The following is a 72,089-nucleotide window of genomic DNA, read 5'->3' on the forward strand; positions in this document are numbered from 1 at the left end:
AACAAAATCTGAAAACATGTTTAAAAAATAGCTTAAACCAACTTTTGGGTTACTTTTATGCAAAAGGCCTTTAAGCAATAGCCCTTCATGTTCAAACAAACTCCATGAAATTCAAAAACAATTGATTCACTCACCAACCATGAAATAAGAACAATACTAGTAAACATCTCAATGGTTTTCTTTCTTTCTCCACTAACAAAATAACTTGTAAATTTCATCAGGTGATCAAAAAAGATTTATCTTTCAACTAAACAGAATTGATAACCAAAGGGTATCAGGTTTCTATATTATAACAATTACACTTAATTTCTTTTTATAAAAGCAGACCATTTTCTATGTCTCCACACTTCCTGTTCTTTATACTCAATGTAAGTTTTCCTAGGCCATTCAATTTCTTTTAAAACCCTAGCATATTACTGCTTAAAAGTTAATGTTACATGCTGATAATCTACTAACCTGGAATTTATTAATACATCTAAAACGTTCTAGCAATATGAACTCCAAATGGTAAGATGTTGAATTGTTGAATTATTTTATTCCTTTCCTGGGTAAAATATATAAAATTGTGAGTCTTTTTTAAAAGAATGGCATTAAATGGACAACTGAACTTTTTAAACTATATTTATAATGGTATACTTTCCAAGATTAGATTATAGTAAACCCTTTTAAATTACAGTCATTGTAATTTCTATTTGTCTACAGCTGGTTTACTTTTTTTTCTGCCTATTTTATGAAACATCTAACAAATTGCTCAAATTGGTTAGCTTTCCCATATGGGACTAATTCTTTTGGTAAGCAGTTCTATAATAGTACCACCATCATCACCATAAAGCAGAAGTCCTGTAAAAAATGAACATGCAGTTAGCAATAGAGCAAATATGGAGAAGTCACAAAATTAACACAAGACCAGGAATATTAAAAACAAAGCTCCAAAGTGCATCATGACCATTTATCTCATAAAAATATTAAAAAATAAAAAAGCTGGTTCCTGATAAAGTAGCAGAAATAAAAAAATGTAGGTTTGTTAGTTTTGTTACCCTTTTTTTCTGAAAGGCAGAATCCTATTAATAGTATAGAGTGAAATAAAACAAAATGGTATAATTAAAAAAAATTCAAATCCTATTAAAATGATTGTATGAAAATCAATGTAAAAATTTCTGAAATAATTATCTCACATTTTGGGGGAAGTTTTTTTTTAAAGATTTATTTATTTATGCATACAAAAGCTGGAGTACAGGCTAGAGGTGAGGGAGTGGGGGTAGGAGGATTCACCAAAGACAGAGTGGGGAGCAGAACAGGCAAATCTACTCAAATACAGTGCTAAGGGGGCAGCGGGCGAGACAGGAGAGGTCTGCTGCACCATTTGGGTAGCTCCCTGGCCAGGGATAGAACTCTTGCTGCAGATTGCTTCATAGTGCTGTGCTTAATCCCTTGCGCCACCAGGGAGGCTCTTGGGGGAAATTTTAAAAGTAAAAAGTGGCTTTTACTTTTATAGGTTTATAAAATTCTTTTGCCTTGTTAAGATCAAATACACTGATTGTCACTGCTATTTCAAATTTATAGACTGAATAAATCTGCATATGGTAAAGATCTTGAAAACATCTTATAGATTATCGTGGAAATTCTCCAATTTTTCAGAGACTCAACCTTCTAAATATTTTGTTTTCCAGTAACTTTATTAACATGTAGGTGAAACACATTAAAGGTTATAAATGTGAAACTCTGAAATTTGGAATTTAGCCAACATGGGCTTGAATCTTGCCTCTAATATTTCCTACGTAATTCATAAACTTCTGTGAATCTGTTTCCTCAGGTATAGGCATAACAATATTTGTCTAGAATCATGAATGAAGATGGAAAACGAATAAACTGCCTAGCATATTGTGAGGGGGAGTAATTGTTAGCTTCATTCTCAGCTGTCCTTGAGTGCTAACAAGCCCAATTAGGTGTTTTAGGGAAATGGCTTTATTTTTACAAGTAAATAAGGTACGTTTCTTGACTGTTTATAGCAACTTCCTTTCAAAGTACACCAATCATGGGGTTATTAAACTATACAGGATTAATTCTAGGAGAGTCAATAATAGTCATGAGGATTTTAAGGAAGAGTACTAGTAGAGATTGTGAAAAGTTACTTCAGTGAAATTTTAGGCATTTTTTAATCTTGTTACACTAACAGGTGATTGTTATCTTCTAGCCATTTGAGTATTCAGAAAATAAATGGAATTGCTTAGGTGATTTAGTCTGTTAAGTTGAAGTAAAATATATTGACAAGATAAAACAAAAGCTTTGAAATAATGCAACGTTGGGAAAGTGAGGTCAAGCAAGAAATGGAATTAGCATAATTCATGGTCAGAAAATTGGTTAGAATGCATTTGCCTTCAAGAATTAATTTACCCGCACAATCTGTTCTCCAGATATTAACAACAGCGAGAACAGCTGAGTACCATCTTGATAATCAGAGGGCTCAAGGAGGCTTAAAATAACCTTCACTGAAGAGTTATCTTTTTGCCTCCCTTGCCCACTGCAATTAATGCTGTTTAACACACTGTAAAATTTTTAAAGGAGAAAATATGCCACACTGTAGCCCTTAATAGGTTACTGACACGCACCATTGACATTCCTTTTCTAAAATTGTGTGCAAATGTTTGCAATGGCATTCCACCTCAAACCCGTTATCATACATAACAATCACTTTCAAGTCAAATCCAAGGGGGCCAGGGCCTTGAGACCAGAGCATTAAGTGCACTAAAACCACATTCTCCTGAAAACCAGCAATGTCAGTGCTGAGACATAAAAGCAGCCAGTTGCTTATAATTTCTTTCTAATGAAATGAAAAACCAAGTGACTTCCAAAAGGGTTGGTCACAATCTTGAATGTTTTCATTCACGCTCAGTCGCCCATTCCTGCAGCGCATTGCACGAATCCCTTTCGTCTCCGCCGACGTCCTTGTCCCGCCCTTCAAGGCCACGGATGCTCTCGCGGCGAGCTTCCATAGACACAGCCTTAATCGGCCGCACACTCCCGGCTGAGCATCGCAGGTAACGAGCCCCCACTCCCGGCAGCCAATGGCCGTCTTCGCCCGCACCCGTCGTCCCGCCTTCCAGGCCCACCGAAGCCAATAGGAAGGGCCCGCTGGCATCATTGGCTGCGGCCGCCGCAGTGCAGGCTGGGTCTCCGCCTCCGTTACCCTGGAGCCCAGGTCGCCGCGCCGCGCCGCCCGGAGCTCAGGTACCCGCCCTCGCTCAGCCCCACGTTCAAACTTCCCGCACCGCGGCGGCCGGGTCGCCCGCCCCGCACCCTCCCCGGCCTCCGCGGGAGCCAGGTACTCGCTCTTCGGCGGCCACACGCCGGGACCCAGGCGGTGAATTCCGCTGGCGGATGCCCAGGGAAGCCTGGGAGGCGGGACGCCGCCGCGCTCCGAGCTGGGCGTGGCGGGATGGGGCTGGCCTTGGGGGGGCGTGAGGCGGGGAGCTGGGGTGCGAGGGGAGGGTGGTGCTGGGGTGTCCGCGTCGGCGGGCGATGGGGCGGCTTTGCGGAAGGCGCGGTGCCAGCGGAGTGGTTGTAGCCGGGCGGAAGGAAGGGCGAATGGGTAGAATGTGTCCGCGCGGGAGAAAATAAGTGGAAAATACTGGCAACTGCAAAAGGGCCAGGTTGGGGTTGACGATGTGGGGGGCATTGGGAAATTTGGAAGAGTAGGTGTTGGGAAGGTTTGGTTAAAGGGGTGGAGAAGAGAACCCATTTAAGGAACAACTAGATGGGGTAGGATTTATTAGAAAACCCTGTGGAGTTCGAAAAACCGGCGTGATTTTCTAAATTAGAATATTAGAAACCAGAAAAACCTGCATCAGTTGTTTGACCGTGGGAAAGGTGGCCGAGGAAGGGCCAGGAGCCTGGAGACTTTGGAAATTGGGATAATAAGTAACAGGCGATTAAAACTGTGTTGAGAGTGCTCAGGCTGTGACATTTTTACGTATCCCCTCAGGATGGGCGAGGGGAGGAGAGAGGGTTGGCAAAAAATGCCGCCTTGCTACAGGTGAGTTGGAGTGGGTGCTCAGATACTTGGTGTTTTAGGATAGACAAGTGTTTAATATTGGTGAAGCCGCATTGGTCCAGCTGATCTGAATTTAAAACTCTCACTCAATTTTCAGCCCTCGACAGATTACTGGCATCTATTAGTAACAAATTACTGGCATAGCTTTTATTTTGTTTGTGAATGGGAATAGTAAATTGTTTTGATGGTTAACTTTTTGAGACGCTGGTACCTGTTCTTAGATAAATGAAAAAATATTAGATGGTTTTGTTAAAGTGGATTTGTTACCGGGGTTTGGTTTGTGAGAGCGATCTATTGGGTAGCACTGACAGGTATTGTATTATCCTCATTGACTTTGCTTATCCCTCTCTTTGGGTTCAAAATCGTCATCGAAATACTTTTTTTTTTTTTTTTTTGAGGGAAAGAGCTACATGCAGTTTGGAAATCGGTCAAACGAAAAAAGAATGAGGTCCTGGAGAATCTTTACTCTCTAACCCAGCCTCACTTATTTACCATTACCCCCTGGACATTGCAATGACTCTGAACTAACATCGCCCAACAGAAATATAACGTGAACCATATACATAATGTAACACTTTCAATTTGAGCTGCACAGGAAAATACAAACAGGTGGAATTAATTTTAATAATTTTATTTAACCCAGTGTATCAAAATACTAGTGAAGCTGGTGTGCACTGTTTATTTAACCCTTGAACCACCATAGGTTCTTGTCCAACAAAGCCATAAAAAGGAATTCACAGAGTTTTTAGATAAGCAAGTAGAGAAGCAAACTTTATTCAAGAAAGTAAAGAAAAGCTTATTTGGAGGGAAAAGAACAAAAGCAAAGACTCCAAGGCAGCAATGCTAAGGGCAGTGGGGGGCGGTGTGGGGCAAAGATGCCATATGGGCCTGTGTCTAGAGGATAGTTAAACCTTTTTTTTTCTCTATTCTAAAATCTCATCATCTTCTTGGTGACTGGCTGTCAGTGGGCAGCTGTGTTTAGCTTTACAGCGCTTATCTTCCCATTTCTTTCACTGTTCCTGTCCAGGGTCTCATAAAATTTACTCTCCTTATTAGCCTTAAATTTTACTGTCCTCATTAACCCTCCTGGATTTCTCTGCCCTTATCTCAGAAGCTTTTTTAACTCTTCCCTAAGTCCCTGCCTGGGCTGTCTCTGAAGCTGCCTCATTAACCCTAACTTACCCTAGGACTCATGCCCTCTTATTTTTAGCTTTGTGTTTATTTAGTCTCTTTTACTTCCCTTTATCATTACTACTTAGTTGCATTACCTTTCTCTTCTGGAAGCTGGAAGTTTCTTAATGGCAGGGGATCAGTTGTGTCTTATTAGTTCAGTGTCTAACACTTAACAGGTGTTTAGTGAATGAATGGCTATTGAATCATGTTTTCATTTGACTGACTGAATTTTGGGAATACATATTGAAGATGTCTTAATTGACCCTTGTTTCAAAAACCTGTAGAAACTGACTTTTCTGGTTGATTGTGCTTTAAATTTTAAGTAGCATTTACTGTAATTGGGCCTAGAGTCTAGGAAATCACACTTAAAATCTAAATCTATTTTAATTTTTAATTAATAGACTGAGTAAATAATGGTAGTAGGATGGAGAAAAGCTTAGGCATATCCTGGAACTTGCAAATACAGGAGTCGATCAACTTTACTTGATTTGTTTCTTAATAAATTTTTTCCTTTATAGGAAAGAAATTGAATTTTAAAGCCTCAATCTCATTTTTACATTTATCTCATCTTCAGTTATTTTTCTTTCTGGGGAAAGAGATTATATTTATACCTCTAGGTGCCAGTTGTGTGAGTTCTTTGCTGGCAACAGAGGTAGCCAGGCAGCAATGTTTTATACAAAGAAGCTGAGCACAGGAATGATAAGAAACTAATGTTTCTTTGCTTTTATACACTTATTTTTTATTAAAAGTAAGAATGCTTCTAAAGTCATATAAATCATACTATATTTTATATCTTAGAATATATAGTGAACCCTATAGTGTAAACTTACTTCATTTGAAACTGGATATAAAGGAGGGATTCTGATGGTGAAGATTTTTATGGTGATCTGATCCTTTTTTCTGACTTGTTATCTGTGACCTTACCATTTGGGGACCTTTTTTTTTTTTTGAGAAAGCTTATACGGATGACAAAAAAATGACAAAAAATTAGCCATCAAGTATTAGAGTTGATAGTTTTCTAGCATGGCCATGGTAAGCACTCTTGACCATTTTTGGAAAATAAATCCTAGGAATTGAAATAGGGCAAGACTTAGTTTTTCTTTTTTTGCTTTTACCTAGTTAGCTAGTCTCCTATGCAGATAGGGGAATCAGATGAATTACTGTTCACAGATTTATACTTAGGCACAAATAATTAGTTTAAATTAGCTGGAGAACTAACTATACATGGATTATATAACGCCTGTGTATTCTGTTAAGCTAGATAACTTGTTAGAGAAAAAATAGTTCTCTCTCTTAACATTGTGACTAGTTTATATTAGTCAAATAGAAAGTATTGTAACTGCAGGTGAAATTTATTTTGTCGGAAGCCTTATTTTTGGTCATTTCAGCTATTTAAATTAACCCAGTAAAATATTCCATCTTTATGATGGTAATGCCTTTTGATTTGCTAGCTTTTCTCCCTTAGAAATTTTAGAGATTTAAATATTATTCAGTTATTTGAAATAGGGATGATCTAACATTTTATTTAAAATAGAAAGAAAAACTTACAGAATGAAGTTATTAGTATTCTATTTGGAATAGTATAGAATAATCATTCATTCTACAAATTATAAGTGGTGTTAGAGTTACCATGGTGAACTAGACAACATATCTGTTTTCATGGGTCTTACATTATTTTCTCATACTAAATGTAAGAATATTTCCAATACTAACAAGATTTGTGAAGAAATGAGAGAGTGACTGAGCTCTCTATCTAATAGAACTAACGGGGGAGCCATCTTTGAGGAGGCAGAATTTGTACTGAGAACAGGATGAAGAGAAGGGTCACTTTTGTGAGGTTACAGGAGAAAGGTCTTCTAGGTGGGGGGGGGCAGCAAGTGCAAAAGTCTGTGAATTGGCAACCAGTTTGGCATGTTAGAAGCACACACACAAAAAGATCCTTTTAGCTGAAAAAGCAGATGAGGGGAAGAGTGGCATGAGATACAGGTGGAGGAGACAGAGGGCTACATGTCAGAGTCTGCAGGTCCCATTAAGAAATCTGGCTCTAGGAGCCCTTGACGTGTATTAAACAAGAGAGCACTGGTATCTGACCTGTGTCCAGTTGTTTTCTCTGAAGGCTGTGTGAAGAACTGACTGGGGAAGCAAGAGGCTATCAGAAGACTGTTTGCAGAGTTCAAGTGGAAAAGATGGTGGCTTAGACTAGGACGGTAGCAGGAGGGATGGAAACTGGCCATAAATATCAGGCATCCAGGAGGGGAGGGAGATGGAGTGAGGGTGGAAAACAGGGGGGAAAGAACACAAGGGGGTCTAGTGATGGACTGTGGGTGCTTTGGTGGTGGGAGAACTATGATGACCACACTTGAGGTGAGAAATTATATATTGTCCAAAAATTAACTATGATGTAAGAAAAAGATTTGGATGGTGGGATGTGAGGTTAAGAATGAATTCTGCATCACTAGCCCTTAGTTTTGGGGGGGTGAATAATGTAACAGATGGAGGTACCATCTAATGAGAACAGAAGAAAATGTGAAAGAATAGGGGTGAAAGAAGACAGGTCGTGATTTTGATTTTGGACATGTAAGTCTAAAAAGATTTTTACATATATGGATGGAGTTGTCAAATAGGAAGGTGGAGATGAGAATTCAGGTTAAAAGAAATCTAGATGAGATCACCTAAGGAGAGAGTGTAGGAAAGATAAATATGTGGTACCTTGTATATTTCAACCTTTAGAGATTGGGAAGAGAAAGCAGATTTAATAAAGGTGACTGAGAAGAGACAGCCAGAGTAGTAGTAAGAAAACCAGGAAAGTAGATGCCCTGGAAGCTGAGTAAAAAAGGATAGTGTGTTAGGAAGTTGGGACTGGTTAGTCATGTCCTACATTGCTGTAAGGTCAGGACAAATAGGACAGAAAATTGGCTCTTGGATTTAGCAAGATGTACCTGAGTGTCAAGCTTGACAAAAGCTGTTTCTTTGAAATGGCAGTTATGAGAATCTGAGTGTCAGTTCAAAAGAAAATGATTAGAAAAGAAACAGAAATAGCATTCTGGAGTCTAGGTTCCTCTTCAAAAATTTTTATTGGAAAATTGGAATAGAGAAATTGCAACAGGACATGGAGCAACCGCAAGTTTTATTAGAACCTCTTTGTTATGAGCTTTCCTGTAGAGGGTACAATTGCAGGAAACCAATCCTTGGTATGCATAGAAGATATAGGAAACAAGACAGGTGAAAGGTTTAGATTTTTAAGTTGTAGATGCTCCTTCAGTTTTAGCAGGGGGAGGGTAGCTGTGTTGGGATAGATGCACGTGGGGGGGGCGGGGTCGGCGGCCAGGCTGTCAAAGGTGAGGTAGTTCCCATTTGATTGTTATTGAAAAATTGAATAGGTCACTCAGCTAAGAGCCAGAAAACTTGTTCATTTCAACTTCTCTTAACTGATCTCTGTGACCTAGATAAATTATTTGTGATGTTAGGTGTAGGTCACTTTTTTTCCCCCTGCTTTAGTTGTCTTAATCAATGAAAAGAGTGAGGCCCAAATTCCCTTTTTGTGTCAAATTGTTATGTAATCTGATTGAGCTATAGCACTTTTTGTTTATACTTTATAGGGAAAATTAAGTTATTAATAGTTGCTTTACCTCATTTTTATCTGTTTCTTCCACTTTAATTTTTTCATGTCTTTTTCTTTAACCTGTTAACTTTTATTTGATAGTTTGCTTGTTTAAGCTGTTTTCTGACAGCACTGTCAGGCAAAAGTAGTTCTACAAGGACAAAGAACAAATTTTTTTGAAGTTTTTAAAACAAGTTTCTAAGTATCCATTTTCCAGGGAGACTTAGATCTTTGTGTTTTATTTTCCAAGGAATATTTGTCTTCTAAATGTCATGAAGAATTGTAACACAGTGTGGAATCATGGTTAAAAATATCTACCTTATTTTTCAGAATAGATCTTACATAACTGAAGTTTGGCAATGATAAGGAAATACTCTGTGGTGTTGCTGAGGCTATTGAGTTATCTCTAGTAAGAAACCCATTTCAGGGCCTCCCTAGTGGCTCAAGGGGTTTAGACTCAGCCTGTGAGGCTGTCCGCAGCCTCTGCAGCATAGGTTTGATCCCTGGCTGGCCAGGGAGCGACCCACATGGCGCAGCAGACCTCTCCTGGCTCGCCTGTTGCTCCCCTGTGCTGTCAATTTGCCTGTTCTGTTCTCCGCTCTGTCTCTGGTGTGTCCTCTCAACCCCCCGCACCTCTGGCCTGTACCCCAGTTCTTGTATGCATGAATAAATAAATCTCAAAAAAAAAAAGAATTTAAAGGAAAACAAGAGATACCATAAAAATTTTATAAAGAATATGTTTCATGTAATTAGCATGCAATATCTTTAGGAAATATATAGAGGATATGTGCATAATTTATTGTGACTGTTTATTGTCTTTCTTCAGTGCTCCAAAAGAACTCATTGTGTATTCTTATTCATCTTGTATTCCTCATTGTCTAAAATGACATCTGTGTCAGTAATTTTTGTTGACTGAATGAGTACATGCATTGAATAGTAGATTCATGGACTTTGGAAAAGTAATTGTTTCTATCAAATTTTTTAAAAAGGTTGAGAATACTTGTTAGAAATAATGGGCTTAAAATGACATATTTGCTGTTAAAGTTATAGATCCAATCATGTATATTTGTCACCTCTTTCCTTGGAGACAACATTAAAATAATAAAAATGAGAAAAAGTAATACTTATAACATTGAAGGGATAATGGGGTACTCTCAATAGATAATATTACAACGTATTTCTTAAAGTGGCAAAGTAATGATGAGTGAAACAAATCAGAAAACAAATGTCTCAGAGTATTCAAAAGGGAACTGCAGGAAAGGTGTATTCAGCAGAATCTCAGAGAATCTTGGGGTTAAAGTCAGAGGAAGTGTGGTTGAATAATGAAAAACCAACCGTGAATGAAATAGTTCTACTCATGAACAGCTGACTGTCAGTATAATACTCTCTGACCCTTGTTCAAACTTCCCTTTCCTTTCAAAGAGATAATTTCTTCTGGAAATAAAAACAAACACAATACTGAAGGAGAACTAACAGTGGCCATAATGAACATTTGTGTCTGGAAATAAGTTCTCTTTATGTTAGTTTTTTGGGAATCCCCTGCTGTTCATTCTAAAGCAAGATGGCTTGTCAGTAAGCATTGCCTTCCAAAAGAAAAACTGGCATTATGTAAGACAAACTAATTCCTGGAAAGAAAAGATCTTAAAGAGAAAATATCTTATTTAGTGTCCTCAGACATGAAGATACCTCACAATAAAGCAAAAATAGAATAATTATTTTTTTAAGATTCAGAACAAGAAAAAAATTATTAGAAAGGAATATGTTTGCACCATTTTAAAAAATAGTAGATGGTTTAGAAGGTAAATTGAGTAAATCTCTTGAAAATAAAGAGAACAGGTCTGTTATGTTAGCAGTGGTTTCAAGGGAAAATAGTTCTCTGAAAGAATATTTTAGTGCTTGAAAATAAAACTTAGCAGATTAAAGAGGAAGTGGGGAAAAAGGCAAAGCAATTAGTGAAAAAAAGACCCACATCTGGGCACATGTTCATGAAATGTCAATGTAAGAGGAAGAAAAATCCTACAAATTCCTAAAGCGAAAAATAATGTCTGAAATAATGAGAATCAGATGAGCATAACTAACATGTAAATGCCATAAGGATTTTGTTATTATTGATTATTGTTACATAATGAGAGCTCAAAAAATATATGAATAAAAGTATAACTAACAAATGTCTCACAAGCAGTTCTGAGGGTTTTTAAAAGAACAATGTCTCCAAAGTTCAGAGAAAATAATCTAGAATTCAGAACCTGCAGAAAGGAGTATGAAGGCAAAATAAAGAGATCCTCAGGCATGCAAAGACTGAACATGCACCTTTTCTCAAGTTATTTGTGGATATGGACTAGTAAAATGATTAAAACTAATTAAGATGATGACTTGGGCTAGTAGAATTGTTGGATTAACTCAGAAATACAATAAAAGTAATTCCAGAGTGACAGTAGTGCAGAAGGTCTAGAAAGTAATTAAAGTTAGAATACAAAATCACTGACCTCCAAGGAAAATGTTTACGAGGAAGAATGGAGTGGAATAGAATTTCAGACTGTAGATTGAATGAGTAAGACACTTAATAATGGTAGTAGTGATGATTTGCTAAGAAAGATATTTTGTCCTCTAAGAAAAAAGAACAGTTAGTTTAGTCCCACCAAAACTGCACCAGGATTTTCTTTCTCCACACCGTTGCAAACTTGTTTCTTTTTGCTAAAAACCTGACTCACAGGTGTGAGATGATAGCTGTACTTTTGACTTACGTTTACCAAATAGGTGATTTATATTTTCTCACATGTCTGTGGGTTATCTGTATATCTTTAGAAGAGGTGTCTGTTCAGATTTCTGCCCATTTTTTGATCAGGTTGTTTTGTCGTTTGTTGAAATTCCTAGGGAGGAAAACAATGTGTTGTATGAGTTTTTTTTTTAATATATTTTGACTACTAATCCCTGTTGGACGTGTGAATTGTGAACATCACTTCCTGATCAGTAGGATTCTTTGGTTTCTTTCATTGCAAAAGCTTTTTACTTTGATATAATTCCATTTGTTTATTTTTGCTTTTGTTTCTCTTGTCACTGTAGTTGAGTTCCCAGAAACATCTCTAATGTCTGAGGTCAATGAGCTTATCACCAGACAGATGTTTTCTTTCTTTTTAGAGAGATTTATGCTAAGTGAAATAAGTCAGAGAAAGATAAATACTGTTTGGTTTCACTCATATGTGGAAGATAAAGAAATACAAAAACTTTTAGATTCTAAGAATAAAATGGTGGTCACCAGAGGGGAAAAGGAAAGAGAGAGGGTAAATTGGGTAAAGGGAATCAACTTTTGGTAGTGATCTTAATGTAGTGTATTTAGATGTTGAATTATTAGGCTATCTACCTGAAACCTATATGACATTTTAAACCAATGTTACTTCAAGAAAACATAATAAAAATGAAAGGTTAGGAATCCTATAGGACAAAAACCCTGCATAGCTGACATGTAACTGTATGTTGCCACTATTTAAAATGAGATATGAGTTAACTCCTTTCAATGTCTAAAATTGCTAATTAGATGGTATAAGCATAAAAGAACAAGCCATTGAAATATTTATCCCAGGAAGCAGGACTTGGATAGTGGAGCAGTGGCTATCTCATTACCCCGCCTCCCCCTTTACTCTATGTATGCTTTTGGTCCCTAGGAGATGAATGGCAGGTTATGTTCTATGGGTTCTTATTCTTTATCATGACAACTTGGGTAGCACCTCTGATTTAGATGGGTTAGACCATAGGGAAATACTTCTAATACATGCATATAACAGAAACAATCCTTATTATACCATCTAATTAAACATTTTTGTTTTTAACCTTTCTGGGCTTGTTTTTACTTTTTTTAAATTTTCTTACATCATCGTTCATTTTTGTGCAATATTTGATTTCTCCCCTCAGGTGTAGTCCCCGTAATTCTCCTACCACCACATCACCCATAAATCATCACCACGGTCCCTTGTGTTCTTCCTTCCCCTGTTTTGACCCTTCTCCCTTCCCCTCCTGTATGACTCAGATATATAGTTTGCCTGCAAGTTTTTCCTTACCCTTTGTTTGGTGTCCCTATATTCCATCTGTAAGTGGAACCATCTGATATTTTTCTTTTTCCTTCTGACTTCTTTCATAGCTTTTAACTGTATTACTGAAATTAAAACTCAAAGGCATTGACAAGGAGTAGTAATCAGAATTTGCTGACTATTTTGCATGTTTGTAAATATAATTGCTGATATTTACTTTGTGCTTATTGTTGATAGTTATTGAATTATCCTATTTAATCCTCAGAACAGTTTTCCAAGGTAATTACTACTACTATTCCCATTTTATAATGAGAAAATTTATATTGAGAAGTTAGGGGCCTTTTCCAGATGTACACAGCTAACAAATAGTGGAGTCAACTTAATTGCTGTAAGCCATCATCCTTTTTCCTCTAGACAGATTTTTTTAAAAAAAATATTTATTTATGCATACAAGAGCTGTGGTACAGGCCAGAGATGCAGGGGGTGAGAGCATTCACTAGAGACAGAGTGGGGAACAGAACAGGCAGATTGACCGAAGTACACTGCTGAGAGGAACAGTGGGCAAGTCAGGAGAGGTCTGCTGCACCATGTGGGTTGCTCCCTGGCCGGCCAGGGATCAAACTCGTACTGCAGAGGCTGCAGATTGCTTCATAGTGCGGTGCTTAACCCCTTGCACCACCAGGGAGGCCCCTCTAGACAGATTTTTAAATATATATATATATATATATATAAAATAAATATATAAATACTTTCATGGTTGCAGAGTGAAAGATCAGGCTGATTTTTATATTTTTAATATTAATGTTTGTTGCTGGAATTGTTGATTTTTAGATCCAGTAGCTAATCATAACATTTAGAATACAATTGCCATGCACTAATATACCAGAAATAAAATCAGAGTTCTTAGTTTGACTTTAAAAAAATTTAAGAAAATTTTATTATTGTTTTTAAAGATTATTTATTCATACAAGAACCGGGGTACAGGCCAGATGTGTGGGAGGGTGAGAGGATTCACCAGAGACAGAGCAGGGAATAGAACAGGCAGACTGATGAAATACACTGCTGAGGGGAGCAGCAGGTGCAACCAGAGAGGTCTGCAGCACCATGTGGGACCCTCGCCAGCCGGCCGGGATCAAACCGGTGCTGCAGAGGCTGTGGACAGCTTCGCAGCTCTGCCCTCAACTGCCTGTGCCACCAAGGCAGTCCCTACTAAGAAAATTTTAAACAAATATAGAAGTGGAGCTATTAGAATGATGAAGCTGCAAAGTGCAAGTTTCCATCATCCGTGTTTACAGTTAATAACTCATGGTCAATCTTATTTCCTCTCTACATTTGCCTACTTCTCCCTGGGTTATTTTGAAACCAAACTCAGACATTAGTTAATCTTATCTATAAATACCTCAACATATCTCTCTAGGAGATTAGGATTCTTAGTAAACCCCACATTATCATTTTCTCATCTAAAGCAATAAATTACTATTAAGGAATTACCCTTAATATCATTAAAAATCTAATATATAAATTTTCCTGATTATTTTATGTAATTGATTTGAATCAGGATTGAAATAAAGGTCATAGATTTTAAATGATTATATTCCTTAAGATTTTCTTAATAGTGAAAACATATTCTTCTTAACTCTTTTTTTGCTTGCAATTTTTATGTCAAAGAAACCACTTTGTATACCAGAATTTGCCACAGTTTAGATTTTGCTAATTGCTTCCTTGTACATTTGTCTCTTGTATTTTCTGTAAATTGTCATTTACTTTCAGAGGCATGATCAGTATCGGCTTTAATTTTTCTTTTGGGATGGGGAGATGACTTCAGAGTTTATTGTGTCCTATGTGGAGGCGCTCAGTGTCTGGTTTTCTTGTCTGTGGTGTTAGCAGCCAATAAGATTATTGTCGAACTTTATTATTTCTTTAGTAGCTATAAAATGACAACATGCTAATTTTTCATTCTAATATTTCCTTTTTTATTAACCAGAGTAATTCCACACCAAAACACTTCCCCTTATCTACTGTTCTGCTGTTTTGAGATGCGGCTTGTAACAGTACTGTTCCAGAAGGCTTGTGACAGTACAGACAAGATACATGTTTGCTTTTTTCTTTTTACCTATCAGTTTTCAAATGCATGGATTGGTTCCCTCACATCTTCTCAAGGTGACCAATTAAAAATATATATCTTGGGCCTCCCCTGGTGGCGCAGTGGTTGAGCGCTAGGCTGTGGAGTTGCCCGCAGCCTCTGCAGCGCCGATTCGATAGCCAGCTGCCGACATGGCGTGCAGACCTCTCCGGTTGCGCCCGCTGCTCCCCTCAGTAGTGTATTTCATCAGTCTGCCTGTTCTATTCCCCGCTCTGGCTCTGGTGAATTTTTGCACCCTCCCATGCTTCTGACTGTACCCAGTGCTTGCGTAAACAAATCTTTAAAAAAAAAAAAAAATATATATATATATATATATATATATATATCTCTTCAGGGCCTCCCTGGTGGTGCAGGCAGTTGAGTGCAGTGCTGTGAAGCTGTCCATAGCCTCTGCAGTGCTGGTCGATCCCTGCCAGCTGCTGAGCAGCCCACATGGCCACCTCTCCTGTCTCGCCCACTGCTCCCTGCAGCAGTGTATTTCAGTCAGTCTGGTGTTCTGTTCCCTGCTCTGTCTCTGGTGAATCCTCTACCCTCCTGCACATCTTGCCTGTACCCCGGTTCTTGTATAAATAAAAAAAAAATCTTTAAAAAAAATATATATCTTCATGGATTTAAACAGACTTGATGTTTTTTAATCCTTTGCTGATCTAATTCTTATTGATGATGAAATTGTCCTAGCTGGCTGGCAGGAACTTCTTCCAGTTGACTCCAAGCCCTTTTGTCATCTCCTAGAATGACTGGTTTTCTAGATTCTTAGGTTCATCTCCTTTCTCAGATGTGGAATAAGACATTTTATCAGGACCTTTAGTTTCTTTCAGAGGGAGTTAATATTTAGACACTGCATCTGGGTGCTTGAAATGTTTATTGCAACTAGTATGATCCTTATTTCTAGGTTATTTCAATATGTAGCAAATAATTTTAAAAATACATAAAATCTGTCATTCAAACTGTTACTCCTAATTCAAATTTTGGTCTTCAGAGATTCAAATTTTGGTCTTCAGAGTTTTAAAACATACTACCTTATATGTGTTTCTTCGCTTGTTGAAAATTCTAATGTCCATTTGCACCAACATAATTCCTCATTTGCTTCATGTGACAGTGCAGATGTAGTCTTCTGAGAGTAATGATACCAACCAAAAATATGATTATTGAAAAGATTTTTTAAAAGATTTTTTTCATTAGGATATATTCACTAGAGATAGAAAGTCAAACCTATGTGTTTATTTTTTAAGATTTATTTATTCATTTATTCATTCATTTATGTAAGCACTGGGTAGTCAGAAGCGCGGGAGGGTGAGAGAATTCACCAGAGCCAGAGCGGGGAGCAGAACAGGCAGAAGGACCGAAGTACGCTGCTGAGGGGAGCAGCGGGCGGCAGGAGAGGTCTGCGCGCCATGTGGGATCTTTCTCCAGTGGCTGGGGAGCAGCCGGGGATCGAACTGGCGCTGCAGAGGCTGCGGGCAGCTTCGCAACCCAGCACTCCACCGCTGCGCCACCGGGGAGGCCCAAACCTATGTGTTTTAAAGTCTGATCTATGTGGTTTTGCTACCAACTGTGTGTGTGGTTAGATTGATTAATTTTATTTATAGGAAATGCTTTTTTAAAATGTAATTTCTAAACATAATTCCCAAAGTGGAGTCTACTAAAAGTTTTAGACAAAGAATTCTAGCTCCTTTCTCTGTCCCTCAGCTCTGCTTTCTCTCTCCCCCTATAGTTCAATAGGTTAACCACCAGTGCATGTATATAGTTTTTGTAACGTAAATTAAAATTCATCAAAGTAAAAAATTAGTTCCTCAATCATAACAGACCACATTTCAAGTGCACAGTAATATGTGGCCCACTACCATATTGGGCAGCACAGATTATAGAACATTTCTGTTATTTTTATTTTCCAGTACAGATTTGTTTTTATTTATAATGTTATGTGGTACTTTGAAAACAGGTTTTAAGACTGAGAGCTATAACCTGATTTCTGCATGACTATCCTCTATTTATTTTGGTTGCACAGTTTAGAGACAATGCTGACTTAAGACTGATAACTGAGTTTTTTTTTTTAATTGATATAACAACATGTAAGTTTCAGATCTATATCATTAAAAATCAGCAGTTCACCACTCAAAGTCCAGTTCTTTCTTTCATCATACAAGATTCCTTTTACCTGACTTATCCATCTTTCTCATTGAATTTGGAAACTACTAATTCATTTTATGAAGTTTATTTCTGTTCTGTATGTTTTATTTATTATTTATTTATTTATACAAGCACTGGGTACAGTCGGAAGTGCGGGAGGGTGAGAGGATTCACCAGAGCCAGAGTGGGGAGCAGAACAGGCAGAAAAACCAAAGCACACTGCTGAGGGGAGCAGCGGGTGGCAGGAGAGGTCTGCACACCATGTGGGACCCTCCTCCGGGCCGGGGCGCAGCCGGGGATCGAACCGGCGCTGCAGAGGTTGCCGGCAGCTTCGCAACCCAGCGCTCAACCGCTGCGCCACCGGGGAGCCCCTCTGTTCTATATGTTTTATTTCTTTATACCACATCTTTCATATAACACATGAGTGCAGTCATACAGTGTTTGTCTTTCTCATCTGACTTATTTCATTAAGGTAATACGGTCTAGGTCCATCCATGTTGTTGCAAATGGTAGGATTTCATCCTTTTTCTTTTCTGACTGATTTAGTATTTCATTGTGTATAAATACGTTACAGCCATCTCTGTGTGCACTTAGGTTGTTTCCAGCTCTTTATCATAGGTCAATATAATAAAAACACAATAAATATGAAGGTGCATATATCTTCTCAAATTAGTTTGTGTATTTCTTACCTAAATATACAGAAGAGAACATTTTCATTCTTATCGAAAGTTCTATTGTACAGCCTTACCCTGGAGAACCCATTCCCTAACCCCCATCCCTTAAATTTTTTAAAAAAATATAAAAATTAGGTATAATTATCTATAATTTATAATCCTTTAATAAGTGATAGCATAAGTGACCGCATTTCCTTGTTGTGTCTCTGAGATCACTCAAGATTGGAATGAATATAAAGGGGTAATCCTTATTTAATAGCTTCAGAGTATCATACTTTGTTGCATGGCTGTTTAGTCCCATGTTGCCAGTTCCTTATTGAAGGTAGTTTTTTAAAATTGTTTTTATTGAAGTAATTGTGGTTTACAACATTGTATGCAATCTGCAGGTATAGGTTCACACCTCTTCAAATGTATTTTACAGTACCGTACCCACCACCAAAACACCCATAATCCACCACCTTAGTCCATTGTGCCACCTTCCCACTTTGCTTTCCTTTCCCCACCTCCCTCTCTTTTGGCTTCAGTTCTGTAGTCAGATTTTTTCTTGGTTTAGTTTTTCTTTGTTTTATTTCCCTATTTTCCATGTGAGTGACATCATCTGGTATTTTTCTTTTTTCTTCTGCCATATTTTGCTTACCATAACCTATTCCATCCAGTCCCTTGATGATCATTTTGATTGTTTTTATCTTCCCCACCACAGTAGCACTGCAGTGCTTGCTGCCTTGTGCATATGTCTTTTTTCATTTATTATTGGAACCACTATACTTTCAGTGAGAATTTCATCCGTGGAATTTTTGGGTTTTTTTTCTAAATGTTAAAAGCAATTATTTTAACTAAAAGCAATCCAATTTCATTGTATTGGTAAATAAAAAAATATTGGGAGGAAATCATCGGAAATTCATGTTGGCCTGACATTTACTCCATTTTGATAAATATGTATCTTTGCTTTGCAAATTTTTTTCAGTCCTAAGTTCAGCTCACAAGAATACTTCCTATTTTCAGTATTTTTTCAGTGAATTCATGTAGTTGAGATCATTCTGTATGTGCCAGTTTGAATTTTTCTTTACCATAATAGTGTAAGAAATTTCCTAGTTAACACAAACCTACTATAAACATTTCTGACAGGTGTGTATTATACTATATTGATTTTCACCATACTTTTCTTAATTCTGCAATGATTAGACATTTAGGTTGATTCATTTAAAAATTATACTGCACTAAACAGTTGCAATAACTTCTATTTTTAGCATTATTTCTTGGTATCTAAGGATAAAATTACTATACCAAAGGTTAAAATATGATTAAAATTTTAATACATCTTGCCAGCTTTTGCTTCAGAAATTCTGTGATTTTTTTCCTGATAACCATTCTGAGATTATTGAATGTTGTTTGGAAAAATCTTTGATAATTTGATAGGTTAAAAATGGTATCTGAAGGCAACTATTTCTATATGCTTATCTTTTGTTTTGCTTGGCATGGGTTATATAGTATAAGAAATTGACTTATGTGTTAAGTATGGCAACCGTTTTCCTCTCATGTTTGCTAATGGTTTTAATCAAGTATTCTTTTAATTTGGTTGATTTTTGTTTATATCAGTTTTACATATTTATGTAGTCAACCTTAATTTTCTTTATTGTTAATTAGCAGGCTTCTTCTTTACCATCCTCCCCACTGCCACCAATCCCCACCTCCCCCACCCCCCCCCCAAAAAAGAAAAATAATCTGCTGATTTGATCATTATTCACCTGTTAAAAATCTGCATTTGTGTCTTAAGTTTCAGGTACTTTACAAGTTATCTGCATAGACTGTAATAGTATATCTTTTCCCCAAATATATTAAATAACAATATATGTGAAAATACAAATGAATTCTAACTTTTTAAAATTGTAAGCATTATTTTATTTTGCTTTTAGTATCATTAAATTAACTATAGAAATCTATTTCACAACTGTATGATGAGTTTCCTCCCCCTTCCTTAATTGTAGGGGGAAAAGTGTATCTTCTGGTTGCTAATGTGAATTACGGACTGCAGATACACAGAGAAGACAAATTTCCCAGACGTGACTATTATTGCCAGGATCTGAAGACTTCAAAATATGTTCTTAAGACTTATAGATTTATCTGGGGAAAGGAATCTATGAAATTATATGAATAGAGATCATGGGGGAAAGAGCAAAAAGTTCAGATACTGATCAAGAAAGTAAGTCAGGCAAACGCCGTTACTCTTATTGTTCATCTGATTTTGGAACTACACCACAATCTTCTGGTGAGTCATCAGTGGTCAATCCCGCTTCACCTACAAATATTAAAAGAGAAATTTCAGAGAACAAAGTGCATCATCAAGGTAAGCATTTTTGAAAAGAGTCCAGTAGATGTAGAGGACTCATTTTGAGTGCTTAAAGAAAGCTTGTATGAATGAATCTTCTATTAGTATGATGTTGCCTATGGTAAAATTGTATTATTTTTCATTACATTCAAAGTTATACTATGTACAGAAGAAAGAACCATAAAGCTTTTCACTTTGTTTTCTGGGTTTCTTAGAAACTATAATGGCAAAAAAATCACAAAGCATATACCTTTGTCTTCATTTAAAAAAAAAAATAATTAAAGGCAATAATATGAAGTAGTTAAGGAAGAGTTTTATAAATTGAATATAATTAAATATACTTAACTGAGAGAGTTCAAATTAAACCTAGAAATAGGATTTGGGGCTTGTGACTACCAATTTGATTTTTTATTAAGCTGTGCTATGATGGTAACATGATGATTCATTGGAAACATTTTTACTTAGTAAAATGTTACCAGTCTAGAACGAGGTATATATACCTCATATGATCAAATATAAAACATACTTGATTATGTAATCTATAAATCTCTTCATTTTAATCGCTGATGTACTAGTAACAAAGTTTGTAAGAACTACAAGTACACCATAGAAAAATAATGAATATGAACGCAGTTTGGTTATAACCACAGTGATAGTTAGATTGCAAGACAATTAGTAAGTGGTAAAAATGGGAGCTGAAAATGGGCCATATCATGAAATCCTGAGCTAATATATTGTTTCTTTGAGGCAATAGTTAGCCATTGAAAAGATTTAAGCAGGGGTATAATTAAATTTGCCTTTAGAAATTTTTATTTTGAAAAGTAATATTTGGTTTTAAGAAATCTACAAGAATATATATTCTTTTTGAAAGCAGCCCTTCATGAACCCTTGATGTAGCTTCCCAGAGATGTCCATGCTTTTAACAACTGGGTGCATTTTCTTTCTCCTTCTGCAAGCACGTCGCTTCAGGTTTTTGGTCTCTTCATCCAACCTATCTCATTGAATACCTCCTGTTTTGATTTTGTGGTTGAGAGCATGATCAGATATTAACTTTTACATATAATAAAACAACAGCTCTTGGGTTGAACCTTAGAAATGTCTATTTATTCCCAAGAAAAAATTTATATAATTAGGGAATTATTGGTAGAAATAGTTTAATTTTCCAGTCTTTCCCCAAAAGCAATTTAGGAAGCCACCCAATTAAGAAATCAAAACTTCTTGTTTTCTGTTATTTGAGAAAGAACAAATGGGATTAAAACAGCATCTTGAAGGCTTCAATATGCAGATTTGTTTGTTCTATAGCATATATTTTTATTTTTTTAATAAAAAACTTTAATTTCTCTGAAAGAAGATGCCAAATATTAAGAGCTTATAATGAATCAGTATTTTATGATTTGGAAATGTAGGTATGTGAATTTCCATCATTTAATTTAATTGTCAACTCCCTAATTTCCAAGTAACAGAAAGTACTTGAGACAATAACAAAATATTGTTGGAAAGGACTCCTAGATATTCTGAGACTGTTTAAATGATGTAAGTCATGCATGCATCATAATTGTGTTTTGGGGGTAACTTATCAAGCTAGGGGCCCTCACCTGCACACTCTGGCTAATGACCTAGATTAAAATTCAGGGAGGGAAGAATCTGCATTTCTTTTCTTTTTAATTTATATAATTCTTACATCATTTTTCGTTTTTGCACAATGTATGCATTTTCATTTTGGCATATATTTTTAAAAATAAAATCAATGTTGGGTTTTGCATATTTGTATATTACATACTCTGATTTCTGTTTTGTAATACAAGCATCTTGAGCTTTTAGTAGATACCAGTTTATTTTTACCACAGATTTTTTAAATGAGTCACATTATATACCTGAAGGGAGGAAAAATTGTCTCACATGCTTTTTGGTTATGACCTAAGAAGGGGTACATGAAGAATGTACACAACAGTCAAATATTTTCTTATATCTATTTCTGTTTCATCTTGATGGTTTTAAAAATGAAAATAAAGGTAGAAGAAAGCTGGGAAATATTTTTGAGTTCAGATTGTGTGCTTTTAATGATCAGTTTGTAGTCATACTAAAAGAATATACTAAAAATAAATGTTCAGAGTTTTAGGATGTCAGAAAGTTGGCTCTGGAAACTTTCTTTCTGACTCGTTGATGTAAAATAGAAGAAAAATTGTATCCTGATTCATATACATATATTAACTTTTCAAATTAAGTTTTTATTTCTATGAGCCTTATTTGCTTAGCAGTATAATTTTATATAGAAAAATCTATATAAAATTTGTGTAATTTTTATATAGAAAATTGAATTAACATTCGTCTTTGTGTATAATCATTTTTACCTATAAAGTTTGTCACTCTAAGACTACATATTCCATGACAGCATGTTGATACCAACACTTTGTTAACTCAGTATGTTGTTTAACAAAGAAAATACAAATGATGGATCCTATATTTTAAAGTTGGAGCAATGTTGTCCAGTGGAAATACAATGCATTCACAAATGCAAACCACATGTAATTTTATACTTAGTAACCAATCAGTGAAAAACCGTGACTATTTTAACAGCATATTTAATTCAACATCAAAATGTTGTCATTTCTAAATGTAGTCTATAAAATATTGTATGTGAAATATTCTGCATTCCTTTTTTCAAACTAAGTGTTCAAAACCTAGTGTCTACTTCACAGTTATGGTATATCAATTTGGATTATGGATTATGTTTTTCACATTTTTCAGTAGCTACATATGGCTAGTGACTACTATTGTGGATAGTGTAATATCAAAATTGCAAGTAGGTATGCTCTCACTTCTTTTTATTACACTTCCTTTCTTGTACTCAAGCATTTATAGAGCTAGTGTCCTAAAATCAGTACAAGTTCAAGACAACTTCTATAAAGTCTTCCATCTTTTTAATGAAACTTTCTAATGTTAAATTGAAAATATTACTTGTATTCTTTACGTGTTTATATAATGCTATCAGGGTATCCATGGTTAGATGGGTAGGGACAGGTTGTATTTTCTAGTGTTTCTTTTTTTTTTTCTCATCACTCTGGAGTGCATTTCCTTCTTGGAAGAAAAATGCAGTCACCTTGGAGATAGAGTTCATTCTTCTCAACTGTGGCAGACTTCCAGATTTCTCTCTTAAAGGGCAGACCCTTTGTATGTTGAGTTTTCACTTTAATGAACTTTCAGTAAAACAACATTGTAAATTTTTGTGAAATGTAGTTTAATATATACACTTTAAAGATTTCATGTGCTTATGCTTCCTTGGGTGCACTTTTTTTTTTATTTTGTTCTCAAATTATGTCAGATGTTTTTTATTTGAACATCATACAAAAGAAAGCATTGAGAATCACATCTGTACTACTAAAGTTTTTTTTTTTTAATCTGAGTGCCAAACCCAAATCTTCACATTGAATATGTTGTCATCCTGTTTTTGCAAATAGTGAGCTATAATTAATTTTAGAGAAAACATACATTTCCACATTTCAAATAATGATCCCAAACATTTTGGTGCAAAAGAATTGAATAATACAATGTTTCAACCCATGTTATTAGGTACCTTGCTAAGTCTAATGATATCCATGTTTGAATTATGGCTTCACATCTTATCTGTAAAGTTAAAAATGGTCATACCATACTGCCATCTTTTACAGCAAATAATTAACAATCACTATTGGGATTAGAATATTCTCCACCTTTCTAAATAGATCCCAAACATTTCTTAATAGAGGCATCCTAATAAGAGCTCGAAATAAAATACCTAAATTTTGTGGAATTCCTTAAGAAATCACTAAATATTATAGATCTCCATGGTTAGGATAAATTAATACTTGATAAAGCTTTCGCTTTACGTCATTACTGTTTCTTTTCTAGCCCCTAGGAAACCAAGCCCTAAGGGCCCACCAAACAGAAAGGGAGTCCGAGTGGGATTTCGCTCTCATAGCCTCAATAGGGAGCCAATTCGGAAAGATACAGATCTTGTTACAAAGCGGGTTCTTTCTGCAAGACTGCTAAAAATCAGTGAATTGCAGAATGAGGTAACTGAACTCCAGGTCAAGTTAGCTGAGCTGCTGAAAGAAAACAAGGCTTTGAAAAGGCTTCAATACAGACAGGAGAAAGCCCTGAATAAGTTTGAAGATGCAGAAAATGAAATCTCACAACTTATTGCTCGTCATAACAATGAGATTACAGCACTCAAAGAACGCTTAAGAAAATCTCAAGAGAAAGAACGGGCAACTGAGAAAAAGGTGAAAGATACAGAAGGTGAACTATTGAGGACAAAATTTTCCTTACAGAAACTGAAAAAGATCTCTGAAGCTAGACACTTACCTGAACGAGATGATTTGGCAAAGAAACTGGTTTCAGCAGAGTTAAAAATAGATGACACTGAGAAAAAAATTAAGGTAAAATTTCAAGAGTTCCTCAAAAGCTAACCTGTGTTTTTTATCCATTGGGTATAAATGTGCTCTGTTAACACTGCTTATTTTAGTCCAGTATTTCCTTGTAAATGAAAAGTGTTTTTTTTTTTAGTATTAGATAAGGAAAAAACGTAAGATTATTTATGAGCAAGATGCAAAAGATTTTATGCATTGATGTGTAATGATGTGTGTTTAATTCTATGGATCTTAGTCATTTGGGGAAATATGCTATTTTATTTGATTGCTTATTTAAAATTGAAATGTTACTATAATAACTCAGTATACACCACTGACATTTTGTGGCCATTGTGTAAGAAATGTCACATAATCATTACGCTCCTGTGTTTATTTCTTTGCACACTTGTGAGAAGTATCTTTTAGGGCAAGGTATACCCCTGGTCCCCAAAACAAATTTGAGAGGTGGGTGAAAGGATATTGAGTTTCTATTCTGAAACTATAGCAGATCTTTTAAAATATATTTTTTTCTTGATATGAGAAAGGAAAAGAATACTACCCATGACAGGGAACTTTAGATTGTATGTATCTATGTACGTATGTATCTATCTACCTACATATCTCTACATCTGTATCTATATTGACCTACCTATCTACGTACATCTATATATCCTCCTGCCTGCCTGCCTATGTACCTGCCTATCTAAACAGCAATCCTGAGTGAGAGCTTAGAGTTGACAAGTAGTTTAGAAAGCAAAGAGAGAGACAATGCAAACTCAGAACAATAAATAACTTCATGTATTAATTGGGTGCTTTTAATACATGGTATATTATAATCTCTTCTTAATCATTGTAATATACCTTGCTCAATATTCCAAAGTCATACCAGGGGCAGTAACTTATTAAATATAGTGTACATCAGTGGCCAAAAATAGCACCTTGGTTATTCTGCAAAATTACCAATCATTTTCTGTTTCAGTGTACAGAAGGTATTTTTCACCTTTTTTTTGTTGTTAATCATTTATCTCTCTGCTTGTACATTTGACTATTTTTTTTAAAAAGAATCCAACAGAACAATCTTTTTCAGTAGTCATTTATTTACTTTAATTGTGATTACTGAGATACATGGTTTACTTATTTGGGTTATCTTTAAAAGCAAATTAATCATCTTTTCCCTCTACTTTTTTCTGACTTATCCTTCACCCTGATTTTCTATTGATTTCAAAGTGACACGTTCTTTTGTGTTAAGTTAATGAGATATTTTTCTTGAATTATAGAAGCCTGAAAAGGCATCTCTGTGAAACCTTTATTTCTCCCTGATCTCTGAGTTTTGCAGAATATATTTTTTTGGCTGGCAGTTTTTATTTTTGAATATGTTATTCTACTCTGTTCTGACCTAGAGTTTACACTGAGAAATTCAATGATAGCCTGATGTAATGCCTATATAAATTACTTGCTTACACACCCACACACACTCCCCTACACCCCTCTAGCTGCCTGTATTCTTTGTTTTGGATTCTCAGTAGTTTCACTAAATATGTGTCTTGGTCTGTTTGCATTTAGTTACCCAGGTGTTCTTTTAGCTCATGGACTTGTATATTCAGTTCTTTCCCTGATTTGGAAAATTTTCAGTTATTTCCTTGAATGAACTCTTCTCTCTTTCATTGCCTTCTGAGAAACCATTTAGTCTTACATTTTCTTTCCTAATGGACTCAGTGCTCGTAGTATTTCGTCTTTTTTTTAATCATTTCTCTTTTCTTCCACCTAAGTCATTTTTAGTTTTCTATTTTGTATTCACTAATTCGTTTTCCACTAGACCTGTTCTGTTTCTATAGCTTTCTGTGGCATTCTTGTATTTATTTTTTCACATCCTCAGTCTCAGTGTTACATTTAAAGCTTCATATTCTACATTCTGACTAATTTTATTCCTAAGTAGATTAATTTGCTTTTCTGAGTTTTCTTAGATCTTTGATTTTTTTTTTTTAATCTTTGTATTTCTTAATGGTAACTATTTTGAACTCTGCTGGGGAGGTACAGTTTTCCATTTCTTTGAGTTTAGATTCTGGGGAGTTGTTCTCTCCTTGTGATGCCATTTTAATTTGAAGTCTCAAGTTGCTATGTGTTGATTATTTTTGTCTGCCCATTTTGATAAATATCGTTTTTGTTTTAAATCTGAATGGCAACTTATTGATAAATCTAAGCTACTTTTCTTTTCCAGCAGATATTGCTGTGCTTTTATTTTCTTGCTATGGTTCCATGTGGTTTCCAAAGGTACTTAGGCTGATGTTAGCAGTTCCTGTTTCAGTGGATTGGGAAGGAGTGTGAAGGGGAAAAACCATGTTTGTGAACCTGCTGAGGGGTGGTCTGGTTCTTGTTCGTGACACCCTTTCTTTCTGGGGTCCCATATCTGAAACTGAGCATTCTCTCTACTGTCAGTGCTCTTTCACAGTGTGAGTACAGGCCCCAAGGTGTCAGAAGGCTGGATATAGTAAGGCACTTCCTTTGTTTTCTTTTTGCCAACCACCTATCCTCTGTGGAGCATCCCACAGGTGCTCCTTTGCTTTGGGCCTCACCTGGACCAAGGGCCTGGCTTCACAGCAGTCCTGTTGTCTTTGTCACCCCCCACTTACTGTCACCTTTACACATTTTCTCTACCCACGCCCCTTCTATCATAGTGAAATGTGGATCACCTCAGCATCTCTTCTAGTGAAGTTTGTGTTAGTTTCTGAGGTGCATGTGTTGTTTTAGCCTCATCACCATGTTGTGGCATTCTCAGTGTGTCACTTTTCTGGCTAATTGTTAATTGTTCCTTTAGATAGCAAACCAAGGCAATGCCCTCTATTGCTATCTTGGTAAAATTATCTTTTTATTGGGTTGATAGAAAAGTAATGATGCATTTTTAAATAGAAAACAAAAAATGTCATGACTTTTCCAACAGTCCAATATATAGGACTATTTTTAAACTTTTTTTTTAAAGATTTATTCATTCATTTATACAAGCACTGGGTACAGTCAGAAGCGCGGGAGGGTGAGAGAATTCTCCAGAGCCAGAGCGGGGAGCAGAGCAGGCAGAAGGACCGAAGTACACTGCTGAGGGGAGCAGCGGGCAGCAGGAGAGGTCTGCGCGCCGTGCAGGACCCTCCTCCGGTGGCCAGGGAGCAGCCAGGGATTGAACCGGCGCTGCAGAGGCTGCAGGCAGCTTCGCAACCCAGCGCTCAACCGCTGCGCCACTAGGGAGGCCCTATATGGGACTATTTTTAAGAGTACTGAGAATTGCTCTAACACTCCCATTCTCTTTACCCATATTTATTTTTGTTAACATTTTACCCTATTGTCTATGTACACATGCTGTCATATGCAAATGCTTACACACATGTACACACACATTTTTAATATATATATTTTACATCATTCTTACTGTTTTTTATAATGTTTGCTTTTTCCTCTCAGGTGTAGTCCCTATAAAATTCCCACCACCAATTCACCCATGCACCATTGCCATAGTCCCTTGTGCTCTTCCCTCCCGTTTTGCTCCCTTTCCCTCCCCCTCAGAATGTCTGATTTATAGTTTGCCTGTTTTTAAATTTATAATTTTTTTTCCTGATCCCTTATTTGGTTTTTTTCTTAACTGTTTAAGTTCCATGCATCACATCCTTTACCCCTATGCACATTGGTTTGTATTTCCTAATAGGGATCTACCCTTGTATAACTGTAGTACAATTACATTATAAATTCACATTTATACAATAATTTTCTAATTTTTTTTATACATAATGACTTGATAATTCTTCACTTTATCAGTACAGGATTCAATCAAGAAGCAAGTATTATGTTGAGTTGTCCAGGCAGTCTTTAGCCTTTAATTTGAAACATTTTGCATATTTTTGTAGTCTTTTAATGACGTATTAGTTTCGAAGAATACAGTCCCCATCCCTTTTCATTTAATAGAACATTCTTAATTTGCATTTCACTGATGTTTGGTTGTTATTACATTGAGGTTTTTGTATTCTTGGCCAGAACACTGAATAGGTGATATTGCTTCATTCTTGAGATATTACATCTAGAGTCACATGATATTCACTTGTCCTTATTGTTGATGTTAACAAAGGCATTCTGGCCATTGACCATCTGGCCAAAGTATTCAATTTGTCCACCATATAGTCAAGTATTGTTTTTTCCCTCTCAGTGAAACCAGAAAGCAGAGTGGGAAACTACTTTTTAAATATTTGTAAATATCTTAATTCTCATCAGAATTTAATATCCACTGATATTCCTATTTTCATGTTGAACAGCAAAATTTGGTTAGATAAATTATAATCTAAAATAGAATGCTATTCCATTAAACATTGTATTAGATTTTGACATAGAAGGTTATGACATCATTTAGTGAGGAAAGTATGTCTTACATTGTATACACTAAAATATTGGCATTAATTTTCACAGGGTGATGAGATTGTAACATCCATTCTTGGTGATTTATTTAATACTTTAAACATTACATTTGCAGTAACATTTTTATACATAAAAGGCATTTGTTTTTCATCCAGAGGAATTGTCTTGACAACTTATGTGATTTGAAAATATTTTAATTTAAATTCTTTCATAAACTTCATGGAACATGTTTGAAGATTATGGAAATGGTTATTTTTATCTGGAAATGAAACTATTCTATGCACCTTAAATATGCTATGTAATTTTAGCTCTCTTCATATCTGTTTGCCTGACTGATTCTAAAAGCTAGTGTTCTTCATCACTTTGCTTTAGTTATCTTTGCTCTCAACTTAAAGTGACTCGCTGTCTAAGCTTCAAGCAAGTGCTTAAGAATTTATTTACAAATCATTATATAAAACAAAAGAGGGAAAAATAGGCTAGGTACCTTATTCAATTGTTAGTAAATTCATTTCCCAGTTTTTTATGTTCATACACTGATCCCTGCCTAACGTGCATGTCTTATATAGGTCCACCACAAACATCATTTTGATGTTAAGTGTAATATTTTCGTGTTGAATTTTTTTTATTTTTCTGATATTTACAAAACCATATTTTAAAAATTTATTTCCTTAGATTGTTAATTTTTTGGACAGTATTTGATTTCTCTCCTCAGCTGTAATTCCGTAGTTTTCCCCCACCACCATAGCACACATGATCTCGCCCCTGTTTTCACTTTCTCTGTTGCCCCCTCCCTCAGCCCCTTGTGCCTGAGATCTATGGTTATGGTCAGCTTGCAAATTGTTTCCTAACCCTTTGTTCCACATATAAATTAAACCATCCGATATTTCTTTCTTTCTGACTTTCACTTAGCATAATCCCTTCCAGTTCCATCCATGTTGTTGCAAATAGCATGAGTTTACCTTTTTAATTGCTTAGTTGTATGTTGAATAATTTTATAAAAAATGTTTTTATGTGTACACAAATCATAGGAACTGTCAAAAAACCTTGAGCTAAGTACTAACAGTTTCCAGCGGCAGTTATATGCTGAAAGGAAAAAGGCACATGAGGCTCATGATGAAAATAAAGTTCTTCAGAAAGAACTACAACGACTATATCACAAATTAAAGGTAAGCACTTTATTTTAAATTGCATCATTTTCATTTTTAATAGATTAAAAATAACATCTTTTCCCCTAGTTTGGCTTTTAAGTTTCACCCTTCCTTCTCCTTCCCATCTGGTTGCTTCAGTTCTATAATTTATAAACTAAGCTAGTTTATAAACCATAGAAATAGTTTATAAGTTAACTGACCCTTAGTTTGGTTTCACTATATTCCACATATAAGTGACCCCATTGGTGTTTACTTTTCTACTTCTGACTTATTCACTTAGCATTTCCCTTCCAGCTCCATCCATGTTCTTGCAAATGGCATGAGTTTATCGTCTTTGATTGTTAAGTAATATTCCATTGTATATATAAACTTCATCTTGATCCACTCATCTGTTTTGGGGCACTTAGGTTGTTTCCATAGTTTGGCTGTTGAAAATGTTGTATAATAAAAACAGTAGTGCAAATTTCCTTTCAAATTAATATTTTCGAATTTTTCAGGTAGAGGCCTAGAAGTGAATTACTGGGTCATATGGCAGATTCATTTTTAATCTTTTGAGATACTTCCATACTGCTTTCCCTTCAGGGCTGGGCCAGTCTGCATTCCCACCAGCAGTGTAGGAGGGTTCCCTTTTCTTTACATCCTGGCCAGGTCTTTTTTTGATATGAACCATTCTCATCAAGAGTGAGGTGGTATATCTCATTGTGGTTTTCATTTCCCTCATAGTAAGTAATGTTTGCCATCTGAAAGTTTGCCTTGGAGAAGTGCCTCTTTAGCTCTTTTGCCCACTTTTTTTTTTTAATTTTACAGCTTTTGAAAATTATCAATGTTTGTTAAATATTTATTGAAGTAAAATTGGTTTAAAATATAAGGCTTCTGGTTTACAGCATTGTAATTTGGTATCTGTATATACCACATTTTGATCACCACCAAAAGCCTAGTTTCCATTCAATACCAATTGTGGTCAAAATATTGATAGCATTTTTTAAAACTTTGTAATTTTTGTTAGTTTGTTAATTTTTGGACAGTATATGATTTTTCCCCTCAGCCATGGCCACTATAATTCTCCCACAACAAATGTCCATTTTTTGATTGGGTTATTTTCTTTTTGTTGAGGAGTTTGAGTTTTTGTTAAGTCTTTGCTATGAGTTTTTTGTAAGATCTATGGCATGTAAATATTTTTTCCCATTTTTGTTATTTTGTATTTTTGTTAGTTTCTTTTGCTGTGCAGAAGGTTTTTAGTTTAATGTAGTCTCAGTTTCTGTTCTTTTTTGTTTTCCTTGCTGTTGGAGACGAATCCCTAAAGGCATTATGTTGTGAAGTAGTTTAGCTCTGTTCTTCCATGGTTTTCTTGCAGACAAGTCTTTCATCCATTTTGAATTGATTTTTGTGTAGTGTGAGATAGTGATGCAGTTTCATTCTCTTGCCTGGGGCTCTCCAGTTTTTCCCAATACCATTTAATCAAGAGGCTTTCCTTGTTCCAGTGTATGTTCTTGGCCCCTTGAGTAGTATGGGTGTGGAGAACCCACTATTTTAAAACATTGTTACTATTCACATTAAGTTGATACAGTATAATTTATAAAAGTCTTTGATGCCTAGAAAAGGTTTGTTAATCAGTATAATATGTGCCAGAAGAGAAATACTGAATACACTAATTTGAATGATATAACTGAAAAAGATTGTAACATCTGGAAAGAAAGTTATAGGAAAGTTATTGGTTGAATAATCAATCCAGTACTCTAACCCCATGATAGATCATTTTTGATGCCTTTCATTTGCAGGATTTAGAGGAAGTATTCTAATTGTGTTAAACTAGGTATTAATACTATCTAAAGATTACTACTGATGGGTTGAAATTTGCAAAATTGAATGTTGATGCAGATTTTACATAGAATTTTCATTTTGTTAATTCTCAGAGAAGGCCATACCCCTAAAATGCTGAAGAACACTTGTTTTTAAAATAATGGTCTGATTTTAATGCATAATTCAGAACCCACAATTGAAAGGTGCTTACTAAATTCTTTGTCTTTGTGGCTGGCTAAGCCTGGACATACTCGCTCTATCAGGTAACAGTTGGTAGAAAAAGGGTTTCCTTATTTACCTACTTTTCTTTTTTGTCAGTACATTTTAGGGAGAATCATTGTCATACCCTAACCTAGGTGTTTTAGAAATATTCCTTTCTATAGTTGGTAATTAAAAAGAGGAACTAATGCAGGTTTTTTTTTTTTTCAGTTTAGTAAGGAAAATACAAGTTAAAGTAAAAATTTGTTTTGAACTGAGACTGTACATCTTTAATTATATTTTCAGGAAAAAGAGAGAGAACTAGATATAAAAAATATATATTCCAATCGTCTGCCAAAGTCCTCTCCAAAGAAAGAAAAAGAAATGACATCAACAAAAAGTGGTGAGTAGATACTACTGTTGAAATACTGATAATGTGCTATTAATTGTTACTAATCAAATAAATCCTGAAGTCAGGAGCAAGGGGGAAGGAACTTCTTTAAATTAATTTAAATTTCCTTAGAATTTTCAGAACTCCTGTCAGCTTTTAATTTTTTTCCCATCAAAATTGTTTCACATCATTTTTTTAAAAATTCTCTTGTAGTTTTTTTTAAACTTTTCTGTAAATGTGCAAACCTCCCTGAAACTAGAGAACAGTAGAATGAACCTTTATGTATTGCCTAGTCTTAAATTACATATTTTGCTATTTTTGTTTTTTCCCACTATTTTTCTAGTTTTATAACAAATTTCAGATATGTCATAACAATACCAAATACTTTGCTATTGTTATATAGATCTTTTTTTAACAAAAGTAAACTTTCTTTGAATCTATACGTAAATATTATTACAGAAGATTAAAAACATAAACTTTATAAAATCTTAATGGGATCTGCCCATCAGAGTTATCCACAAATTGCGTAATTACCAGTTAAACAAAACACATATCATTTAGATAGTGAACATATACCAGTTAATTCCATGTCTCAGCACTGTTCAGTATGATTAGAAAAAAATTCTTTTATAATTTTCATGGTAGCTGCATGCCAGAGTGATTTTACAGACCAGTGTACAAAAGGAGTACAAACCAGTGAAGACTTCATACTGGAAGAATTTCCTATAACACCACAAACAGGTGTGTGTTATGAAAACAAATGGGAAGAACCTGAACATCTTACTTTGGTGAGTTTAGCAATATGATTAGGTACAAAACTCTAGGTTTGAAGTTATTTCTAAAAATACAATATAAAAAATTTCAAAATTTCAGCAATGAAGCTAGTGTTGTCTTGTGTTGTAAGTATACAACTTGAATTTTAACAGATAACGTGTCTGTTTTAGTAAATTCCTTTGGATTGATCCTTAGTTCACATTGCATCTTTCAGATGATTCAGAAAGTTTGTCTTGTATCTTCAAGTTGGAGGTAGAAGAAAAGAAAAACTTACTTTCTACAATTCTTACTTTTCATGTATCCAGATAAGCTCTAAAAATCCTTCTTGCTCTTATGTTTAATAGCAAATTATGGTAATTTTCAAAAGATTTGTTAGAATTTTACTACATTTTTTTTGTTCTCCTTTATAGGAGAATGCTATAGGTTAACTGAATGCTGAGCATAGTAATTCCAGTGGAACCTGACTTTATACCATTCAAATGTAGAGTAAAATTCAGCGGATCAGTTAGATCTACATTTAAAAGGACTTCTATATTGAATACTGGAAGGCCTTTTTAAAAAATTTTAGGACTATATATTTCTCCCCTCCAGTGTGGTTACCATAGTTCTTCTACCACTAAAGCACCCATAATCCATCACCATATTCTCCATACAGAAGGTCTTTTTTCTAAGAGGGTTTTACCTTTAATGTTTACAATTAAAACTACATATACATATATATATGCGATCCAGTATATTCCCATATTTTTGTTACTTATAAGTTTCCCAGTGACCCTGAGATCTCGTCTTGTGGTATAAAACAAAGGCTGGATGGTTGGTTCCTAAAGTGTACTCTAGTTTGTTTTAGTCTAGTTTGTTTTTGTCTAACAACTTAGACAAGTTAGTTATCTCAGGTATGTTTCTGTATTTGTATGGTAATTGAGACTATGTCATCTTAATTTGTCTTTTTGAAAAGTATAAAGTATGGAAAAACAAAGGAATTCTTTAAGAGGATTTTTAAAAATGGCCTTATCAGGTTACTGCTCCACCTGAGTACTATAAAATACATACAGCCCGAAGTTAGCAGCATTACTTTTAATAGAAACAAAATTTAAACATTTTAGTGTGATTTTTTTTTTTTTGTAACTTCAATTTACTAATCTATAAAACTGAGGGAAGAGTTACCTTTTAGGGTTGTGATAATAATCATGAAGTTTATAAAGTTTTTAAGACTGATCCTGCCACTTTAAAGGACTCCTCAAACAGCAGCTATGGCGATAGTACAAGCTAAATTCCTATTTAAGAAGATTCAGAATATGTGGCTCAAGCAAAATACACATTTCTTTCACTTGTAATACGCTGAAGGTCATGGGAAGTCCAGGATAGGTGGACAGCTTGTTCCATGGCAGTCATTCTCTGTCTTATCACTTTTTCACCTTAGAGCACATAGTGAGCACTTCCATAGAGTTGGAACTGACTCACTACCCTCTGAGAAGGTTACTAAAAAAATGGAAGGCAAGGTACTTCGTTTTCAGAAATGTGATCAGAAGTTGCTCTTATTCCACTCACATTCCATCGGTCCTGTCTGGTTGCAAAGGAGGCTGAGAAATGTCTCCAGTTGAGCACCCTTATGCCCTGCTAAAACCCAGGGAACTCTTATGACTGAAAGGAATTGGGGGAAAGAACATACTCGGGAACAACTCTACTATACAAATCTGATAAAATGGCCATTTTGCTTTAAGAATTATGGAAGCTTGAAAGAAGCCATAAGAAACAAGGAATTTCACATTTATATTTTTGTTTAAAATTAAATTGAGATAAATTGACTTGTAACCTGCTTAGTTTCAGGTGTACAATGTGATTCAATATTTGCATGTATGGAAAAAAATTCATGTCCCCATCACTTATTTTATAGTTGGAAGTTTCTTGTTTTTACTCCCTTCATCAATTTCATCTGCGTCTATGGTCCTCTCCCACCTCCCTCACAATCACCAGTCTGTTTTCTGTATCCATTAACTTTGGTTTAGAATTTTTTAGATTCCATGTATAAGTGAGATTATATGTTTGCTTTTCTCTGACTCATTTCGCTTGGCATAATGCCCTCAAGGGCCATCCATGTTGCCTCAAATGGCAAGATTTTCTCTTTTATAGCTAAATAATATTCCAGTGTGTGTGTGTGTGTGTGTGTGTATATATATATATATCTCAGACACACACCACATTTTCTTTATACGTTCATCCATCTTTAGACACTCAGGTTGCTTCCAGTTCTTGGCTTCTATAAATAATACTGTTGTGAATGTGGGGTACAGATATCTTTTCAAGTTAGTATTTTCATTTTATTCTGGGTATTTATCTGAAGTTTTAAAATGTACTAATTGGAAGCTTTGGGTACTTGAAAGTGCAGTGTATTTGTCAATGCCTGTGTGACTCTGAACAGGTCAGTGACATCATTTGTTCAACGACATTTCATTAGCCGCCATAGCTGATGAACAGCCTTTTCTAGTTAACTGAACTAACTAGATTTTGTTGTGAAAACAAGGATACCTCTAAAACTTGTCCATTTTAAATTTTATATAGTATATGGCTTTATTTCTATTATATTAATTGATATGAAGTGAAAAAAAATCCTGTGTATATTTGAAGCATCTTTCAAATGGTAGTAATTTGTGACTAAATGCTTTAAATTGAAACTTTGCTTTAATTTCTAACTTAGTTGGTAATCATGTTTAATAAGAGATAAATCCCTGCTAGTAAGTAGCTTTCCCCCCCTTTTTCTACATGTGAACTTGCATTCTTAAAAACTGTGTAACAGGGCCTGGAATCTCAGGAGGAAAATGAGCACGAAGCAGCCAAGACTCTAAACCCAATTGTGGAAAGAGAAGGAAAACTCATTAAAGATCAAGGACTTGATATACAACAGGAGATTGAAATGCTGGAGGATGGTAAGAACATTGAATAAGGAGTCAGCATCTCTTGGGAAAGAAAGGGTTAACATCATCCAGTATCTTACAGCCAAACTGTCAATTATATAGAACAAGAAAAGGTTGATATAGATGAAGACAGTGGTCTATCAGCAGTCACAACATTTGAATGATATTATGAAGGAAAATAAGAAATGAGGACTCTGTTATTTGGAATCAGGAAATAAGGTTGAAAGAAAACAATTCTTTGTGTATTAACTAAAGCTTGATGAAGGGGTAGGTGAAAGACTATCCCTTTATTGGCTTGACCTTGAAAGTGGCTTGTCTACAGACTAGCTCAAACATAAAAATCAATGAATTGTGAGTTTCCGAATATATTCCTGTTTTCCCTTTGGTTTTAATATGTAAAAATAAATCTTTAATGTGTTTAATCATTAGTGTTTAAGTTTAGTGAACCAACTCATAGTTTCAGATACTGGAAATGAAATTCATTTTCATCTGGATAAAATGTCTTAAAGGTATATAGGCAAAAAGGATCCCAGACTCTAATCCTTTGAACCAATTTTATCAGTCACATATTTTAAGTTGCATAGTAACAACTTAAAAAAACCTTTTTCCCATAATGGGACACAGAATCATAATTTCATTGCTGCTTGTGTAAGTAAATATATATTTTTTAAAGATTTTTATTTATTCATACAAGAACTGGGGTATAAGCCAGAGGTGTGGGAGAGGAGGGGATTCACCAGAGAACAGGTGGATTTACTGAAGTACACTATGAGGGGAGCAGCGGATGAGACAGGAGAGGTCTGCTGCATCATGTGGGTTAGCTCCCTGGCTGGGAATTGCACTCATGCCACAGTGGCTGGTGACAGCTTGATATCACTGAGATTTTAACCCCTGTACCACCAGGGAGGCCCAGTAAATGTATTTTTGTGTGTATATTTAAAATAGTTGAAACAGAAGCTGTATATATATATCACTATTCGTTAAAGCACAAAGGGGAGGTGCTTTGACATGTCAAAATATAAGATAAAAAAATTGTGTATTATTATTAGAAGATTGTCACTTCTTTGTCATTTTTTTCTTGAAGTCTATATGGAATGGTTTCTGACACCAGTGAGAATGTATGCCATTTACTAAAACAACCAAATTTGTAGTGTTCTTACATATTTACTGTAATTTTGAAATTATTTCCAAATGAAAATTTAAAAAATTGAAGTGGCAATAACTAGTTAGAGGGGCCTCCCAGGTGGTGCAAGGGGTTAAGGCTCAGCACTGTGAAGCTATCCATAGCTACTGCAGCATGAGTTCAATTCCCAGCCAGGGAGGTGACCCACATGATGTAGCAGACCTCTCCTGTCTCGCCCGCTACTTCCCTCAGCAGTGTATTTCAGTACATCTGCCTGTTCTGCTCCCCACTCTGTCTCTGGTGCTCTTCCAACCTCACCGCCCCCCCCACCCCACCCCCCGCATCTCTGGGTACCTCAGCTCTTGTATGCATAAATAAATCTTAAAAAAAAAAAAACTAGAGTAATAAAATTAGAGTAATATATCTCATGCCCATACTCTAAAATACTTGTAGAAATTTAACTTTGATTACTGTCTATATTACAGTTCTGTCCATTGACACAATATATCCTGCGGTGTAGGATATGCACAGTATGTAGCATTTTTCCCCTCTTGGATATGATTATAAATTTCACTTAGTTCTGATACTCCTTTAATAGCTTCTTAGTTTTTAAAAAAATGTTAATGACTACAGACCAATTTTTTTAATAGAATGCTCATTTGGGAGTTACCTGAAATTTTCTGTTACATTTTACTACTACATCATTTGTCAGAATACTACATAAGTGATAATGTGTCCTGCTGGAGGTAAGATAGCCAGAGGCTTAATTTTTAAGCATAGTTTTTGCTCCATCCATCCCACCATTTTCCATTCAGTGAATAGCACTGTATGAGGTATTAGAAAAGGGCACCTTCTTCCCTACCCCTATCTTAAAGGACTTTTTTTTGGTAAATATGAACCTTAAGTATATTCTTATTGAATCCAAGAATATATGCATGGAAATGAAATTTAGGTACTAATAGTAATGAGATTAGGTAAAGACTGTTTTGTGAAAGATGTTTTTTTCAAAAATAACTGCTATAAAATCCCATATATAAACACATATTTTAAATTTGATTTTATACAGAGTGGGTAAACACAGAACCTGCTAAAAAGCAAAATGAAAAGACATCTCTATTTGAGAGAGGAGAAAAGCCAGCATTGGAAACTGGAAGATACCAAATGGATACATATCAAATTCAAAATGTTGATATATTGGAAGAAGAGGAGAAAGACAGACTGAAGAGAGAAATGCTACTTGCTAAGCTGAATGAAATCAACAGAGAACTCAAAGATTCTCAGAATCTAAAATGCCCTCCTCTGCCATTGCTACCTGATTTAGAATCAAAACTGCACTCCCCCAAAAGAAGCCCCCAAACATACACGTTCTTGGACTCCTCAGAGAGATTATTTAATGGACATCATTTTCAAGATATTGGTCTCTTAACTACAAAAAGAGATGATCAGCAATCAGGAGAAAGGAGAAGCCCAGCTGCTTCAGATGAGCTTGCATTTGGTAGCTATGTGCCTTCATTTGCAAAAATAACAGGGAGGTCAGATCCATTTAGCCCAAAAAGTGGCCTTTTGGATTTCCAAAGAAATAGTACAGAGAAATTTGGTAAAGACAGTGTAGATTTTATTACAAGAAAAGAGAAAAAGGCTAATCTGATGGAACAGCTATTCGGTGCCGCTGGCAGCAGCACCATTTCCTCCAAAAGCAGTGACCAAAGTTCTCTGGCTACCAGCAAAACAAACCCTCTAAATCTTCTCCCTGGGGATAAAAGCAGCAAGGGCAGAGAATATGACGAAGATGATGACCTTTTTTTGAGTGAAGGAAGAAGTTTTAATCCAAATAGACAACGATTAAAACATGCAAATAAACCAGCAGTAAAAGTAGTTGATTCTGTAGAAGATGAAATTGAAGAAGTAGCACTGAGATGACTGACTACCATATGCATTTTCCCCAATTGTAAATATTAAAGTATTTTAATACAGTATTTATTATAAACATTTAGATTTTCTAATATTAAAATATCCTCATTAAGGACCAATTTTTAATAAATACAGTGCAAATGAAAATATCACACCACATAGCTACTTGGCCAAGCATTAAGGGGACTCGAATGAAACTAGAGATATTTCTTGTTTTTGATTTTTTTATTTACAAATAGTTTTTACCTCTTAAACCAGTGCTTGGGGAGTTCATATTAATTTCCTACTTTGATCCCTATTTGTGGTCATATCCTTACTGAGCTAAATAGTCTTCCTGCTCATAGTTACATGGAAATTAAGGGTCAAGGGCCTTCTTGTGTTGGCAAGTGTAGCTTTAGGGTGGTGGTGAATCAGTGCTGCTTAGAACCCAGTCCTCTGGATAAGGGCAGGGGTCCTTTACATGGCAAAACTGAGCTACTCTAAAGCGACAACAGTGACAACATTGGGATTTCATATTCTGGAAATGAGTAGCGTTTAACTATCTAGTTTAAACCATTTACAAATCTCATTAACTCACTTGCCTACATCTATTAGGTTGAGTTAAGAAGACATTTGTCTGTTTGCATGGGCAAGTCCTCTGTCATGGCTCTCAGAGGCTTGGATACAGTTTAATCAGCAATACAGTTTAATCCTTGTATCTTAGTGACTGAGTATGAGATTTTGTACCAAATACAAGGAATAGAGGAAATTTCATCCCCATTTAGATTTTCAGCTCAATTATGTTTCCAGAGTAATGCAATTTGGAAATTTTAATATCTAATTTTAAGATTTGAATTTACCCTCAAACCAAAGAAACAATAGTGTGATGTTGACATAAAGGACTAATTTTAAAGCAAGCTAGGCTAAAGATGTTTTAGAGGTGTGGCTTCTGCCTTACTGAATATGGCGGTGGTTTGCTTTGTTACTGAAATGCACTGGGCGGTCTTTTGCTCTTTCGTGGCTGGCTTCAGCTGTGTAGGAGTTGATTATGCTGGGTGTGATTCCTGTTCAGGAAGCAGTAGTATGCCAGAGGAAGAACAGAAAATATGTACATTGGCACTTAAAAGTGAGCATTCCCCCCACACCTCCATGAATCATACTATGAGCAAATACTATGCTCATAGTATGATATCTGATGCCAAGCATACATATTGATGATGGAACTAGAGTTAGTTTTATCTTGAGTTTTTATAAATGCTTATTATTGAATATCATTTCTTAACTATTTGACAAGACCTACCTGGTTAGGTCTCTAATTAAAAGATACACCGCCTATCATCTCAGTTGTGTTCCTTTCATTTATCGGGAACAGAATCAAAAGTGCTAAACTATATTAAATGTTAATAAAGTTTTTTACTTCTGTTAATATATAAGCACTAATATATTGCAAATCATTCTAATATATGTAAAACAATTTTGTAATGCAGTTCTTGTTAAAATATTATGTAATGTTAATTTTGTTCCTAGCTATTTTTTGTTAAATTTTGTGTTAAAGTCTTTTTAAAAAGCTATTAAGCGGTTTTATTTTCAAGTCACTTTAGTCTTTTTTCATACTTGATGTTTTCTAGTCTCTTTAGCCAGATGCAATACGACAATAATTCAACCCGAAATTAAGTTACAGACTTAGAAGCATTATGGTGTGAAGCATAGAAATTGGAGAGTAAACATACAGAACAGGTTATGATCAAACCTTAGGGAGTGAATCATTTTCTTCTAAATGTCAGGTTATTTGTACTTAGAACTCTTACTAATAAAAATTAAAAGCACACTATGACTCTTTATTTGAATGACACCTTACATTACTTAAGAAATACGTAGTGGAAACAGGACCTGCAGGGTTTTTATTTCATTTTTCACCTTTTTTGATACAGTATTTTTAGTTGAAATAGATGAATTTGCTCTAATCAGGTTAGACAGTGTGCTAGTCTTATCAGATAATTATAGTTTAATCCTTTCACCCTAATAGCTATCGTAATGGCACATACTGCGCATGTTAAAAAGGTTGGGGAAGGAATGACTAAATTGAATCATAAACATGAATTTATTTCATGGCTGACTTCCTATTTTTCTGGCCCTCTATCTCTATACTTATTAAGGTTTTGGTATTCCTGGTTGGCTATTAGTTGACTGGAGCATGCACATTTGCCTGATGACAAGTGGGGGGAAATTTGTATTAGGGTGACAATGGGGATTTTTTTGGATTTAGGGAGGTGCCATAAAATGTCAAGAAAGGAGCTACCCTTAAATCTTTTTTCTTTCTATATAATACATGCCCCCTTTATTTTAAAGTCCCCTTCTATGGCTTGAAAGTACTCTCCTTTTACTAAGGAGCATGTATTAACTATTTGCATGCTTCTGGGCACTCTGCAGTGGATTAGATGCCAGACCTAGTAGACGCAGGCCCTGCCCTCAGAGAGTGGATGAAGCACCTAGTGAGCCAGACTTCAGGCAGCTCCAGTCCTGCTCTCCCACCTGCTCACTGTCCTAGAGTTCCTCGGCTATTGTTAGACTTTTTATAATACTTAATCGTTATGAGGGGTAAATTAAATACACAGCTAATTGTAAGAAATAACCAGAAAATGCACAGTATATAATGCGTCGACACTATACACAAGGAACAAGTGAAAAAAAAAGCTAAACATTCACAGGTTAGCGATCACAGGACATCTGTACTAAATGTATTTTGCCTCTAAGATCTGCAGCTTGGGCCTTTTCCTTATTAGCATTAACTGTGAGCTGGGATTAATACACTTGTTTTCTAATCCACTGAAGAATGGAAAAGCTAAACTTTGGAAAGGTTTTCGGAAGACTGGCTCAGTGACACAGGAGAGGTGACAGTTAACAGCCTCCCAAATCTCAAATACCAACATCTCAGTAGCACAGAACTTTATGACTGCATCATGTGACATTTGTTTCCCAGCTCTCCCACAATGTCTGTGACACTCTGGATAAGTTATAAAGCTTCTCTGCACTTTCATCTTCTGTAATAATGGGGCTAATGATAGCACCTACTTCACGGTGGTCTCTTCCATTAAATACAAATACCAATACAGGAAAAACTAAAAACCATAACTTCAAATTATTGTTATGTTATTTTGTAATGGTGAAAAGAGGGAGAGAAAAGATATTTGTTGAATGCCAGACATGGCAGTTGGTGTTTTTATGTGCTTTAGCTCATTTAATCCTCACAGGGCTTTTTCTCAGTAGATATAACTTCCTTTTTATAGTTGTGATATGCAAGTAATAGACACAGGTAAAGAGTGTGTTCAATTATCTCCATTTAAGAAGTCCAAATATAATGTCACAGAAACAGATCAAATTAAGCAAAATAGGAACTTATTTTTACTTGACTCTGGAAATCTCAAAGTGTGCTTTGATCTGGAAATTTAAACAACAGTGATTGTCTGCTTTTTAGTTTTGCCAGGTCATATTTCCAAATAAATTTTGCATTTGGTTACATTATTGCAGTAGGCAACCTTAAACCTGCATCATCTCTTCAGCTGGCAAGTATCTCAAAGAGATAATCTTCCCTAGAGCTTTCACAAAGTGTAATGGCTGGGTAATGTTATGTGCCCAACTATTGGGCTGATGTTATTGTGCAGGGGAAGGAAGGACTTCCTACCCCTCTTAGGAATGACCAGGGTATCTGGTCTGGAGGAGGCATTTTCCCCTTTTGAAGAAATTATGGACATATGAATAAATATTCACTGTATTTTTTCAATTTTTTTTAAAATTGATAGCTCTTATGGGGAAAACACTAAAAGACAAAGAATTAAGCACTAGTTCCTCAATACACCAAATCCTTAGGAACAAGTCTTTTCTGTTATAGAGGACTACAACCATGAGGCTAGTTATTAAGGGGTGAACTATTTCAGTGGTAGGTAAGATGAGTAAGACGTTAATAGAAAAGTCACAAACATCTAGATAAATGTTTTCCCACCTAAATACTTTTATAATATATATATATCCATACATAAATGAACATACTCTATCTCAATCTATAATGAAACAAAAATTAAAAATGGGTAGCCAAAGTAATCTAGAAAGAATACTACTGCCCTTGAAGTTAGGAGTTGGGTTGGAGTTTATCACTAATTACAACTTTGGTCTAATAATTGAACCTTAAGTTTTTTCAGATGTGAAATGGGACTGATCATATTTTACAAGGTTAGTGTAAGGACTCACTGAAATTATGTATTCTTGAGAGAGGAAAGTGATTAAAATAGTGAAGCATGACAGAGGGAGAACATTACCTATTCAACATTTTCTGTTTTAAGACTACCTGTCAGCATTTTGGTATTAACCTCCCCCCTGCCAGCTTTTTTTTTTTTAAACAGAATCTTGTGATTGTAGAATTTTGGAAGCTGAACATGTTATTTTACCCTCTATCATCTTTGAATCGACTCTTTATAGACCCATGCAAAGGTTACAGTGTCCCACAGGAGACACTGTGAGTGTTGCTTCTAGAATAACCTGCAGAAGGAGCATTTCCATTCACATAGTTTTGTTTTACCAACTGTTTCTATGGAGAAGGGATAGATAGGAATCAGGATCCCATACTGTGATCTGGAAGACAGGGCATTAGAATTCAGGATGAAGCCCCTCTGCCACTTGAGCTAGGGAATGCCCTGAATAGCATGGGCAAAGGCCTTTTTTCTCTAACCGACCTGAAAATCAAATTTCAGAATTCCCATTCCACTTGGTAACAATCCTGATTAGGCAAACTTTTCACACAATCTATACCATATTTTTCACACTCTGTAACAAGACATCATAGGTTTGAGATTTCTTTTACTCTGATAAAAAGCACCTGAGAGTTACCATACATAGGAAATTGTGGCTATCGAGAGCTTGTGGGTACCTAGAAACAAAGTTCTATTGAAATTTTTTTCCTTCTATTAAAAATCTCCCCCAATTTCAAATTTAGCTTCAATACTTGCTTCTAATGTGATGTCTGTAAATACTCTTCCAGAAAAGATCTTTTAAATCAGCACAAATCTATATGTTCTAAAATATTTCTCAATAGAGAAAATCAGTAGAGCCAAAGAACAGAGGCCAGGAAAACTATTAGTGTTACTGCCTCAAACAATATCACTGTGGGCCAGAATCAGGGACCCCCAAACACTGAAGTTTAGTTTTAGAATAAATAGGCACTCCTTGACCCTAGCAGGAAATAAAAGAGTCTCCCTGAACAATACCACAGTTTTCCTCTTGAACATATTCTGCATCGTTTAAATAAATTTGCTGAATACTTAATAGATCTCAATGTCTCCCCCCAGAGCCACAGCTCTACTCCAGTTTTCTGGGGGTGGGACTGTGTATATTCAAACAAACCTTCCAGGCAATCCTAATGCAGGTTTGAGAACCACTGGTAACACTGCGCTGTCTGTGTGGGGCCGGGTGTGGGTGTTCCTTTATAGACAAACGGCTACCTGCAGGGTTTTCCAAATTCAAAGCTAGTACTTGGGAGGTGGGGCCACATTGTACACTTGCTATATATAGATTCATCTTTGCCCCCTTCACACTGTACACTGTCTAGATTAGAAGGAAGCCATTGTTGCTTTTATGGCTACAACCAGTTACAGTTTGTCACTGCCAGTTATAACTGTGTGGTTGTCAGAAGATTTGAACTAGTCAGGGAAGAGGATGCCATAGGAATAATCAGTACCAAAAAGATTGGGTGGGTAGTTCATATGGCATTCTTTTATCATAGACTATAAATCCTAAGCTTCCAGAAAAAGAAAATCTTTCAAATACCCTATGATATTCTCTGAAGAAAAACTAATCTGTATGGTTTAAACTTGATGTTTTTTGAGAGCATGCATTTTGTTACAGCAAAAAGTTTCTTAAATTTAAAAGTCTGAGGAAAGTGTGTGTGCACGTGTGTGTGTACTTAGTGATCCAGCCTAATGGTTTCTATTACTTGAGTTTAAGAATTAATAAATATTAAAGCTATCTAAAAGAATTTAGCCTATAAGGAATGTAAAATAAAAGAAATTAGAGCTACTTGTATTTCCTATGTATCCACTCTTTACTGTCTGTGAGAACAGAGGTAGATAACCAAGAATTACTGTAGTCAATCAGAAGAAACATTTATTAACATAGTAAGTTTTGTTTTCATGAGTTTGGATTTTATTTGCTACATAAAGCCTTTCTCTGGCTTCCTGGATTTATGTGTCTTGCCAAAACCAAATCAAAACAAAATAAAACACCTAACAAAAATCCACCCTACCTCATCTAGAACTTATTTCTATGTGATCTTATTATAAACAGATACAGATATGAAGATGGTGCCAAGGAATAGGTCATGTAAAATAATGTAACTATGTTGGGGTAGAGGGAGTAGTGATTGGGATAGAAGGAAGCAGTGGTAATGAAATTAGCTACATTTCCAAATGTTTCCTCAAGAGAAACATGTTTCTCCAGTGCTCAGTTCCAAAAAAAGCTTTTCTATTAGAAAATGTACATCTGGATGGGCTATTGATGATGTAGTGGGGTTGTAGTTTTGAATATAAATCTGATTACCCCCAATGTAATTTTCACCTGGCTAGCAACCTCTTAGGGTAATTAATGTATTGGTTCTGATACCTCCACTAATTTTCCAATTTTCCAATTTTTAGTGGAATCATAATTTACCAATTTCATTGCTACTGTGGAATAAAAAGTTCTACATGAAATTCCTCCCTTACACTCACTCCTTCACCAGTAGTTCTTATTCTCAGCTGTGACTTAATTTCTGTATATTTTTAAGTATCTTTTTGATTAACTGCAAAGTTTGATGGAGACCAGCAGCATAATTAAATCGGTGTATATTGTCAGTTGGGTCTTTCCTTAGCTGCTGAGAGGTTGCTAGGATACTGTCTTAAAGATACAATTCTCTTGATTAACTGCAAAACCTAGATTGTGCAAGTAGCATTTTTATTAATTCATAAAAATACAGGTCAGGATTGCATTTAAATTTATAGCTAGCTGAGTGCTATATATCTGTGAATGCTTTTAGCTTTACAAAAAATGTGTTTAGGTACACTTAGGAAGAATGTGTTTTGAATAGCAATTTAGTGGGTGAGAATTAGCTGCTTTTATTTCAGGGAAAGCATTCCTTTGTGCTGTACAATGTGTATGTCTTTGAAGCAAAAGAATTCTGAATTTTAAATTAACTGGAAAATACATCTCCATTGTTTCTGTGGTACTACAGAAATCCTATTGTGGTTATAACAATTATTATTGGTGTACAATTCTAAAATTTCATATAAAGTGCAACCACTTTCCCAGGTTAATTACAAAGGAAAACAACTTCATCTATAATAATATGATGTGATAGGGACAATTGTTTTTGGAGGCTTGGGACTAAGCAAAGGCCTTTAACTGGTTGGCATTTCTTCTAACATTTGTTTTATGGCTAAGTCTAAAAATAACTATGCCTAATTCTACTCACTGACCAACTTGTCATTTATTTATTCATTCATTTAATAATATCCATCCATTTATTCATTCATTTAATAAGAGTTTATAGAACTTTTAGTATATATAATGCAATTTACTAAAAGTCAGAAGAGGATTCCATTTTGGAATAATTACTAATATACTACTGTAGAAGTGGAGTTGAGCAGTTCAGGAATTACAGACAAATCTAGAGAGAGTCAGTGGGAATACACTACAGATGAAGTAGAGTTATTTATGAGAGAATTGGTAGCTCTTGGTAATCAATTAGATATGGGAATGGGAGGAGAGACAAAAGGCCCAGCGTAACTGAGAAGATGACAATGACAATGACAGAGACTTAAATGCTGACTATGAGAAGAACTGATTTGTGGTGGGAGGAGGTAAGCTGAACATTGACTTTTTTAAGCATATTAAGTTAATAGGACATCCAGGTGGACATGTCCTCCAAAGAGAAGAAAGATCTCCACCAGAGAGATGACTCTATCACATATGTATGGAATTTGTAGCCATGGGTCTGCACAAGATGACTCAATGTGTAAAAACTGTCATAATTAAATGTCAATAGTAGCAAAGCAAGAATGTCAAACAATTTCCTTAAAAACCATTTCTCATTTTTAGTTGTGAGCTTCATAAATAACCTGCACTGTACAATCAATCAAGTTTCTGTACCCTTTCTCCTTTCTTTACTCTCTCCTAACTCTCCAAGGTAAGAAATCTCTTGTTTTTTTTTTTTTTTTTTTAAATAAAAAAACCTAAAAAAGTGGTCGATTAAAGATCTCGGAATGAATGTAACAAGAAATGTATATGACCCATATTAAAAATACAACAAAACTTTAAAACAGGGCCTCCCTGGTGGCACAGGCAGTTGAGCGCAGCGCTGTGAAGCTGTCCGCAGCCTCTGCAGCACAGGTTCAATCCCCGCCGGCCTCAGAGCAACTCACATGGTGAGTAGACCTCTCCTGCCTCGCCCACTGCGCCCCTCAGCAGTGTATTTCGTCAGTCTGCCTGTTCTGTTCCCGGCTCTGTCTCTGGTGAATCCTCTCACCCTCCCACACATCTGGCCTGTACCCTGGCTATTGTATAAATAAAAATAATAATAATAAAAAAAACCTAAAAAAGACTAGGTTATCAGTTTATAAATATTAAGAGGAATTATCTGATTCACAAGACTTTGATCCATAATTGTTTGCCTCTGCTATTCTTTGCAAAAGGGATGAAAGACATTTTGTTTTTTTATTGCTGTAGGGGATAAAAGTTTGAGGAAATAAGTAAAAGAATATAAAAACAACCTATCATCCAACCACTTGCTTCAAATGCAAGTTTTATTGTGTGTGCGTGTGTATGCACACATGTCTGTTTGGATTTGGAATATTTTTCTAGTGATGTATCTTTCTCTGCACCAGTACCATAGATCTGTTGCATCTTCCTTTTTTAAAAGTTACACATGAACGTATTCAGGAGAATATTAATGATTTTTAATATTTGGACAACATCTAGGCATATATGTTTCCATTTGTTCAGTTCTTCTGTCTCCTTCAGTAATGTTTTAAAGGTTTTCTTTTTTTAAAGATTTATTTTATTTATACAAAAACCGAGGTACAGGCCAGATGTGCAGGAGGGTGAGAGGATTCACCAGAGAGAGTGGGGAGCAGAACAGGCAGACTGACTGAAATACACTGCTGAGGGGAGCAGCGGGCGAGGCAGGAGAAGTCTGTTGCGCCATGTGGGTGGCTCCCTGGCCTGCTGGGATCAAACCCGTGCTGCAGAGGCTGCGAACATCTTCACAGCGCTGCGCTCAACTGCCTGTGCCACCAGGGAGGCCCTGTTTTAAAGTTTTGTTGTATTTTTAATATGGGTCATATACATTTCTTGTTACATTCATTCCGAGATCTTTAATCTTTTATGGCTACTGTAAATGGATTTACTTTCATTATATAATGTATCTGATTACTATTTATATATAAATATATGCTTTTTGAGTGTTCTGGGGTTTACAATCATTTTGATAGCAATAGTTTTAGCTTTTCATATACATTTCAAGTATCTTTCTAATTTCTTTCTCTTGGCTAATTGCATTGACCCCTTCCTCCAACATGGAGCTCTTAACAGTGGTGATTGTAATCATAATTATTTGCATGTTACTTTTGGTAGAAATGCTTCATTTTTCCTTTATGCACGTTACTGACTTTTGGGCTGAGATAGATTTTTCATTTAAGTAAATAAACTTCTTTTCCCACCTAACTTAAGTATTTGTAATCAACAATGGTTCAATTGTTTTCAGATGCTCTTATGGTGGTGATAAGATTGTTAGAGCTGAATTATATTAGTAGATTGTGTTCTAGTTTTCCTCTAGGTTCTGTAATTTTTTTTTATATAAAATTTTCAGGAGTGTTATTTGGAGCATAAAAGATTTATAATTATACCCTCCCTGTGAAGGATGCCCATTCGGTTTAAGAAAGTCCTCCTTTCGTGTTTCATTTACCGTTGTTTGAATCTGGTTTCTACCTTTTTTGATATTGATATCCTGATCCTATTTTTATCTTGGAAGGTGTTTGCTATTTATTTTATGCGTTTTGGATCATTTTGTTTTAGATAGGTCTCTTCTATAAAGAGTATTACTTTGTGATCTAGTCTGAAAATCTTTTAATAATATAAAGTTACATTTTTCGATATTCAGCTATGAGTGATCATTTGTATTGATTCCTTTGTATTATTTTAAGTACTCTGTTTTGCAATTTTTAAAATGTCTTTCACTATGTGATCTGTTTTCTTTTACATGCGTATATCTGTGTGTGTGTTTTCTTTGATATTAACAAAGGTTCATGGTGGTTATTGCCTAGTACCTAGTATGCTTGGTCTTCCACTACTTTAAAATATATTAATTCCCTTTCCAGCAGTGTTAAAAATTAGCATATTTCCTTTCCTTGATTGTTTTCTCTAATAACATTTAAAGTGATAATACTATCTTTCTTATTCTTTATACTGTTAACTAGTATATTGCTACTACTTGGCTCATCAGCTTTAAATGATATCTCAACTCTTTTTTTGGGGGGGTTGCATTTACAATTTTATTGATTAAATTTGATATATAACATTGTTAAATTTAAGCTGGCTCATAAGGTGAGAGCCAAAGGCTACAGCTAGCAGAACATCCTCAATCCTAATCAATTAATTTCTCCCTTACATTCCCAAGTAGCAAGGTGGGAATATTATTTGCCTTGCCTACCTTATGGAGCTGCTGTCCATGTCAAATTTTTTGTGTCAAGTACTAACAATAATACAGAGCAAAATAATAAGGATGATAAACAAGTAGAGCTGGATTGTGACAATGGTTATGGGTCAGCAGGAACTTAACACCCACAAGGTTTCTCCTCAGGGCCACAGGCTACACCTCAGACACAGTTTAGTACACAAAACAGAACCGCTGTTTCTATTCGATGGCAAAGACTACATTCAGATAACTTCTGACCCTCAGTCATACTTAGGCCTTTTCTGTTCGCCAGACGGGAAACTTGCTCACTGATTTTTCCTGAAGTGGGGCCTTGGTTCCAGAAAAGAATTCTGAAAATGCTGGAAGAAGGCTGCACATTTCCCACTGCATACTAGAAATATGGCAGTTTAGGATTCCTGCCCAGAGCATCTACTGTGCCATATTGGGGTGAAACTTCAGAAAAACCCCTTTGACCCCTATTTAAAATAGTTTCTTAGCTGAAAGGAATAAATCATGGGAGAGTTTTGTGCTGTGATTTAAAGGAATCTATGTTTTCTGGGATCTGTCTTTTCTAAGAGCCATTTGGAAGGGAAAACTAAATGAACCTTTAAAATCCCTTTTAGCCCGTTGAAATTCAAAATACATCCTAGAAGAACTGTGAGTGGATGTAGTAATATAATGAGCCACTGCTCTCAGCAGCTCCTGCACCCTCCTGCTCTGATGACACCCCTTTCAGCTTTGGTTATAGTTTGAGGAACCTGCTCAGTACGACATTATTTGCCATAATCATAAGAAATGTTCAGACTACTGTGCCTTGTGTGCTAAAGAGGGTGGAGCACTATCACCTTGCTCTCCTGACCACAGCTGTCTCAGCTGAAATGTGGCATTTAATCTGGATTGTCGCCAAAATTGGGGACCAGCTTTGCTGACTGTGACTGACATAACATCTGAACAGACTTTTTATTTACATTTATATTTAACCTAATGTGTCTTCAGTGTTTTAATATTCCAATCAATAAGTGGGAAAGTAGATATTGCCAATCTAACTTTCCCCTACAAACGTACTCTTGCTCCATGAGATTTTTTTTCTCTGCTATTGCTAATAGTTACTCTGCTAACCTCACAGTGTTATTGTGAGGTTCGAGTAAAGTATTATATTTGAATGCACAGGGTAACTACTGTACAGCTATAGGGGGTGTGTGCTAAATGCCAACTTTATTGTCTGATGACTCTGGAGTTGGACTCGGAAGGAAAAGTTTTCAAAATGTACTTAATCTCTCTGTATGTTAAGTTTTGATAACAGACGGCATTAAACATTTTAAACGTTACTCTCCATCATCTAGTGACAGTAATACCTGTGGTAGCCTATCTGGGATTAATAGTCTTCTGTACTTATTGACATTTTATGTCTCTAAAGCAGATATTAATCTGCAAGACTTACCCTACTCCTAATCAATAATAACAATATAAAGTTTTTCCCATTATTTCTTGTAACATTATCTAGCATTTTGTGGATAACACTCTTTGTTATCATACAAAATGGATAGTGGTGAAAATATAAGAATAAACCACAAAATTGGATGAACAAATATACATACATAAAGGTTTTACATCACTTTTTTCTTTTAATCTCCATGTGTTCCACTCAAACTGCCTGTCCTGATTGACCTGATTTGTCTTCCCAATACACAGGTTTGCAGATTGGGCCCTGGGTAAAATGCTGGAGACTTTCACATCACTCAATTTTATGCATTTTCCTTCAATGTAGCACACTTTCCCAAGACATCTACTTGGATCACCTTCTGAGTGTCCTCAGAGTCCAGATGTCTAACCCTCAACTCAGGCACTAACACCTTTTCTCTCTAGAAACTAATTTTCCTCAAGGATGGACAATAGCTCACAGTGAGCAGAGACAACTGGGGCTGAAGATGGGCCTACTGTTCTTCTGAAGATGGGCCTACTGCTCCAGTGTTGGTATAGGCAGCTATCTAAGACTAGGGCTGGCCTGTAGTCTTTTTATAATTTTTTTAAAGATTTATTTATTTATTTATACAAGTACTGGGTACAGTCAGAAGCATAGGAGGGTGAGAGGATTCACCAGAGACACAGCCGGGAACAGAACAGGCAGACTGACGAGGTACAGTGCTGAGGGGAGCAGCGGGAGACAGGAGAGGTCTGCGCGCCATGTGGGACTCCCGCCTGGCGGCCAGGGATTGAACCAGCACTGCAGAGGCTGCGGGCAGCTTTGCTACCCAGTGCTCAACTGCTGCACCACCAGGGAGGCCCCTTTTTATAATTTTGAATCCGTATCGTGAATTACTATTAAGTAACATTTGGGTAGAATAAATGCAAAGTTAAACATGAATATTGAACGCACCTCACATGGGTTTCCTTTAGAGGGCACTATTGATTCTTTGAAACCATGGAAATCTTTCTTCATGATTTCTTGGTAAATTTGGCCAATATCAAAATCATGCTGGGTTTCAAATCTCTTAGTAGAGTAGGAGATTAGTACCACATTTGTTACCAAATCCATACTTTGAAGAGATTGTTCATGTACAGAATGATTCAGAAGCCAGACCAGAATGCTGATGGTTAGAACAAGTCATCAATCAGTACAACACATATAGTTCTACATTTGGAAATTTCATCTGGTTTATTTGCTTTTTAAAATCCCCCAAATGGGAATTTCCTTTGCAAATTGAGGTACAATTCTAAAAATTTCTTTTTTTAGAAAGACAAATTAGTATCTCTTTGAAAACTAATAGAAATGGACAATTAACATTTTTGGAAGAAACCATACTTTTGGTATTTTCATTCATTCATTCAAGTCTGGAGATCCTCTATCAAAATTTCTTTTGAGTTTCTTGTGATTCATTGTCTGCCAATTCATAGAATTTGATAAAGTTCATAGAGGAGAACTTTTCCTTTCCTTTTTCATTCTCTAATGTTAACAAAGATATAAGTAACTGTGTAAGGTAGCTGACTATAATCTTTAACTTCATAGTAAAAGGAAACTGAAGATATTCCAAGGTTCAAAACATAATTTTTCAGATGTAAATATATTCATGCCACCACCTACCACGGTTTGACTAGCTTTCATCTCGAAAGATACTGTTCCAAAACTTGGGCCTTGCATACCATAAAGTCTCTGTAAAGGAGTCTTGTGAAAGGGAGGATTTGAAATAGTTGGCCAACTTTCTAGTCCTTGCCCTTTAACATGGTCTTCAGAGATAAGATAGAAATGGCTTACTTATCAATATGGGCAGGAAAAAAATATGAAAAAGAGTTGATATACTACTAGATAGAAACAAGATTTTAAATGAGTTTTCTAGACTTGGGTATACAGTAAATCAAATACAATATGGCTTAGAAACTAAGGATTAACAGTCAGGAAGCTGAATCACAGATTGTTGTAGCTATATCGATCCTGCTTTGGATTCAAAGAATTAATAGAATAAAATTAAATTGGGGAATATGGCCCTAAATAGTTGCTCATGTAAAAATTCTGGAAAAGTTTGAATAGAATTCATATTGATATAAGCTATGACCTCTGCTATTAGAAAACAGAGGAGCAAATGGGTCCACTAGCTAGCTTCTGGCCAACTGAGCACACTCAGAACCTGGGTCCACTCAGATGACCCACTCTGAGAGGGAAGTCAAACTAAACTCCAGGGCCTCCCTGGAGGTGCAAGGGGTTAAGCACTGCACCATGAAGCAATAGCAACCCCTGCAGCACAAGTTCGATCCCTGTCCCACCAGGGAGCAACACACATGGCGCAGCAGACCTCTCCTGTCTTGCCCGCTGCTCCCCTCAGCAGTGTATTTCAGTCTGTCTGCCTGTTCTGTTCCCCACTCTGTCTCTGGTTAATCCTCTCACCCCTCGCATCTTTGGCCTGTACCCAAGCTCTTGTATGCATAAATAAATAAAATTAATAAAAAAAAAAAACTCAACTCCAGAGGAGTGTGGCAGGACAAGGGAAGAGTCAGGAAAACACAAAGAAACACACAAAGAAAGATTTCTTCTTTGAAGAAAAGAAAAGGAGGAGCAGTCTTTAAATAGCTGAAGAACAGTGACGTATAAGGAATTGGATTTATTCCATCTTTCTCCAGAAAGTAGAGATAGGGCCAGAGAGTGGAAACTACAGGGAAACAAGAAGGATTTTCACTTAAGAATTCCCAAATATTTGGATTAATCTGTCAATGAAATTAGTTATCTGGTGAATTAATGATCTCAAGGTCCCTTCAACTCTGTGATTTAATTTACGAGCTTCCAAGCACTGTCTAGCTCAGAGAGAACCATTGCTATTTGTGCGTTTTCTATGTGCCAGACAATATGGTGTCAATAGCCTTTCAGTGCATTCTATGCATATTTACATAATTACTTTTCACTCTATATAATTTTTCTTAAGAATTATTCTGTGTAAACTATATTAATTTTTTAACATATAGTAAACATTTTTAGATGTCATTAAATGATATTTTGTGATCTGTTTTTATAAGTCACAGGTATGGGTGCTCCATACAGCTGACCCTTATTTTTGGACACTTCCATTGTGTGTTTTAATGATTATGTAGTATCCCTGCATACCTTCTCTTCAGCCAAAATGGATTCATCTTTAAGAAGAGGTTTCATGACTAAATCAACAAACCAAAAATCAAACCAAATGAGAGACCTAACTTATGCTTGACATTTTCAAAGCATCTAATTTTCATTGTAATTTTACTTTGCCTGAAAACATTTTAAGACAGGAATTCTGGCTTTTAAACATTCTATGCAGCAGGGAACACACCATTCATTTTATGTTTTTTCCCTTCATGTTAAAATTTGTAAAATTGTTCCCAATTTTAATACTAAAATTGCCTCACGGTACAAGTACAAAATATAAAACAATTAAAATATATAAAGTAGAATGCTATTATGGTAGCATAGTCAATGACAATGTGAAAATATAATAGTGACTCTTAAAAAATAAAGAGAAAACCCTTAGTTTTTAAAATAGAGATTATGAAGTATTTCAAATTATAATTCAACATAGAGTACCATATGTGACTACAGTAGATACAAATTACATTCTTTTAAAATAATACTGTTTACTTTTCTTATTTATTTCATTTTGCAATTCTGAGATAAGTGCTCTCGAAGCAAAACACTTAATTCAAGAGTTATTGACCCCAAGATCAAAAAGCAGATGTGGGTAGGTTTGAGCACCTTTGAAAAGGTTTCCCTTTGCAAATAATGATTGTGTTTATCAATCTGAGCCCTTTTATTTTTGTGGCATATGATTTAGTTAGACAAGTGCTTGTGGAAAACATTTTATTTGTAAATAAAGCCCTTTAGCATTTCTAATGTAGCTGTAAATTCAAAGCTGGGCCCAAAGTACTTTCTCCAAAGAAGTAAAAAAAAAAAAAAAAAAAAACCGTTAAGACAGGCAATCATTATAGAAATTTCTAAAGATGATTAAGAAAGATTGGAGATGAGCTATGACTGGTGGTGGCGCAATCTCAGGAATAAATGATCGTCCCTTTATCTGAGAAGGTTTTCTCTGGTTAAGCATTCACTGAAGGAGGCAGGTTAGCAAAGAAAGGAACCTCAAGTGAAACAAAAATCCACCTGGGAGAGTGTTAAAAGGAACTATTCTAAGGCTTCAGAGCAGCTCTACCTGACTCATATAGTCATTTTCTTTGGGGTAATTTATTATTTTTTAGAAACCTCATTGTGTGAGAATACATGACCTCAGAATAATTCATCATATTCCATCCCAGTGATGAGGGGGCTGTCCTCGTCACCAGGGAAATCAGACTTTTGAGCCTCAGTCTCTGAGATGACTTGTATTCACTGGAATTTTCCAAGTGAGAAGGAAATCATCCTTTCAAATAACATTCTTCAGAGTCCTGGCACCAAAGATTTGCCCTGTGAAGTTTGTCAGAGTGAGGATGAAGACATGCCACTGGTCTGTTCTCATTTCTCAGAGTCCAGTCATGGTGACTGTAGCCCGATTTGACAGTGTTCAGAACACTTTGTACTTTAAAAGATTCAAGGGAAGTGAGAAAAGATGGAAAAGAGAGAGAGAAGAAATGACAAAACTGTGTTACCTCAGTGTGTAGTGAAGAATTAACCTTACCCAGAGTGGTCTGACTTTGCCCTGCGTCCCTGGGAGGTGATCTCAAATCCCTTGGAATGTCATGTCTAAGAACAGTACCAGAAGACCTTGGGCCACACCAGGTATCTGTCATTTAAGTGGGAGCTTTGTGTCATGTGGCATCAGCTGGCCCTCCAGAGAGGCTGGATACTGAGGTCAGCAATGCGGGTGACCAGTGATGGATGTGTAACTGAACATCAAGGCTTGGGTGAACTTTCCTAGTTAGTGAAAATTTGTGTGCATTGTCTTACATGATTATTGGAAAAGTTAATGCTGTCCATCTACACTCCACTGAGAGAGAGCTCAAAGCTCTGCCTTTAAAACTCTCCTGGATTCTGCCCACACATCTCTTCCCTGGGATGATTTTCATCTGTATGCTTTCCCAGTAATAAACCATAATCATGGGTATGGCAGCTTTCAGTGAGTTCTGTGAGTTTTCTACTGGATTCTTGAAACTAAGGGTGGTCTTGGGGTACCCAAACTTGCACTTGGAATCAGAAGTGAGGGTGAGGGTGGTCTCATGGGCTGTTCCCTCACTTTACACTCAGCAGCAACCATCTCCATTTCTCCTCATGATGACCCATCTGTGCACTATGTCTCCTCCTCTCTGCATCTCTAGTCCTCATTCCACCACTCTATAGCCCGGCATGTCCACTCTATGCAGATCCCCTCACTAAAATATTCCTCTCTAGCCTTCCACTGCATCCCCCTCAGCACACTAGAAGTCATCTGTTCCCACTGTGGTTTCCTTTCTACAGGAATACACTGCCTTTTCTGCCTCAGTTATCCCTTGTAGTTATCCCTGCCTAGTTGTCCCTTGTCATCTCATCCAAATCCTACTGTATAAACATAAAAACAGAGGGAGAAAACCTAGAATGTCTTGGAAAATTTGAAATAAATTCAAGGCCGATTATACACTAGTCCAGGATCCAAGGAGAGATAATAGTCTATAGTGGAAGTTAATGGACTAGAAACATCACCAGGTATCATCAGAATCCAAGCTACAGGTCTGGTTAGCTTGCTGCTATGCTATGCTACTGGGGGTCCTGATTATCCAAATAATACGTGTTGTGATAAGTTCTCTGTGCTCACAACCAAAGCTATCTTCACATCTTGGCAACTGGATGGCAGGAGTGAATGTCTGGGATGTCAATGTTTTAGGGTAATCATAATTCTGGATTTGAGGCTTCTTTATTACAAAATTATGAAGTGACTGAAACATAATTTGCTCCACTCTCAATTTTGTGACTGTACCCTTTGTGTTTCTCTTTTCTTAGTATAGATTTAAGGAATAAAAATACAGATTTACACAACTATAATGCAATAATGCCAATTCATAGAAACATACAAACTCCCTATAGCCATCACAGCTTTTGAGTTGCTAATGGAACAAGCAAGATTATTCTTTGGCCACTTGGCAAAACTGGTTCTATCTCTGGGGCTCAGGAGGGGCTGGTAACATTGGGGACTGGTCATTTACAGTCCAAAAGATACACAATCACTCCAAACTGCAAAATATTAAGAACCATCCTATAGTGGCTTTATAATATAACTTATAAATATTAAATATACTTTATAATAGTAGAGTTACAAAATGGGTGATTACTTAAAAGATCCTTTTGAAATAATTCCATGTCAGGCTTGCTTCCAGTGTTTCAGTTCTTTAATAAATGATTTTGTACCATCCCTGTTCTTGTTTGTTCACTAACAAAGGAGCTTTATATTTTTTAAGCCCTTTGTAATAAAATAAAAGTTCTTAAAATGTCATGTCCTACCTTTTGCTGGCTGTTAACAGATTTTCCTCGCTACCCTTTTATCACAACAGAAAGGAGGTGAGCCACCTTTTAAAAAACAGCTCTCTTTGCTCCCATGTGTTGGGAATTGTGATTGGCAGCCCCACCCTTGTATTTAGGAAACCCCCGTTCTTCAGCATTTGGGAAGAAGCTTTAGCACTTCAGAGCTGCTCCAAAGTACACATATCCTTAGGCAACTGTCAGGTTTATCAGATAATGCAGGAACTGCTGTCAGGTTTTTCTAAGCTCACCACTGCTGCAAACAGTTCAACTCCCATTCTCTCTCAAGGGGCTCTGTCACATTTCTTTTTGTCCTCCATCAGCATCAACTACCCTCTCCATTCCCCTGCCCCTGCCCAGCCAGCCTCTTCCACACCTTTCACATAATGTTTTTCCCACCTAAAAATGATGTATTTTCCTCACTCCGACTCCAAAACCTAGTTATCTACAAAGCAAGTCCCAATAATCGTCTCCAATAGGAAGGTCCCTCTGCCCAAAATCCACATTTTAATTTTTTATATTTGACTTACAAATGCATTTATATTCATATACAGTTGACACTTGAACAACACAGGTTTGAACTGTGAGGGTCTGCTTATAGGCAGAGGGTTTGTTTTTGTTTCCCAATACATACATAGTTGATCTCTGAACCTACACAGCTGAAATTACTATAAATGTGTTTTCTCTTCATTATGATTTTCTTAGTAAAATTTTCTTTTCAACATGTAATACATATACAAAATGGTTGATGTTGGTAAGGGCTGCAGTCAACCGCTGGCTACTAGTTAAGTTTGGGGGGAATCAAAAGGTCTATAGAGATTTTGACAGCAAAGGGGATGGTCCCTCTTACTCCTACATTGTTCAAATGTTCAAATATATTCATAAATGTTTAGTTGGAGGGGACCTTGAAGGCCTTTCAAGTAAGCCAACCTTTGAATAAAGGAATTCCTCCCAGCTGGTGTCTGAATTGGGAGTTCTCCCTCTCCATCTTTTTTGGGTTCTCCCTTATGTTGGGGTAATAGTCTGCTACCTTGCAACCCCTGTCCTCTACAGCAGAATCAAATAAAATAAAGTCACTTGTATGAAGAGGTTTGTTTTCAAGATGGCTTCACATATTTGATACTGATCCGTAGCTCTCCCCAATTACAGCATCACTTTTATCACTTGGAAGATCCCTGCTGCCTCCACCCTTGCAGAGGTTTTGCTCATTTACCAGACAACTCCGCTCTTGATGTGTGAACTTTCAGGGTTTTCTGAGAGATAAATACTTGCAGGTTTAGATAAACTGAATTGAGGTGATAACTAAGCAGAGACTGGCTAGTGTATTAACCAGCTAATATATTAACCTAGGTAGTTAATATATAGGCGATGAAGTTCAGACAAGAGAAGGTAAAAATCTAAAATTTTGATGTCACTCTCAGGAAAGTAACACAACTTCTAGGGCAGGGATTGCTCCATATACATTTCACATCATGAAAGTAGCCCATCACAAAACAATTGGTTTGGTTTACAATTTAGGTTTACAATTTAGCTTAGGAGCCCAGAATATAAAATCAAGTAATATAGGGTGGGGACAAGGTGGGGTCTGAGCCTGTTATATTGTTTCATGAAAAATGGAATCACTTTCCTCTCCCCTCTTGCTCTGAACAGGCATGTGTGGCCTCCCACACCTGCACTGCCCACACAGCCCTTGAAAACTGGTCTATACAGAATTCCTCAGGTGCAGGGAGGGGGACTGTTGAGGGGGTTCACACTCCACCTCCACTTCCATCACGGCAGCCCTATTATAAATCTATTGTTCACATTGAGTCTCCTGAAAAGACTGGCTTTCACAAAAGGATTAGGAAAGGAGAAAGATCTAGAAGAAGAGGAGGAAGAATAGGAGAAGAGGGAAGTTGAAATCTTTGCCCTAACCCACAACAAAAAACCAATGTAAGAGCCACTGTGCACAATAGGTCTTAAGCTGGAACTATCCAAGTCATCATTCTCAGGGTTAATGGCTAAAGGACACTCAGTCTGTCTCTTGATCCCTCTATGTTCACTAACAATCCTCTCTTTTTATATTATATATATATATATTGTTGAGCTGATAACATTTACCATGGGGCAGTAGAGCAAGAAGAGAAAGCAATAAGGTAGCTGTGTCAAATCTAGTTTTCACAATTGGGAGAAACTAAATATTATTTTTCTCTTTCCAGGGTGTTTCTATTGTCAGAGAAGTCTTGCTATAGTATTTAGAATATACCTAATTCATGACGCCCATCCAGTGAAAAATCTAAATGAAGCCACTTTCGTGGGGAAATGATATACATGGCGGTTGTAAAGGGTAGTGAGAAGTGAGAGCTGAAGCTTGAGTTTGAACGAGTGAAAGCAGGACCTGGGAGGTGGACTGAGGGATGGCCAGAACACCTGTCCCATAGGAGTGCAGAGAGGCAGATAAAGCCAAAAGGTGGGTGGGAATCTGGTAAGGAGCCCTGAATGCCCTGCTAAAAAGTTGGGACCTTATTCACTACACATTGGCTTTTTTTTTTTGAAGGGATCATCAGAATGGCATATTTAGATTAATCTTGATAGAGGGAGTAGGAGTATAACAGGGTGGTCCCCAGGAAAGGGGGAAGTTTCAGATTTCCTGCCCCACCCAAAGGAGGGTGGAGCTGAGCAGGGAGAAGAAGCTGCAGAAGGGACTGAGGAAGGAGGGAAGCAGGATGGAGAGCCAGAAGGAGACCTGGAGGAGGCACATGGAGCAGAGAGACACGTGAAGAAACTGTGCTTTCCTTTGGTCGTGGGCCGGTTGAAACAGATGTGGGTGAGAGACCCGTGGGGAGGTGACCATGGCAGCTTTTATCTTGATTTTGATTTTGCTCTTTTCCTTCCAGGCTTTTCTGGTTATTTCTGATCCTTTTCTGTGGGTCCCCATTGGAGGATGCCTTAGACTTGTGGCAGGCTTTTGGGCCTTGCTCTGGGCCAATCCTGTTTGGGTGGACTTTTACCCACGAGGGGATGTGTAACTTTGGGTGCTTGATTTAGAAACTATATTCTTCGTCTTTCCTGTATTGTTTACTAATTGTATTAAAGTTCCTTTTCATTAGGCCTCATATGTTTTGTGTTGATGTGGCGGATGGCAGAACCTATTTAGAGCAGGCAGGTTGGTAGGCTCTGGGGTGCCCCTCTCCCTGCCCTCTAACAGGAGGACAGGCAGACTTAGCTAATGAGGTGTTTCTCTTCTGGATGCTTGAGCCTTGGTTTCCCTATCTCTACCACAGGGATATACCAGCACAGGGACAGAGTGAGAACTAAGGAACAGTCACTGCTAGTGCTGCTTTGGAGGCGGAGTAGCTGGAAGGGACCTGCACAGTCTCTGGCCTTAGCTGCCCTGGTTCAAAGCTAATCTGCTTGTTAATTCTGTGATTGTATAAATTACTATGAATTGGGGATGATAAATGCCTATCTCAAGGAGGATCAAGGTAAATAAAAATGAAATGCTTAATAAGCACAATGCCATTGTCTGAGTGAGAGTTACATACAGGGTAGTGCCAAAGGTAATGAAAAGGAACAATTAAATTTGAGCAACACTATGAAGATAGAATATGATGGCAACTACAAGTGAAAGATGAGGGGGGATAAAGCACCTGTGAGACTTCCCTTCTTAATGACCTATAAGAATGTGGTGTCATTAGGAACAGAGACAGCAAGAGAATAAGCAGATCTGGAGAACAATTTCCAAGTCCATTTAGGAGTATATTAAGTGCACTAATGAGATACCCATATGGAACTACTTGGTAGGTGATCAGTATTGTAGGATTAGAACTGAAGATCAAGGCAAGGACTGGATATATAGGTGGTTCATGTGGTTAGAATTAGTGAAGTTATGACATTGAAATTACTACAAAGAGAGGTAAGGAAAGGATGGCAGAAGAGAGAAATTTGGGGAAGCCTAGAAAAGTCCCTTAACAGATCACTTGCAAATGTAGAAAATGTTATTTTTCCAGTACACTGTGAGAATCAGGAAAGACATTTTATATCTTAAGCTTCTCAGGAACTTTTTGAGTTATGAAAGCAATACTTGTTCACTGAAACAATTCATACATAAAAGAATATGCAAGAGGAGAAATAAGCCATTGAAAACCACACTATTAGCATTTAAATATATTTCCTTACAAATAACTGTATGTTTCTATCTTGATGGGAATTACACTATTTTAAAACTTTCATATATTGTTTCAAGGAGAAATAGTATTACCCTCCTATGAGAATTTTCTCATGTCACTAAGAATTCTTTTTTTTTTTTCCCAAAGATTTACTTATTTTTATACAAGAACAAGGGCACAGGCCGGAGGCACAGGAGGGTGAGAGGATTCACCAGAGACAGAGCAGTTTGCAGAACAGGCAGATGGATAGAAACACACTGCCAAGGGGAGCAGCGGGCGAGGCAGGAGAGGTCTGCAGCGCCATGTGGGAATCTCTCCGGCCAGCCAGGAATCGAACCCGCACTGCGGAGGCTGCAGACAGCCTCACAGTGCTGTGTTGGACCCGCTGCACCACCAGGAGGCCCATGTCACTAAGAATTCTAAGGAAGCACCATAACAAAAGGCTGCAGAGTGCTCAAACACACACACATTCCTTCCAACTGAAAGGTGGAATGTGGTGAAAGGGGCATAATCACTGTCATTTGAATTTCAGAAGCAGGAGTAGGTAAGACTTCCTGTGACAGCAAACCTTATATTAAAATTGTATTGGCTTCTGATAAAAAAAAGACACACAGGTCAGATAGGGGAGGATTCATAAATTTCCCTTGAATCCTGCCTCACCTACTAGTGGCAAGTCAAATTTTTCAGCCAGCATAGGTGAGGTGTTTTCCTAATTATTTCTCTTCAGTTGATGATACAAAATTGCTCTCAGAGTGCAAGTTAGCAGGCTGTTAAAAAGAGGGGACAGAAAGTTATATTCAAAATGAATACAGAATCTAAGGAAAATAATTTATCTCCATTTCTCTTTAACCATGTTGTCCAGGGTTCATGTAGCTTGTTTGGCACAAATAGGAGGCCACATTTTTAAAGATGGACTATACAGTGTTTTTTGATTAAAACAAGAATTTGATTCACAAAGTTTTTGTAAGTAATAATGTATACTCTATTGAAATTCCAATAAAAACACAAGAATTGATGAAGACATGTGAAATGAAAGAAAATATAAAACTTTAAAAAATAGGTTTACCTCAGAGGTGATATTTATTGGCTCACATTCCTGGCTTTTTGCCAGGAGAAGAACATGATGTTGGAGGACGAGAGATTTGGGGGGCAGATTTGGACCTAAAATGCAGTTGGAATCAAGTCTAACTAGAGAGAAATACATACTGATCTCGTCATGCCATTCAGATTTTGGGGTTGTTTCTTATGTGGTGTAGTATGGCAATGACTGACTGATAGTACTCATATTTGCTGTCATTTAAACCTCAATAAACCCCTATGAAGTAAATACTAGTATCATCACCACTTTATAGTTCAGGAAACTAAGGGCATGAAAGTTAATGGATCACCTGAATTCCCATAATGACTAACTAGTGGAACATCTGAACCCATCCTTCCAAGCACAAGTCTGAGGCTCCCATTACAAACTGGCTTCTACTTACTTCCTTGGAATTCTCTTACCTGGAGCTAATATTTCCCTCCAATTTAGAAGATGCTGAATTAGAAGCAGCAAGATTCAAGGGCAATTTATTTATCCTGGATGCCTGAACCATGCACAGTACTAACTCTATAGACTCTTTTTCCTCACAGTTCTATGAATCAAAAAGAACTGCACTTATAAAGCCTCACACACATCTGTATGATCTCAATGCAGATCAAGAGATACTGGACATAGAATCTCATATCAGAATTCAGTGGACTGGGGGCCTCCTGGTGGTACAGGGATTAAAGACAGTACTATCAAGCTACTTCCAGCCAAGCTACAGCACGAGTTCAATCCCTGGCCAGGGTGCTAACCCACATGGCACAGCAGACCTCTCCTGTCTTGTCTGCTGCTTCCCTAAGCAGTGTGTTTCAGTACATCTGCTTGTTCTGCTTCCTATTCTCTCTGGTGAATCCTCTCACACCCCCACTCTGGTTTGCACCCCAGTTCTTGTATGCAAAAATAAATTAATCTTAAAAAAATAATAAGAATTCAGTAGACTTTTGGGAATCTTTGGATGAGTTTATTCTAGTTTGCATATAGAAACAGAGTAAACTTGAGCAGCCTGAGGGCAGACTTCGGTAGCCTGTCTGTAATTAGGGCTAACAACAGTTATTCAACTCCAGCACCAGCCCCTACTCTGACCAAGAAGGCAGGCCTCTTTATTCTAGTTTGAATCTGCAGTGGGCATCTGATTTGGTTTGACAAATTGAGTGTAGCAGAAGTGCTAGTTTGGGATTTCTGTACCAGGCTCAGGCATTCAAATATTATAGTGCTTCTGTTTTCTCTCATAGAAGACACCAGCAACAGTGCAAAGAATTCATGTAAAGAAAGTCCTTATACAGAAAGAGAGATCCTGGATCATGAAAGTCTATGAAGAGAGAGAGAGAGAGACAGAGACAGAGAGAGAGAGATCCAACCGCTGCCCAGTCATTTCAGTCAAGCAGCTAAGAAACCAGAGCACACCCTCCAGTCAACACCATACATTACAGAAATGAGCTTTTCCTTCTGAGCACTGCTTGAATTCCTGGTCAACAGAATCAGGAACACTTAATGGTTATTTTAAATCAATAAGTATTGAATCGTTTGTTATACAAGATGGTCAGCTTCTAATTTTTACATATATTTGAGGTATTCCTTATTTCCCATGTATTATAGATGAAAAGTTTGTGTTGTTCCTCACCTCACACCCCATTTCACATACTAAGTTCTAACACCCAGTGTGTTTGGAGCTAGGGCCTCTATCTCCAAATTAAGGTTAAATGAAGTCATATGTGTGGGTGCCTATTCAATATGATTAGTCTCCTTATAAGAAGAGACACTGTAGAACTGTCTGTGTAAATGTGAACAAAGAAGAAAAGCCATTTGAGGATGAAGTGAGAAGGTGGCCATCTGTAAGCCTAGAAGAGAGTTCTCAGCAGGAACCAAAACAGCTGACACCTTGATCTTGAATTTCCCAGCCTCCCTAATTATGAGAAATTCATTTCTGTTGCATAAGCCACCCATCTATCGTATTTTGTTCTGACTGCCCAAGAGAACTAAAATACTATGTTTGCAATCAACTTTGTTGCCTGGTAGGCCAGATTTCATGCATCCTACAGTCCATGGGCACAACTTGCTGGAAAATCCAGTGCTTAGCTGGAGAGAGCAGCATCAAATACTTCTAACTATTAGCTGAAAGTGCAGGTCATGTTATCTCTAAAATATTTGTGTCTTGGCACACCATGTTCTATAAGGAAACACTCTGCATTGACATGTTGTCTTTGCTAGGTAAGGTTATGTTGAGTCTGAAAAGGCTCAGTACAAGAGAATGTGTTATTGCTTATCCTCTTTCAGATATAACCTCATGTTAAAGTGACAACTACCTTCACCATACTCGCCTCTTAGATATTGGAGCAAAAAGTAGAGGTTTACCAAATTCATCATCAGTGACTTTTTATAACTATTGATGCTAATAGTTGGGTCAAATGAAAAAAAAAAATAGGACAAATGATAAAAATGGATGGGATATTGAGACCATAAGCCAGTATTTTGCCAGTCAAACTATGAGACTTTCAGTTTTTGATAAATATATCTTGACTTATCCATTGATGGATAGTTAAACCTGTTATATTTTCTAATAAAACCTTCTTATTTGTGCAGCTAGACTTGGGTAAAACATGTTTTAAAAAATCTCCATGAAACTGGAGATTGCAAACACTTTTTTATCAATGGCCTATTTTATGCCAATTTCAATTTTCTAGGTTGACTTGAAGGGCCTTAAAAAGGCATGACAGAGGGCTCTAAAAACAGACCCTTGAGATTTAGTACATATGAATTGCTTGGTAATTTCATTTCAGAGTTGAAAATTATTAAGTATATGATTACCCATTTGACAGTATTAAAACATCAACATCTGAGTGGAAGAAACTAATCCTAATTAAATAAAGATGCTTTCTGAAGTTCAGGATATTATATCCTAGATTGCATTTTGAGACTATTTTGTCATACACATATACCTAAGTAGATGTTCTACTTTGAAGAATTCATTTTATTGGGAATTAAAAGTAAAGAAAAGAAAAGGTAATTTTATTTATTACCTTCCAGTAATTCTACAATTACTAGTAGATTAAAAAAATCTAGTAATTATAGAGTTTAGGTAAAGTGAATTCATGATTGCTTTTAAGCATATTATGTACAGCACAGCAATGTTAAGTACATAAATAACGGAATGACTGCTGAGTGATATTTTTGACTGCTGAGCAGATTTCTGTCCATGATAATCTTTGGAAAATAAGTTGGTCATGCAAGTAAACATGCACCTGTTTACCTTTTCCTCCTGAAAGAATGCAAAATATGTAATTGAGACACAAGATAAGATGCAGGTAAAATAACACAAACCATTAAACTCATTCTCAATACTGAAAATTATAAGTAGGCAAAGAGAATACAGCTTTTAACTGAATGGAATTTCACAGTTAAATATTCTAACTTCATGATAAATAGGTAAAAGGCTTTGATGAAAAAAAAAATTATTTCATCAGCCAGTCACGTGGATGAAACAAAGCACATAGGCCTTCAATATTTCTTAATGACCATCTTTTTTTTCTGGCAAGGTTTTATATGTTAAATAGTCCTTTTGGCTTGATGAACGCTCTTTACACTGGGAAAATGCAACATGGTTAGATACAAGAAGACTAAGAAATTTGCTGTTTTTTAATAAAGTGGGAAAAAGATGATAGGCAGTGACAGGCAGGAGAGGAGCAACTGTCAGATGGGACATTCAAAGGCAGCTGGGGTTTAGGAGGGAGTACATTTGGAGGGTGAGGCATGGGCACATTAAAGGCAACAACTCCTTTAATGTGTCCTGATTTCTTAGGACCAATCTCCTTGTACTTAGACATATACATAAGAGAGAGCTTTGAAGAGAGCTACTTTCCATTGTCATCTATTTGGTAATCAAACCCTCGAATGGTTACCCATAATGATCTAATATATGCTACATTGCCACAGCCTGTAGCTTTGATATTCTCACTTCTTCCCAGGAAGCCAAGAGTTTTTGTGTGATTCCTATTTTTGTAACATTTAATTGAACAAGAATTCAAGTTTGCATATTTTATTCCATTTCCCTGTGCTTTACTACTTAAATGCTTTAAGATTTATTGAATCCAGGTGTTTTATTTCTCAGAAATTACAAGTCATCTGATAAAATGTGAATCTGTTTTTTTCAAGAATTTTTTTTTATAATTTCCTTTTTCCCATATAAGATTGTGTAAATGTGACTTTCTTAACCTAAAAATATTTCTAGAAATATTATAATTTTATGAAAGACAATGAAATTATTAAAAAGATTATTGTTTCTTATGCTATAGCAAATGTGAATAACAAAGAATGGCATTTTATAGGTTGACATTTGAGACAAATTCTAAAAAGCATTTCTAGCAGTGATCTCCATATTTTCCTTATGATACAAAGCAATCTACCTGTTTTCCTGGGACTAGAAGTAGACGGCATATTTACCTAACACAGTATCCAAAACATTGTTGCTGCTCCATATTAAAAACATCTTTGATTAAGTAGTTAGCTTTATTACTTAAAGAACCCACATGAGACATAATCTGCAATTGGCGCCTTCCCCTGGTGCCTGCTTGTGAACCAAGTCCACAGTTCCCTGGCCATTTGGCTCATTCCTGAGCCTTGTAGGAGAGCTACTGTCAGCAAAACCTGCTAAGATCAGAACTAGGCTGCAGCTGAAAGTTCAGTGGCAGTTGTGGGAGAGTACCACTGGGAGATACTTTGACCTGCCTTGACCAGACAGTGATTGCAGGTCTTTCATTTGGTTCAAGCAGGTGCCACACTGAGGGAGGCCTACACCCTTGGCAATCTACTGCAGAAACCTCCATACTATCCACATCTCTGGTTCTCACGTCTCAGGCTGGGTTCGTGGACAACCACCCTGTGGTGGCTCTTAAGTTCCAGTTATCCTGATGGGTGATGAGGTTTCAACCAATACAATGACAGCACAATACCCAAGACCAATACCTTAAACCAAAAGCCTGAGACCTGCATTTCTAATGCCAAACTGTAAAGACAGTTACTGGGAAGAAAAGCTTAATCTACAGGAATTATCACAGAGCATAAAATAGAATGAGGTAGAAGAGAAATTTACCCCAATTAATCCGTCAAAACAAAATTTTGGAAAAAAAACCCTAATACAATGGAATTAGCCAAAATACTAGAAGAAGACTTCAAAACAACAGTCTTAGTGATGCATTCTAAAATAGAGAAAAATGGGTGAACAAAATGGGAAATACAAGAACTGAGGAAATATGAGAAAGTTTCAAAGAAAAATTCAAGAGATAAAGCAATAATTGAACTTAAAAATACAATAGAGGGGCTCACCAGCAGACTCCACCAAGCCAAGGAACAAATCAGTGAGGTGGAAGATAGGACAGTGGAAATCATCCAAAAAGGCCAGCAAAAAGAGAAAAGAATTTCAAAAATCATATAGCATAAGAGGGACAACTCTCACATCATAGGGCTTCCAGGAGAAGGAGAGAGAACTTCCCCAATTGGGGAAGGAAATAGATATCCAGATACAGGAATTTCGGAGAGTGCCAAACTAAATCCAAACAGAGGCATACCAAGATGGCCTACTAATTACAAATACCAACCAAGCATTTCCAAATAATGTAAGTACTTCAGCTATAGACAAGCAAATCATTGCTTTGCTCTGCTTCTCTACGAAAGCCTTTCCTGTCTGTGGAGCACACCTAACCACTTTTGTTTTGGCAATATCAGATTCAAATTGATTTTTACTCAAATAAACAAAGTAATAAAAGATTCTACTGCACACACCCATATCACAAAGACTAGAAGCAACAAGTGTTGGTCAGGGTATAGAGAAAAAGGAACACTCATATTCTGTCAGTGGGAATGTAGACTAGTCCAGACTCTGTGGAAAACAGTAAGGTTTCTCAAAACACTAAAAATAGGTCTACCATATGATCCAGCAATCCTTCCCCTCGGTATCTATTCCTGAAATGCAAAAACTCTTAATTTGAAGGGATATATGCATGCCTATGTTCTTTGCAGCACTATTTACAATAGTCAAGTTACAGAAACAACCTAAGCACCCAACTATAGATGAGAGGATAAAGATGATGGGGTGTGCATGCACAATGGGAAATGACTCAGCTATAAAAAAAGATGCAATCTTGTCATTTGCAACAACATAAATGGAGCTGGAGGGGCTTATGCTAGTGAAATAAGTCAGAAGGAGAAAGACAAACTGCATGGTTTCACTCATGTGGAATATAAAAAAGCAAAGCAAAAAAGACTAAACTAAAACAATCTTTTTTGAACTCACTGAGGAGACCAGGAGGAGGCAGTGGGATGTGGGACAAAAAGGGAGGGGTTCTAATGGACTATGGTGGAGGATTATTGGGATTTTGGTGGTGGGTGTGATATGATAACATATATGTGTAGAGGTATGAAACCTATACCCCTAAGACATTAAGGTGCTATAAGCCAATGTTATCTCAATCAACATAATTTAAAAATTATTTTGGATTCAATAGTCAGAATATTTTGCTTTTATACATAAGAAAATCCATGACAGTTTTTCACACCTTTTTTTCATTAATATTATTAACCCAGACATCCAAACAATAGGTGCTGAAATATATAATTAGGGCCAAAATATCAGAACCCTTCGCTTTCAAGGGTTTTGCAAAGTTAGAGCAGCTGGGTGTACACATGAAGTCCGCCTGGCTGACTCACATCTATCCTGTGTCCCCTTTCTATATAGTCATTATGTGAGCAGTTTCCTTCTTTTGGAAATGAAGAATGATTGTAGCGGTTCCTGAACCTGGGGAAGGCATAAACATTTGTTTTCCTGTTGTTAAGAGCGCGTTGGGGAGAACCTTCATCCTTTGTGAATATTTATGATGGAATCAGTTATTTTCATTTGCTTTGCATCCTTTTTTTTTTTTTAATTAAAACAATCCATATTTTCCTTGAAGAACCTTCCCTCTTCCATTCTTATGTACATGAAATTGATAGCTCTAGGCCAGGGCTTATGATCTAGGTTGGCCAATCACAGACTTGAATTCCTCTAGCCACTGTGATTGGTTCAGGGAGGTCTTGTGCCCTAATTGAGAAAATGAAACTAAATCTGGGACTTTCATGAAACTCTTAGGAAAATAAAAAAATATTTTTTAATTATTATTATTTTTATTTTATTATTATTATTTTTTATTATTTTTTTAGGAAGGGCTGGAGTTACTACAAGGAGAAAACATGGAAAAGAAAAGTTGAGCTGAGAGATGGAAGAGGGTCATAGTGAGGAGAGACAGGGGGGAAGGTGAGGGGGGAAGGAGAGAGAGGGAGAGGGAAAAAGAAACCCAGTCTTGGGTATTTTAATTACATGAGTCCAAAATTAATTCTTTGTCAATGTGAATTGGGTTTTTCGGCGCTTGCACCTAAATGAGTTCTAAAATCCATCCAGATGTGGTCATTTTCAAAATGAGGCAGTTTGTCAGATGTGAGTGCTTTCTATGAGCCAGGCACACTGCTGTTCCCCAGGGACATACAAGGCTCAATAGGAAGGGACTTTTCTGTCAAAAGGGACTTTTTTGCTACTCTAAATACATGAATCTATTTCTACCTTTACAGCTACAGAAAGTATGATGGAATCTGTTTTTTCAAAACAAGATCTTCTTTTGTAAAGATTTTTGCAGGTCAGGGGGAAAAAAGGGAGAGAATTCTGAGTGTGTATTGTTACTACAAGGTAAGCATATTTCTTAACTCCTAGAGAAGTAAGTAGCATTTTAATGTGTTTTTCTTTTGTCATGTGAAGGAGGAAGGCTATTATTTAAATTATAGTCTTAGGCAGCAATCTTTGAGGAGGGAATAACATTCCAGGGATCAAGAGTGTTAATAGAACTACCCAGCTGAAATTACGCTTACATAGTCATTCTGATGGAATCTGATAATCAGGAAAAAAAATCACACTGCTAGGCACGCAAACACACATGTAAGATATACATATATATTTCTGGCGGGGGACAAATATTTTAGATTATGACAGGCTTTTAAGTGAAAAGGCTTGTCTGCTTAATATTTCTTCAGATTATTTCTCTAAGTACAAATTTTATATTTTAAAGCCCCTCAAAACCACTATAGACCATGACTCAAACAACAGATTATCTGTTTTTGTTTTTAGGTCTGGAAGAAAGGAAGGAATGAAGATTGCCAGAAATGAATAGTACTAATGAGATGTGTGAGTTCATGTACACAGAAATATTTGAGTTCAATGGGGTGAGAAAATAGTATCTTTAGAGACTTATCATGCATGGTCAGCCTAATTCTCCAAGTTACAGGTTGTCAAAACCTGTGCCCACCTGTGAAAAGTGCTCTTATGACCACCTTCCCTCTGCCCCCCCACCTCTCACCAGCAACACAAGATATCCCTCTCTGACAGAAAATCAAGTGAACAAGGAAGTCCACTGTATTCACTATCATCATCCCTGTTTTATGCAGACCTCCTTGGGAAGCAATGAGGGTAGATATCTCTTCTCCACAGACTAAAGCTACAGGAGTTGGGGGGTCTCCATACTGAACACTGCCTAATGTCCCTTAGAAATCAGCTCTTTCTACTCAAGACACACCCAGAGTCAAGGGGTACTAGGCCAAAAGAGGTTCTCATACAGGCTGTGTGCTAAGTTCACAATTAATGTTCTGGTCAGTTGATTGAGACCCTGGCAATAAATTAGGGTCACCAGTACAAACTCTTTTATGGAAAACAGTATCCTGGGACTTGATTACCCTTACTGGCCTTGCAACCTACACTAGGACTTTTTCGAACTATCAGGCCATTTTGACAACTCTGAACCTGAAAGTGGAGGAGTATGATTTGAAAACTGATTGCCTCAGGGAAAATTATGAGACTCCCATCAACTTACGAAAGCAGAATCTGGGGCTGAACCTGAAAAGGTCCAGCTACCTCCTGCTCTCAGCACTAGATGACTATTTCCCTTACATTTATATTACACAAAGGACTATTTTGGGGTTTTTTTCCTCCAAAATGAAGCCAGCTGTAAAGGTGAGCTGATATTTTCATCATAAGAGACAGAAAATTGCCAACTGTG

The 72,089-nt window shown here is 36.5% G+C and overlaps 1 protein-coding gene across 1 annotated transcript; it reads left to right on the forward strand.

The window, feature by feature from the left end:
• Positions 1-19,957: 19,957 nt before the first annotated feature.
• Positions 19,958-39,308, forward strand: LCA5 (lebercilin LCA5; the record flags this gene model as incomplete). The annotated part of the gene is made up of 7 exons (XM_084228125.1): positions 19,958-20,141; positions 24,012-24,541; positions 29,932-30,069; positions 32,356-32,452; positions 33,086-33,228; positions 36,009-36,138; positions 38,316-39,308. 7 exons carry the CDS (start codon positions 19,958-19,960, stop codon positions 39,167-39,169), a joined length of 2,076 nt encoding a protein of 691 aa, XP_084084251.1. The 3' UTR covers positions 39,170-39,308.
• Between the last annotated feature and the right edge of the window lie 32,781 nt (positions 39,309-72,089).

Source organism: Talpa europaea (genome assembly GCF_964194135.1).
Source record: "Talpa europaea genome assembly, chromosome: 2".
Lineage (NCBI taxonomy): Eukaryota > Metazoa > Chordata > Mammalia > Eulipotyphla > Talpidae > Talpa > Talpa europaea.